General features: G+C 41.1%; 1 protein-coding gene and 1 long non-coding RNA gene across 4 annotated transcripts; one reads left to right on the top strand and one right to left on the bottom strand.

The window, feature by feature from the left end:
* Positions 1-31,040: 31,040 nt before the first annotated feature.
* LOC111774369 (uncharacterized) lies at positions 31,041-67,907 on the bottom strand. The gene is made up of 3 exons (XR_002809356.2): positions 67,741-67,907; positions 32,096-32,233; positions 31,041-31,198 (listed from the first exon to the last, which is right to left on the bottom strand). It is a non-coding gene; the product is annotated as an uncharacterized lncRNA (long non-coding RNA).
* On the top strand, positions 34,487-42,347 carry LOC100071632 (calcitonin gene-related peptide 1-like). Of its 3 annotated transcripts, none has more exons than XM_070273407.1 (5): positions 34,487-37,510; positions 38,500-38,594; positions 39,364-39,489; positions 41,516-41,625; positions 42,193-42,347. In XM_070273407.1, the coding sequence occupies exons 1-4, from the start codon at positions 37,424-37,426 to the stop codon at positions 41,598-41,600; spliced, it is 393 nt and encodes a 130-aa protein (XP_070129508.1). In that variant the 5' UTR covers positions 34,487-37,423; the 3' UTR covers positions 41,601-41,625; positions 42,193-42,347. The 3 variants fall into 3 exon arrangements, with proteins under 3 accessions (XP_070129508.1, XP_070129510.1, XP_070129509.1); XM_070273408.1 differs by lacking the exon at positions 34,487-37,510 and adding an exon at positions 37,546-37,686; XM_070273409.1 differs by lacking the exon at positions 41,516-41,625.
* Positions 67,908-72,089: the final 4,182 nt, after the last annotated feature.

Genomic DNA, 72,089 nt, shown 5'->3' with positions numbered 1-72,089 from the left:
ATCCTCTGGATGGTGAAGACCAAAGAGGTCACAAAGCCATGTTCTCAAGACATAGAATGAGACAAAAGAAAAAACCTCATCTTATATGCACATTAGCAACTTTAGCTAAGCTTTAGGTCTCTTGGAGCCAAACTAATACCTAAGCGGGAGGTGCTATGAGACTGGGGATTGTGTATGGTTTTACAAAGTACCTCACTGCACAGAAATTTTCTTGAGGTTGGCAGGGGATCTGTATCATTTACTCCGTTCTGTGACCAACTTGTCTTATCATGGGAGTCTTCTTGAGGTGGTGAGTGCCCTAATGGGTCTTAAATGCTCTACCTGTGCCCACTAATTCTGTGACCTTTTGGCTTCCAAGATGCCCCTTAGCAACAGCTTTTACTCCATGTGCATATTAACCCACAGCAAGTTTACTGAGGGACCAGCCCAGACAACAGGTTTATAGAGATGCCTGCATCTTGCCCTCTGGTTATTTCCTTTTTATGACAAATGAGGCAAAAGACAAGGAAAAATAGTGACCATCTCTGGGAAGGGAAGGGTCAATAAACCCAAGAGAACTCAAACCAAATTTCTCAGTTGCTGAGTCCAAGAAGCTAGCTTCACAAATATTTTCTCCTGCTAATCTAAATTTAGAAAAGGAAAAAACTCACCAGTGTCACTTCCACTGAACCCTGCAGGCAGAGACCTGAGAGACTGACATGGTAAGAGCTCTTACCTCCTGCCGGCTCTTGTCAGAGGTCCAGGATCTCTTAGTTGCAGTAGTCCCAGAGTGAGCAGTGTCCATCCAGTGAAGTTTTCTCCTGTCCTCATCATCAAACCGTAGGGGGAGAAGAACCATTACTTTACCCTCCAGGTTCTTCTGGCTGGTCTAAGAATTAAATTGACATGAGAAAGAATAATGGGAGAAAATCAAACAAAGATAATAACAAGTATACATGGGAGAGAACCAGGAAATCTGAGTAACCTGCCAAAATAGCTGAAGCTACCACCTTAAACATCACCTTAGTTAAAGACAAAGGAGGATTCGAGGGTAGTGGTTTGGAACTTCAAAGAGGAGCAAGGCAATTTACATGGAGATGGAAAAGCAAATGCTTGATAAGCAAATGTTTCCTGGGCCATCTAACTTTGATAAAAATGAGCCTTGCCAGGTGCCTTTCTGTCTACCACATCTAGAGTTATCTATGGTAATAGCTCCTTCCTGGAACAGGCCTTCTATCTTAAATTCTTTCAGGCAGTTAGGGAAAGCTCAAAGTTTCTTTGAGTCTTTTGTCCTTAAAAATAATCAAGCCAAAGAAACACATTTCAAGGTGGCCAATTCTGATCACCCCACATCACAATTGTTTGAACTACTTCTGAGTTAAATGCTGGAAAGAATCTACTGATCTAGCTTCAAAAATAGTTTTTAATGATCTGTAAGATAGCATCTTGATTAGGTCCTTTTTCAGTTTTGTTGAAAACAAATAATTATAAACTATTTGATTTGCCAAAGATTTTTTAACACAATCTTTAGAGATTTACTTTCTCAATACAAGCACCAAAAATTCCAAATAACCCTTTTGACATCCCAGAAGTTGTTACACTCTAATTGGAATGAATCATAGTAAATAAAAGATATTCTTTGCTTCCAAAATGATTTTACTTTTCCTCAGATGTGCTAGGCCCTTTATAGTGAGTCTATTTGGGTAGATGCTATTTTGAAAACACTTTATTCAGGTTGGAGTCAACTAATCACTTTTCTGCCTGATTGAATCTCGCATTTATTTTTCAAATTGTTTCAGCTGTCTCTAGGTATATCTCTAAAGATATTTTAATGTCTTTTCCTCAAGCATGTAAATTCCTCTCATGCTTAGCTGGTCACAACTCTTAAATTGTGCTAATGACAGTGAGCACAAAATAAAAAGTAATTATATAGCTACATATAGATGGGTGTGTCCGTGTGTGTGTGTAAAAAAGATGAAGTCGGCTATTGGCAGAATTTGCCTATTTGGAGCAGATTTGGAGGATGGAGAAAAATAAGTACATATCTGCTTTCAGAGAAGACCACAAAAGAGCCTTAGATTTTTGTTTTATCCATCGATCTTTGTCCTTTGAGTATCTTTTTTGTGATAGTCTGAGAACACTCTTTAGTGAAGTGGTATTGAGGTGGCTGTTAGCAATTGGTAAGAGCTTTCATAAAAAGGGTCAAACAAAGTAGCTATGAAAATTGATGTCCTTCCAATGACCTTTAGACATTTAACTGTGCCCCAAGCAAGCTATATCATCTGTATGATTTATAAAGCTTTTCTTTATACTTTTTCTTTAAGATTATTTGAAAGTTTCACAGTAATTACTTTTTATTCACCAGGTAACAAGCTGGTTACAAGGTTGAAACTCCTAATGCTTTAATAAAAAATAAAACAAAGAAACAAACAAAAAACCTTGCTGGCACTAATAAACCTTTTGCAGGGCGGGGAGAAATTGCTTTAAAGCTGTAAGGAGCTTTCTTTTTCAAATTGTGGTCAAAATCACACATTCTAATAAACGCTGTAAGGTGAAAGGCCAAAGATATGGGAGAAAGAGTAACAGGGGAGTGCTAATTTGGATTGGGGATTCAGAGGAGGGTCTCTCTCAGTAACTAACATTCAGGTCAACATCAAGGGATAAATAGGCTTTAGAAATGTGATGGAAAGAAATATCTAAACGTCAAACAGGAGAAGAAAAACAATTCTCAGATAAAGTAAGAGATACAAAGGAGAATTTACTCAAACAAAACAAACGATCCAGAAAGTAAGCAAGAACTATCAAAGAACCCAGTCTGAAAAATAACATGGCATGAGATACAGAAACAAATTACCTGCAAGTGCTGAGTTTTATAGAACGACTTAGTAAACATGAATTCAGTAAAACAAGAGCTTAAAGACTAAATGGAAAGTAAAGTAGCAGAACAGAAAGAAAAATAGAAATTTTAAAGCTAAGGAAATGAAAGGAAATCCAAACAACCTTACCTATAAATTAGAAATTACACGAACAGGACAGATATAGCTAAAGCTCAAATGAAGGCAGAAGAAAAACTTCATATAGTTATGAGGAATGAATAGAAAAAAGATAGAGAATAAAATAAAGGGTGTAAAAAATAGACATAGGAGTCAGAGAAAGACAATCTCATATTAGGATGTTAGGACATTTAGATGTCCCTGAAATAGTGAGTTCAACAAAGAGAACAAAAAAATATGTATATATTTAAAGATAGAATACAGGAAAAATTCCTTGAAAAAAAAAATCTGTAAATTAAAATTTGCAGATTAAAATGGTACACTGCATACCAAAAAAAAAAAAAATTATACAGGGCATCATGAGAGTTCCTGATTATTCTTGAGCTTCAAGGGTGAAAACAGAAGTCTTCAGATATGTGAGGAAAAAATGAAAGTGAATCCACTTAAAAGGGTAGCTGGACATGAGACTGGCTTCTCACAGTATCATTCGATGCAAGAAGACAATGGAGACATGAAACCAGCAAACAGCTGGCCATTGATGATTAAGTATTTAAGTACTAAAGATTTTTTCCTTTTTGCAGTTACTGATTATAGCTTTTAGCCGTTTAACACCACCCCCCCCCCCCCATTGTTAACTGTGCTGCTTAGGCAATATGCTATCTGACTGCCACTAGGCTCCTATAGATAACATCTCCCTGGAGCCTGGGTCACCATGGTAATCGGTGTGTGAGCTGTTCTTCAGGAATTAGAACCCCTTGTCCACTTCAGGCCAGTTGAGACCACCAACTCATCAACTGGGCCCACACAGATGTCTGATAAGCAACGTTTTGACATCAAGAGCTAAAAGCTCCACCCTCAGACCATGGTCATGCCGCCATTTTGTTAACATGCATCCTATGAAGAGGCATGGAGTCTGACCATGCTTGCACAGATCATCAATCACCTCATCTCTCCTCACCTCTAATCACCAATCTCCACATTTCAGACCACCTAGCCCCTCATCCCATAAACACCCCTGAGTCCCTATTTTTGAGGAAGCAGATTTGAGACTTATGCTCTCATTTCCTCACATGGCTGACTTGAAATTAAACTCTCTCTCTCTGTTGCAACCTCATCATCTCGGTGTTTGGCTTTCTGGGTGGTGGGCAAAAATGAACCTGGTGTGGTAACAGAAATGTCTATAAATTATAAGGGGGAAATAGGTGTGACTCACAAATGTTGAGCCTGTATAAGTTGTCATTCAAGTAAAAAGGTTAAGAAACATTTTCAAACATCAAACCTCTCTGGACACACACCACCCACAAACTCATCAACAAAAAGCACTTCAGATGATAAAATCAGCTAACCAAAAGCTGATTCAAAATTAAGAACCCAAAGAAATAAAATGATAAGTAATGATTAGCATATAAACATAGAACACAGACTAAACAACTAGGAAAATTATTTCAGAAGACAGCCAAAGTACTACCGTTTGTGCTTGCAACCATGAGGGAGTCAATGGATTAGGACTCACCCTTCAACCATGAACAATTAGAAAGCTAGCCAAATATACATAAAATAAATGTTTTTAGACATTGGAAAACATCCAGTGAAGGGTGTGATCCCTGAAAGAAAGGAAATAAAATATGTGAGTCGTACAAGAGCCCCAGCTTTCAAACCCTAGACAATTTCTGGCCCATGGGTGCAGGTAGGGGGAATGTGAAAGGTCTGTGTAGTTTTCTCTGAGTTAAGGAGACGGATATTAGAGTTTAGAGTGGCCCAGGCAACTAGAATTTGAGAGTAGAATACTGTAGAGAAGGGTGCTATTCAGAAAAAAGGCTCCAGATATCTGAACAAGGATCCCTGTGAGTCTCTGACTGAATGCTAACCTGTCTATGCACAGCATAAAATTCAATAAGACTACACAAAGAACAACACATGGAGAAAGAAAAATTACCACAGAGTGGAAGCCAAACAATGTCCTTAGTTTTCTACAGGGCCAAGACTATTCAGGTCCCTCCCAGCCAGAGCAGAAAGATATGGTTAAATGCACATGACATTTACTACTGACCCTAAGAATCACATCTGGGGATAAATTGGTACCTTAGGAACATCTACTCTAGACACATCCTTAAAATGCTGAAAAATCTTTAAAACAAGCCTAGAAAATATCAGACTGAATCATGAGCCATTTAATTGCTTACCAGAACAAAATCCACACCCTTTAAAGAAATACAACAAATTCTGGCACTTAACAGTGAAATATTTACAATGTCTCATATCCAACTAAAAATTGCTAGGTGTGCAGAGAGAAGAATGTAACCAAGGGAAAAAATAATTTCATAGAAGCAGAGACAGAAATGATAAAGTTGATGGAATTAGTAACAAGAATGATAAAATAACTTTTATAAATATGTTCAATATGCTTAAGAACTTAAACAGAAACATGAATGTAACAAGAGAGAAGTGGAAGATTTAAAAAATGAAAGCATATGGAACTGCTTTGGAAGAAAAATAAAATGTCTGAGAGTGAAAATTACAGTGGAGGGAATTCACCACAGATGAGACATAAAAGATAAAAAAGGTCAATGAACTTGGAGACAGAGCAATAGAAAATATCCTAAATTAGGCACACAGAGGAAAACATAAAAATAAATGAGACCCTAAGTAATCTGTGAAACAATATCAAGCAGTCTAGCATACGTGTAATTAGTCTCAAAACAAGAGGGAAAAGAGAAGAGAAAAAAATACTTGAAAGAATAACAGCAGACGTTTAAAATACACAAAGCTGACACATGACAATACTGAAAGAAAAAATAAATAAAACTAAAATTATAGTTGTAGATTCCAAATTCTTCTCTTAGTAATTGATACAAAAGTACAGAAATTAGTAAGGATATAGAAGACCTGAATGACAATATCAAAGGAACTATTGGACATTTCTAGAAAACTCCACCCATCAAGAACAGAGTATATATTCTTTTCAAGTACACACGGAACATTTATCAAAATAGAAAAGATGCTAGCCATTAGCCAAGTCTCAATAAATTTAAAAACATTGAAATCATAAGGGAGTTAAATTAGAAATTACAAAAAGATTACGGAAATATCCAAATATGTGGGGATTAAATTTTATAATTTCATAAGGACCCATAGCTCAAATAATAAATCACAGGGAAAATAGGAAAATATTCTGAACTAAATCACAATGAAAAGTTAGCACATAAAAATTAGAAGATGCATGTAAAGCAGTCCTTAGAAAGGAAATTACAGCATAAAATGCTTATACTGTAAAATAAAAAAGTTAAAATCAATAAGATAGAAAATTAAAAAGCAATAGAGAAAAATAAATGGCCCCTAAATGTGGTTTTCTGAAAAAATTCAATAAAATGGATAAAACTCTAGGTAGAATGATCAAGAAAAAGAGAAGACACAAATGACCAATATCAAGAATAAGATAAGGAACATCACTATAGATCTTACAAATGTTAAAAGAATAGTAAGTGAATATTGTGAACTGACTGAAGAAATAAAAAATCATGAATAGCCCTACAAGATATTGAATTTGTGACTCAAATGTTTTCTCTAAGAAAATTCAAAACCCAAATGATTGTATTGTTTTATCAAACGTTTTAAAAAGATAATATACCAATCCTACACAAATTCTTTCAGAAGATTAAGAAGGAGGTATTACATCCCTACTCATTTTCTGATGCCAACATTACCCTGATGGCAAAATCAGATGAAGACATTATAAGAAAAGGAGACTACAGACCATATCCATCATCTACATAGGCAAAAACAAATCCTTAATAAAAGAAAATTTAAAAATTGGATCAAGTAATATGTATAAAGGATAATATATCTTGACAAAGTGGAATTTACCCCAAGAATGTTAAATTGGTTTAGTACTTGGATCAATCAATGTAATTTAACATTGTGGCAAATTAAAAGAAATACAGAATCATCTTAATAGATGCAGAAAATGCATTGACACCCATTCATGGTAAAAAAAAAAAAAACGGAAAAAAACCCCCTCTCAGTTCTTAGAGAATAGGAGGAATTTGATCAAAAATATCTATAAATATTCAGAAGCTAACATCACGCTTTCTTGTGAAAGAATGAATGATTTCCCCTAAAGATTATGAACAAAGAAAGGATATCCACTCCCACCACTTCAATTCAACTTTGTACTCGAAGTTATAGTCAATGCAATAAAGTAAAAAAAAAATAAATGAGGGGCCAGCCCCGCGGTTAAGTTCTCGCACTCCGCTGCGGTGACCCAGGGTTTCGCTGGTTTGGATCCTGGGCGCGGACGTGGCACCGCTCCTCAGGCCACGCTGAGGCAGCGTCCCACATGCCACAACTAGAAGGACCTGCAACTAAGATATACAACTACGTACCGGGGGGATTTGCGGAGATAAAGCAGAAAAAAAAAAAAAAAGATTGGCCACAGTTGTTAGCTCAGGTGCCAATCTTTAAGAAAAAAAAAAATGAAAGTTATACATATTGGAAAGAAAGTGTGATATTGTGATTTATAATAAGAAATATATATTTGGTCTTCCCCCTGTTCCTGGCATACAGCTTCAAAAGCTGTTGGAATTTCCTGTGATGAGAGTGATAATGGTGTCTTTTGTTATGCTAATGAGATGACTTTTGGAAAGCCCTTAGATCTCCTAAGGAGGGGGGATTCTGGTCGCCAGAGGAACCAATCCTGTGATTAGAGGGTTGAAACTCTCATTCCCACCTCCCTGACCTCCCTGGAGGGGAGAGGCTCTGGAGGTGGAATCAATCACCAATGGCAATCTTGCCTATGTAATGAAGCCTCCATAAAAACCCAAAAGGAGGGGATGTGGCGAGTTTCCAGGTTGATGAACTCATCCCAGTACTGGGAGGGTGACATACCCCAACTCTATGACGGCAGGAACTCCAGCATTCAGGACCCTCCCAGACCTCACCCCATGTATCTCTTCATCTGGCTGTTCATCGTATCCTTTATCACATCTTTTAATAAAGTGACAAACCTAAGTGTTTCCCTGAGTTCTGTGAGCCTTTCTAGTAACCCAAGGGGGAGGAGGTCATGGGAACCTCCGATGTGTAGCCCATTCAGACAGAAGATGTGGATAACCTAGGGACCTACTACTTGAAGTTGCCATCTGGATTGGGAGGAGGGGCACTTTCCTGGGATTGAGCCCTTGACCTGTGGAATCTCATGCTATCTCCAGTCAGATAGTGTCAGAATTGAGTTAAACTGTAGGACAGCTAGCTAGTGTCACAGAAAATTGCTTGATGTGGGAAAAACTCCCACATATTTGGAGACCAGAAGTGTTGTGAGTGTGTAGCAGTGTGAGCGTAAAGGAGAAACACAGGAGGAGAACTGGGTTTTTCTCTAACACGGAAATTAAAACTGCTTTTATTCACAGATGGTAGGACAGTGTGGCTAGAAAATCCTGAGGGCCGGGCCCGGTGGTGAAGCAGTTAAGTTCACACATGCCACTTCAGAGGCCCAGGGTTCAGATCCCAGGTGCGGACCTACACACCACTTGCTGAGCCATGCTGTGGTAGGCGTCCCACATATAAAGTAAAGGAAGATGGGCACGGATGTTAGCTGAGAGCCAGCCTTCCTCAGCAAAATGAGGAGGATTGGCAGCAGATTGTTAGTTCAGGGCTAATCTTCCTCAAAAAAAAATAATAACTAACTAAATAAAAACACTTCTCCCCTCCCCATTCTTAAAAAAAGAAAAAGAAAATCCTGAGGAATCTACAAAAATCCTGTGAGAACTGGTAAATGAGTAAGCAAGGTCACAGGATACAAGGTCAATATAAAAAAAAATTTGTTTCTGTATTCAAATAATGAACTGGTAATCGAAATTTACAAAAATATCAACAAACGTAAAACTTTTAGGAACAAACTTACAGTGGAAACTACAAAACCCTCCTGAGAGGACTAAAGAAGCCCCCCAAAAAATAGAGAGATAGCAAGTTCATGAGTTGGAATAGTCATTGTCATTAAGATTTCAAGTCTCCCCAAGTTGAGCCATAAATTCAATGCCATGCCAATCAAACTACCAGAAGGATTTTTTTTCAAAATTGACTAGTTCATTCTACAAATTAAAGGGAACTGTAAAGGACCTAGAATAGTCAAAACCATTCTAAAGATGGTTCAATTGGGAAGACTTACATGACCTGATTTCAAGACTTAATATAAAGCTATGGTAATCAAAACAGTGTGGTGATGGAGTGAGGATAAATGCGTAGATCAATACAACCAAATAGTCCATAAATAGACACACATATATGTGGTCAACTGATTTTTGACAAAAGTTCCAAGGCAATTCAAGGGAAAGTGACAATCTTTTTAATAAATGATGCCAGAACAACTGGACATCCATATGGTTAAAAAAACACATCTTGATCTCACACCACCCAAATATTAACTTGAAAAAGATCATAGACCTAAACATATAGGAGAAAATCTTGCACACTTGGAGTGGTGAAGATTTCTTTAGATAGGACACAAAAAGCATAAAACATTGGACTTTATAAAAACTAAAACCTCCTGCTTTTTGAAAGGCATCAAGAAAAGCCATAGGCTGGGAGAAAATATTCATAATACATATATCTGACATGATTAGCATCCAACATATATATATTATATATATATATATTATATATATCTCAATTTTAATTGAGTTGTTAGAAGATAACTCAATTAAATGTGGGTGAAAGATTTGAACAAACACTTGACAAAAGACAGTACACAAATGGCCATTAAGTACATCAAAACATGCCAATATCAATAGTCATAAGGAAAATGCCAAGGGAAACCACAATCAGATACAAATGCACAACCAGCAGAATGGCTAAAATTTTTAAAAGCTGACAACACCGAGTGTTTGTGAGAATGTGGAAGAAGAGGAATTCTCATACCTATTTGGTGGGAATGTAAATTGTTACAATCATTATGGAAAATAGTTTGGCAGTTTCTTATAAAATTAAACATATGCTTGCCACATGACCTAGCAACTATACTCCTGGATATTACCCCCAAAAATGAAAACATATTTTCACAAAAGTATGTACAAGAATGTTTGCAGGAGTTTTTTTTTAAGTAAACAAAAACTGCTAACAGCCAAAATGTCTATCAACAAGTAAATGGATAAACACAATGTGGCATATTCATACAATGAATTATTACTTAGCAACAAAAAGGAACAAACTACTGATACACACAACATAGATCAATTCCCAAAAGAATCCATATAAGGAGTATATACTGTATGGTTACATTTATTGGACACTCTAGAAAACTAATCTGTCAGATAGCAAATCCGTGGTTGTATGGAGGAGGAGGGGTGATTGGGAATTGTGGGGTTGATGGAAATGTTTTACATCTTGAATATGGTGGTAGTAACATGTGTATATACATTTGTCAAAACTCATCAAATTATATATTTATAATGAGTGCAATTGATTGTAAGTGAGTTAGACCTCAATAAAATTGGAAAAAAAACCAGCAAAGATATATATAACATCTTATTCTCAATATAATTCCTTCTAAAATAATGTGACACATTTTATGCAAGGCTTTGGTTTAAAATATGTGTATTTCAAACTTTGTGTTAGTTAAATCCTGTTTTCCTAATGATAAAAACATCATGTTCCGACAAAATAAAAATGTGACAAAATGAGATGGTATAGGGAAGTATTTTTATATCAGACAGAAAACCCATATTCTCTAAAAGTGAAGCATATACTAAAAGAAAAAAGAATGAAAAGTACAGCTTCAAATTTTTAGGACAGTGAAATGCTCTGTGTGATATTATAATGACAGATATGGGTCACTATACTTTCTTCCAAACCCATAAAATGTTCAACACCAAGAATGAACCCTAAGGTAAATTATGGACTTTGGGTAATTATGATAATGTCAATGAAGATTCATCCTCTGTAAAAAATGTACCATTCTAGTGAGTGATGCTGATAATGGGGGAGGCTATGCACGTGTGATGGCAGGTGGCATATGAGAAATCTCTGTACCTTCCTCTCAATTTTGTTGTAAACCTAAAAGTGCTCTAAAAATGAAAGACTTTTAAAAAATTAATAGAACACTTCACCTAAAAAAGGTAAATTTTACTCTATGTAAATTATGCCTCAATAAAAGAAATTAATGGGAGAAAAAATATAGCTTCAATTCATCATAATTTTTATGATCATGTTGTTGAACAAATATCTATCTGCATTCCAGCAATTCCTTCAGCTTATTTTTTTCTAGTAAATTCAAGTAAGATAAATGTAATACATTTAAAAGGCATGTATAGTACGATCTTAGTTTCTAAAACCATTTTTATTTATCTACTTTCCTATCACCTACATATCCATAGTTTTGTCTGATTATGTGCTAAAGGTATGTTTGGAATTATTCTTACCAAGCACTAAACTTTGTTATTTCTGGCCATTTTGAGTAAATTGTTGCTTTCTCTGTCTTTTTTCTATATCACTTAAACTTTTTTCTTTCCTCTCCTTTTTCAGGTTATTTCTCAAAAGTTACCTTCCTGACACCTTCCCTGGCCAACTTGCGTCCTCACCACACCCACCATTTTCAATCTCTCTTCCCTTACTTATTTTTCTCCAGCGAAATCGTCACCATCTAACATACTATTTGTTTTATTTTTAAACATTTTTAATCAACTTTATTGCAACATAGTTTACATGCAATTAAATGCACCCATTTAAGTATATACTTGGTCTGTATATTCCTTTTCCTGTGATGATTTTGTTTGCGTTTAGCATCAGGGTAATTCTGGCCTGAAAATGACTTGGACTCGTAGAATGAGTTTGTATAAGATTGGTGTGATTTTTTTGCTTAAATGCTTGGTAGAATTCACCAGAGAAGACATCTGAATCTTGAGTTCTTTTTGTGGGAAATATTTTAGTTATGTATTCAATTTTCTTGGTTGATATAGGATTGTTAGTTTTGTCACTTTGGTAACTTGTATCTTTCAAGGGATGTGTGCATTTAATTTCAATTTTTAATTTATTGACATAAATTTGGTCATGATAATAATCCTTTATTGTCCTTTTAATATTGAGTATCTGTAGTAATGACTCTAGCATTCCTGATATTGGTAATTTGTGACTTCTTTTCTTATTGATCAGGCTTACTAGAGGTTTATCAATTTTATATATCTTTAAAAAGAACCAGCCCGTGGTTCACTGACTTTCTCTGTTATTATTTTTCTATTTTATTGATTTCTGGTCTTATCTTTATTATTTCTTTTCTTTTACTTACTTTGGGTTTAATTTGATCCTCTTTTTCCAGCTTCTTAAGATGGAAGCTTAGTTCATTGATTTTAGAACTGTTTTCTTTTCTAACACAAGCAATTTAAGCCTACAAATTTTCCACAAAACAATTCTTTAGTTATATCTTACAAATAATGATGTATTTTCCTTTCAGTTCAATTCAATTCAATTCTTTCTGACCCATGAGTTATTTAAAAGTGTATTATTAACTTTCAATGTTTGCAATTTTCCAGGTATCTTTCTATTATGGATTTCTACTTTAACCTATTATGTTCATAGAACTCATTCTTTATTGTTTCAATCATTTTAAATTTGTTAAGATACAAAAGAGTATGTACTGCATGATTTTAAATTTATTGAGAATTCCCTTATGGCCTTGCACATGCTCTCTCTTGTTTAATGGCATGTGCACATTTGTAAAGAATGTGTATTCTGCTGTTGGTGGTGAATGGTTCCATATATGTAGATTGAGTCCCATTGGCCATTAGTGATGCTCAAATCTCTTCTAGCCCTGCTTATTTTCTGTCTACTTCTTACACCAATCACTGAGAAAGGAGTGTCAAACTCTTGAACTATGATGGTAGATTCGTCTCTTTTTCCTTCCAGTACTGTTAGTGTTGCTTTATGTATTTTCAAGCAGTGTTATTGGGAATAAACAGATAAGATAGTTATGTTTGCTTGACTGATTGATCTGTTTAAATCAATGCTTCTCTTCATCCCTGGTAACATTCTTTGTCCTGAAATCTTCCTTGTGTAACATTCCACCTTTAGAGTGATTCGAATTTGCATGGTATATCTTTTTCCAGCCTTTTACTTTTAAGCTATCTGTAACTTTCTATGCAGTCTGACAATCTCCGTCTTTTAATTGGGGTTCTTAGATGATGTTCTTGGGATTTCATCTACTGCCTCGCTATTTGTACTGTCTGGACTTTGTCCCTTTTTTCTTCTTTCCATATTTTCTTTTGGATTAATGGAGTATTTCTTGTTGTTCCATTTTATCTCTACTATTTAATGTATTTTCTGTTCCTCTAAGGTTTACAATATGCATCTTCAACTCATCACAGTCTGTCTCAAAATAATATGCAATATGCTTCTTCCCATATAAAGTAAAACCTTTACAACAGCGTGCTTCCATTTCCCTCCCCCGTCCTTTGTGTTCTTGTTGTCATAAGTTTTAATGCTACACATATTATAAACCTCATAACACACTGCTATTTTTTTTTTTTGCTTTAAAGATTCAATTATCTTTTTAAGAGTTAAAAAATATTTAAGCATCCATGCTACAGACATATGGTTCCCAAACTGTCTGCTGAGGTGTCATGGGACACCATAGCAAACTCACAGGGGACAATGGGACAATTAAAATTTTCTAAGAAACCATAATACTCGACGTCTATTGGACGTGGCATGAACGACTAGCTTGAGGTTGTTTATAGCTTTGGTATTAGATCATACTCCTTTCCTTTTGTTGATGTCATAGCTCAAGAAGCTGGCAGCTTCTGTCATATGAAGCAAGCATCACACAAAAAATCAGTGTGGAACAGGCAATGAAGGTGGTGGTGTCTACCTGATTCCAAATTTTGAGAAGTTGACAATACCCAACAGGCATGCGCATACTGTTAGCAAGTAATTGTGGTTGTTTAAGAATTAAATTAAAATGTATTTTCTTCCAATTTACATGTATTATTATTTCACATGGCTACTAAGTTATTAGGACATAAACACTTTAAGTTGTGCTGTGCGAGGAATATTGTTACAGCTTCTTTCAAAGTACAGATATTAGAAAAGAAAATGGATGAAATCCCTGACATTTTCTTGAATTTTTGTACTTATTTCTATAAATGATACCTCACCAATGAGTTAATTTGCATAAGACATGCCTCTTAATCTCTCCCACATGGACTTCTCAATATTTCTCTTTAATGGACAGGAAATTAAACGCTCTATATTCTCAATCACATCAGGACATGGGAGTCCCCTTTTTACAATACAAAGATATTGCCTGACCTCTGTTTACTGTAAGAATTAAGCAGCCAGAAGGTTCTGATATATCAGATTTGGAGTCTGGGAAAGAGAAGAAGGAGAGTAGAATAAAATATTCCAGTACAGGCACCATGTGATACCCATTACCAGCAATGACGAATCATTTATTCTAGGCCCTGTGATTCCTTGGGGCAAGTTCATGCATATCACATCCCATCACTGTGCCCAGCACACAGTAATGCCCTATAAATCTCTTTTGATTGAGTAAAGACATTTCTCCCATTGAATAAGGAGATTGTTGAACTGTCATTCCCTGTGATTTACCCACTTTCATTCAGGACATATTGTAAATCCCCACAGCGTCAAAACATCCAAGTGAAAAGAACAAAAAATCAGCTGAAAACTTTGACTATTTTAGTTAAGCAGCAAAAAAGGTCTAGAATCCATACTGTCCAAAATAATACCCACTAGCTTTGTGGCAATATATATTTAAATTTAAGAACATTTAAAAATCAGTTGCTGAGTTGCCCAATGTCAAGTGTTCACCAACTACAGGTGGCTAGTGGCCATGGCATCAGACAGCATAAGTACAGAACATTTACATCAATGCAGAAAACTCAAAATTCTGTTAAACAGAAAGTTCTAGATGATTGCCTGAAACTCTTCCTTTTCATCTTGATTTTCTTTTGCTTTTATAACTATATCAGGGCTTCAAGACTTTTTCTAAATATTTGGTAGAGTCCCTTAAGGGAAATGATTTGGGGAGTCAGGTTTTCCTATAATTTGGGCTTGTGAAAATGACTCCAAGATTGAGGAGGGCTTGTTAATATACATTGAAGTAGATCTAGGATTCCCTGAGAAGCCTTTTCTTGCTCATTTCTCTATTCCCAGCAGCTAGGAAATTGCACTTAGTAAAGTCTGAATAATGTTAAATATGTATGTATCCTAACAAATTACACACTCTTATTCAAACATTTCACATACCTCTCATATATGACACGTTTATTTCAGATGTCAGAGGTGTAGTCCAGTCTGTTGCATAGAGGATGAAGAAAGGACCTGCCTATCAGCAGCTTTATCTTCTGATGGGCCTGTCTTCCTTCTTCCTTCCACCTCCAGTGTAGTCTATCTTTCCTGTCTTCTACAATAGTAGATTTCATCTAATGATAGTACCTTCACAGAGTTTATAATGATTGACCATATGCTCTACATTAATGATGTGTGTATTAGGCAACAATAGAATTTATTGTTGGCTACTGTCTTAAATGTTTGTGCCACCCCCCCCCGCCCCCACCAAATTCATATCTTGAAATCCTAATGCCCAGTGTGATAATATTAGTAGATGGAGCCTTTGGAAGATACTTAAATAATGAGAGTGGAGCCCTCATGAAAGGGATTAGTGCCCTATTAAAGAGGCTTTAGAGAGATCCTTAGCCCCTTCCGCCATGTAAGGACACAGCAAGAAGAGTCATCTGTTAAGCAGGAAGCTAGACCCCAATCAACCATACTGACACCTTGATCTTGGACTTCCAGACTCCAGAAATGTGAGAAATAAATTTCTGTCAATTATAAGGTACCCAGTCTGTGGTATTTTAGTATAGCAGCCCAAACAGACTAAGACATTGTTCATACTGGTAACCTTCTGAGAGTGAAAGCAGTGGTATTAATAGTTCCAACTGGGATTCTAGGTGTAACCCAAGGCCACCCAGCTGGTTTTGTTCTTATCTTCCAGGAGTTCTATGTTACTGTAGACTGAATGTTTGTGTCCTCCCAAAATTCATACATTGAAACCTAACCCCCAATGTGTTAGTTTTGGAGGCTGATAATTTGGGAAGTGATTAGGTCATGTGAGTAGAGCTCTCATGAATGGGATTAATGCCCTTAAAAAAGAGACTTCAGGGCTACCTGGTGGTGCAGCGGTTAAGTTCACACATTCTGCTTTGGGAGGTCCGGGGTTCACCGGTTCAGATCCCGGGTACAGATCTATGTGCCACTTGGCAAATCATGCTGTGGCAGACATCCCACATTTAAAGTAGAGGAAGATGGGCACAGATGTTAGCTCAGGGCCAGTCTTCCTCAGCAAAAAGAGGAGGATTGGCAGCAGATGTTAGCTCAGGTGCCAATCTTTAAGAAAAGAAAAAAAGAAAAGAAAATTCCCATGAGAACATAATTCAGATTGGACCTTAGGTGAAAAAGAAGGCATCAGAAGGAGGGAGATGATCCAAAAGGGGTGATCCTGAGGTCATCCTTGACTGAAATCGACATAAGTAGACTCTAGTCTAGCCAAAGTTATTGATCAAGATAGAATCCTTGGTCAGACCATTTTTTAATTTCAAAAAAGATTGATTTCCATTCTGTAAATATCCTCCAGTTCATTTAAATTAAAGAGCATTCCTTCTTTGGCATTCTTCCCCTGGCTACATTAGCAAAGGAGAGCTAGAGCCATGACTCAACAAGTCTGACTAAGAGCACTGACGAGATGCTTCCACCCCCGCTGCCACTGCCCCTTGGAGAATAGCCATTTATCGTGTTTTCCCAGGGCTGAGCAAAAGAAATAGCTCCCTGCATTTGCTCTGGAGTGATATAAAATGATCAGTAATGTTTGTCTATGGATTTGATCACAACAAGGATATTTGATGGAACAGGAAATGAAGGATTTCACGGTTTCATGGAAGAGATCCCATCTTCAGTATGCAAGTTAGAATAGGTACCTGGAGACAGGTAAATACCCTATACAGGGCTCTGACACTTCCATATGCAGAATGGTAACCCTCTTGATAGAGAACAGTGCTGCAGTGCTCAAGTGAGAGCCTCTTTCCTGCCCTTTAGGAATTGTCCCACTAGTACTCATCCTGAGGGGCAGCATCAAGTGAGAGTGTCTCATGGCTCCCTGCCAGTTCTTGGATAGCTTGTGGCCCTGGTGTGGGCCATGAGTGCTCACATCACAGAGATCTTCCAGCACAGAGTGATGCAACCAGCACAAATATGCCTCCTTTGTGCATTCAATTATGTGCACTCACAGTTTTGTTTCATCAGGATAGAAGAAAGAAAGGGCCTAAGATGGAACAACCTAGTTGATAATGTCAATTATAAAATTACACATGAGAATATATCCCATTCCTGAGTAGTAATAAATTGAAGAGTAAGTAAGGGCTTTGTCCCCTGTTGGATATTCTAACCATAAGGTACCAGTAGGCCAGAGGTAAAGTTGGTAGAGCATATTTATGTGTTAAGACCTGAAGAAGCCCTCTCAACACTAAGAGAAAAAATACTTTCTCTCACTGATGGATGAAGTTCCATTATTAGAAATCCATTCCTTTTGTTTAAGCCTTATCCATGGCAGGATGAGAATATTCAGAGCACTTGGCTATTATGGTAGAAATGGTGTCAGAACACTCAGGATCTTTTCAATTCTCCCAGCCAGCTAGGAAACAAAAATATGACTGTTCTCACACTTCCTTTGTATTGTCTTTGTTCCGTTGTCAAAGATCAGTTGACTATATTTATGGAAGTCTATTTCTGGGCTCTCTAGTCTGTTCTATTGATCTGTTTGTCTATTCTCTTACCACCACCACATTGTCTTGATTACTGTAACTTTATAGTAAGACAAAGTCAGGTAGCATCAGTTGTTTTCCTTTAAGGTTGTGTTGTCTGTCCTGGGTCTTTTACCTCTCCATATAGACTTTAGAATCAGTTTGCCAGTATTCATAAAATAACTTGCTTGGGTTTTGATTGAGGTTGCACTAAGTCTATATATCACGTTGGAAAGAACTGACATCTTGACAATATTGGGTCTTCCTCTCCATGAACATGGACTATTTCTCCATTTATTTAGTTCTTCTTTGATTTCATTCATCAGAGTTTTGTAGTTTTCCTCATATAGATATTCTACATATTTTGTTAGATATATACGTAAGTATTTCATTTTGGGGGGTGCTAATGTAAACACCATTATGTTTTTAACTTCAACTTCCACTTATTCGCTGTTGGTATATAGGAAAACAATTGACTTTTGCTTATTAACCTTATATCCTGCAAGCTTGCTATAATCGCTTATTAGTTCAAGAGTTTTTTGTCTTCTTTTCCAAAATGTATACATTTTGTTTCATTTCTTACCTATTGCATTAGCAAGGACTTCCAGTATGATGTTGAAAAGGAGTGGTGAAAGGAGACATCTTTGCCTTCCAGTTGAATCTTAGTGGGAAAGCTTCCAGTTTCTCACCATTAAGTATGATATTACTGTAGGTTTTTTGTAAATAGTCCTTATGAAATTGAAGAAGTTGCCCTCTAGTCTCAGTTTGCTGAGAATTTCTATCATAATTGGTTGTTGGATTTTGTCAAGTGCTTTTTCTGCATCAATTAATATGGCCATGTGATTTTTCTTTTTTAGTTAGTTGATATGATGGATTACATTGATTTTCTCCACACTTCCTTAAAGCTACGGTCTGAATGCAAATTTTGTCCAATTAGATGCCTTGTGTGAGACTTGGAGGCAGGAAAGAGACAGATCTATCTTCGTGCTCTGCTGTTTCCTGCGGGTGCACACAGTCAAGGAACCAGGGGTTCTACGGCAGCGTTCCAGGGCCCAGAATCTCATGGGTGTGAGAGGTAATTGTGACAGCTCCAGGGGCAGATTCCCAATCCCTGGATCCCCGCCTCCATGGGATTCTCTCGATGTCTACAGTTCAGGTGTGTGACCTTCTCAGTCCCCATCTTTGTGATTATGGTAAACATAGCATCTTTCAGAACTACAAACATTATTTTTTAACATCTAGCACCCTGTGTGAAATTCCTTTCTGCTTAAAATACCCAGAGTAGCTTCTATTTCTAAAACTGAACAGGGACTGTCACAGATGTGAATAAGCATTCCTACTGGGGAGACGGGATGAAGCAATGTGAGGGGATAAAATTCCTCATGAGGGCATGAGCTCTAAAACATGGGGAGAAAACAAGGCTCACAAGAAAACCAGTCCCATTTCATGTTTGACTAACAGAAGGCTTTCTTAAAGACTGCTTCTTCCAGGAAAGCTTACCAGAAGCTCAGGCTGATCTTCCCACAAAAATAAAATACAATAATCATCATCAGTGGCTTCCAACTACCTCCAAGGAAATGACATTGCCATCACACAGTGTCCTCCATTTGTTCCTTGCTCTCGTTTATCCACCTCCTTCACCCCCTCCCCATTTTAATAAAATAAAAAGATAAAACTAGAAGGGGACTCACAGCTATTTTAGTTAAATATTGCTATTTTCTAGACATATTAAGAGGCCAAATAGGTACAACGACTTTCTTAATGTGAGCTATACATGATCTAATGACTATATATGATGTAACTTTACCCCACACCTAGCAGGACTGCAGAGAAGAAAAATAAATGGACGAGAGCTAGTCTAGACATTTAATGCTCAACATACATGACAGATGTAGGAATAAATTTCCTTATAACCTCCTCCTATCCTGCCTCATCACCTGCAGGAACCTAGCATCTACGTTCCTATACAGAAAGCAGAAAGGGTTTCTTAGTAGTATTTTGGCCCCTGAAAACTCCTGGCCTTCTGAGGCAAAAGAAACAAGCCATTCCCAGGTTGACCACAAGGCAAAGGAGAAACCAACCGTTCCCTAACCCATGGTCTCTACTCTGCCCTTGGGCTCCTCAGGGAGCCTATTCTTCACATTCTCATTTTAACTGGAGGGTTTCTGTGGATGGTACTTAACGGTGCTGAAGAGAAGTTAGGCGCTGACTGCTTAAGTGTGTTTGACTACTGCTTAAAGCTGTGCCCAGGACAAGTGGCCCAGGGCTGGGGAGTTTCCAAAGGGCCTTTAAGATCCTCTGGGTCTTTGATGCCAATGACTGACTTTGATTTGAACATTTGAAAGCTGACTGATCTCTCAGCAGCTCCAAGAACCAAATACATATTTACCTGGAAATGAAAACACGATTTCTGCTCATGTCCTCAGAGCCCTATTTGTTATCCAGGGACACACTCCTCACAAGATGGCAGCCTGGATCGCTGAGCCCTGCCCACATCACGGGCTTTGTCTTCACCATGACCTTGCCTCCTGACGGAAACTACAAAACATCCACTCATCAGGTGTCACTTGCCTGCAAGCTCCCTTAAACCAGAGAAAGCTGGGAGAAGAGACCAAGAAAACAGCCTCTGAATAACTGAAATAGGTGTCAAGGCAATTCATTCCTGCCATCGCAGCCATTACTAAGTTCTCACTCAATGTCTGTATACTTTTCATTCACACACAGCTCTAACTTGTTTGGCTGTTTTCTCTTGCTTCCCTGAGCACAAGTCAGTTGAAGCTGTTGTTACAAAAAAAACATGAAGTTCCTGACCATTACTCATAAATGCTCACTTGGTATCTATTTACTCTGTATTTACACACAATTAGGACAAGCTTTGTTTCTGTTTGCTTGAGTACAGAGTAGTCGAGATGTCCAGAAAGACTTTGACCAGTATTTACACGTTTGTACTCACTGGATGTCTAGAGATAGGCTTCTTGTTCCCGGACCATTCTGTTTTACTGTTGTTGTTTTATTGTTTATTTCACTGCATACCAGACGAAAATGGGAGCGGATGGATTGTTGCAAAAGACAATGACGCCAGCAAGAAGTGATTGCTGACACCTTAACGTGGAGAAATGAAATAGAACAACCATAAAATTGTACAGGTATTCGACCTTAAAATAAAGGACAGCGTGATATCATCTAGTTTGGGGCTATCAGCCCTACATGTCTTATAGTCCCTGGGGGCAGACAGCATTAGTGTCTAACACGTTAAATGATGTTCTTATGATGGTGTCAATGAGTCCTCAAGAAAGAATTTAAGTTACATTTAGTATAATCTTTTAAGAATGTACAGGAGTATGCAATGCATTTTGCCTAGTTTCCATACAGGTTGATATAATTTGGCACTTGAAGGGGGAAGCCTTTGTTATGATGATAACAACAACCACCATTCTTGAGTGCCTCCTCCACGGCAGGCCACGTGCTAGGTGTTTAATATAAATTCTCATTAATCCTGCTGGGCAATGATGCTGCAACATGGCCAGAAAAGGATCTGAGAGGTTTGAGGAAGGCAAATTTCATTCTGTTGTGGCCTTGGTGATTGATTTTACTTTAAGAATAAAAGACATAGGTTGCCTTCTTCTTAAGAAAACAGAGGAATGTGTAATGATTTCATTTAATTTCCCATATTAAGCTGATGTAATTTGGTACTTGAAGGGACAGGCTTTTGGCGTAATAATAATAATTATAGTCACTACTCTTAAGTATCTGCTCCAGGCCAAGTAATATGTCTAGTCTTTAACATAAAATATCTTTACTCCTGCCAGGTAGTTATTATTATCCCCATTTTACATGTTGAAAAACTGTGGCTCAAAGAGATTATTATCTGCTCAAAGTCCATAGGTAAGTGATACAGCCAAGACTCAAATCCAGCGGCATAAAACCCCAAAGCCATACTCTTCCCAATCCCAGGCAACTCCAGTTATAGAGGAAATCCTCTTAAATGCACCTTATGGTCCCCGGACAGTGCCCCTAAAGGGTTGATTTCTGTAAGGAGCTTCCTGGTACAGTGGGAAGGTTCCTATTTCTATCCCTCTTCTCCATGGAACACTGTTCTCAGCCAGGGAGAGGAGAGCCATTCTGGATCCTGGGAGTCTGAGCCAAGGGAGAATTTTAGTCATCTAAGAGAAACCCATCCAGAGTAATTTCTTGACGTCACTAGCTGACTCCATCCTCCTCCCAGAGTGATAAGCTTGGCCCTCCTCCACCACACTCAGCATTTTCCCTGGCAGCTGAAGGCATCCTAAAATAGCCTCCAGACCTTGGAAGGTGCCTACAGTAAGAAGGTGCCTGTAGGTTTGGGAAGAGCAGCCCCCAGGGCAGGTCAACTCCTCTCTGTAGGAAAGTCAGCGAGGCCCTCTGACTTTCCAAGAACAAGAGGCCAGGAAAACCTCACAGACACACACTCCATTCCTTTATCCTGCCATAAATGCCTTTCTCTTTCTTTGTCTACCACTGATGTCTACCACTGAGTGTGACTCACCATCACTTTCTCTTCTGGGATCAGGGACACATTAGAAAGTTTCCCCAAGCTTGTGGGGTGGGAATCCCAGGGTTCATGTGCACCCACCGTGTTTTAACAATTCTCCATTTCTTCCCCGACCTCAGTGCATCATTAAATACTGGATACAGGTTAAAAGAAATGTGGGCTTTTTCAGATGGGTTTTTATCCATTGCTCAATTAATTCAAAGCCTTGCTGTTTGGTTATTGTCAAAGGAGTCTAGCAGAGGTATCTAAGGCATGGGGCTCAAAGTATATGCCCCAACTTTAGAACTTAATAGCATCATAATAACCTGTGGATGCGTGGAGTTATGTGATGGCAAAGTGTTCCTTGCCCACCTCTACTGGAGTTGCCCCCAAATTGGCACCAATTCACTCAATAGCTCCCCTTTTTCTGTAGCATATCTGAACAGGAATATTGAAGGGTACAGAATATATTGGAAATTGCTAAGGGAAGAACATCTTATACTTGAGATTTCATGATTTCTAGAGACAATCTGTCTTAGGAGTGAATGCAGACAGCCATACAGGTCACAATTGGGAGAGCTCTCTTCCCAAAAGAAGAGGCTCAGAGGATGGCACCTGATTTAAAGAGGAGTTGTCTTGTCTCCTCACTCCCTGCCCCATACTCTATTAGATGCTCTCCCTTATCAGGGATGCTGTAACTTCCCCTCTATTTAGCCACTTTCTGGCTCTGGCCCACCTTCTTCAGGAGGCTTCCTAAGCACTCCAGCCCACAGCTGACTCTTTCTCCAAGCCCTAGTCCTTGCCAGTCACCCTGCATTTACTTATTATGGTAGGCAGAATAATGACGCCACCCCTACTCCCCTCTCCGCCCGGCCACACCCATGTCCACATCACAATCCTTGGAAACTGCAAATATGTTACTCTACATAACAAAAGAGACTTTGAAGACGTGATTCAGTTGAAGACCTTGAGATGGAGGGCTTGTCCTGGATAATTTGTGCAGGAAGCCAAATTGTGAGTGACCTGGTGTTAAGAAAGGTATTGTGAACACAGCATAAATTTTAAAGCACATTTGTAGGATATCAAAATTAGAAAAGAATTTCAGAATCTCTCAATCCAATAAATTTGTTTGACAAATGTGGAAATAGAAGACCAAATGATTTTCTCAAAGGCACACTCTTTGTGTTAGGGGTATAGGAATTAGAAATCTATCTCCTGACTCTTAGCACTCTTTCCACTACCCTCCCACCCCCACCCCAACTGCATTCACTGGCAAAGTGAAACATTCTACAAAATCAACCACAATTTCAGACAATTTCAACAATGAATAATGCGAAATACAAGAAGTTTAGTCATTTGGATTTTTGTTTTTTGAACACTGAAGCATTTAAAATTTTTATTTTATGTGTGTTGTTATGAATTGATTTCAGTTTTATTCTTTAGCAATTTATATATCTTAAATGGCAGTACCAACATTTATTTTCCTGTTGCAGAGTTGTCAGTCTCCCAAATGTTGGGCCAGAAATTGTAAATGATTTATGCCTGGTCATTGAACTTCTCACTGAAAGTCACATTAGCTCTGAAACAGGCAGACATGCCCATGTCTTCCTCTGAGTCAATGCCAGAGGACCAGACCTCTTACTAGAGAGATAAGCCATATTAGGTATCTCTGAGCCTCAAAACCACCTGGAAATCATAATTAAGTCAAGCCAAATACTCTCTTCCCTTGCCTATAAGACAAAGATAACACCCATTTTATTAAAAGGTTGAGACTGTGAGAGACATTGTATACATAGGGCCTGGCACATAGCTGAACCCAATTGAGTAGTTGTAATATTTATATATTTTTGCTTTGTTTTATAGATAATTTTCATACAACTGCACATACATCTTTCAGATAATTTTATCTCTAAGTTATTAATTAAACACTGACGTCCACCTCCTCCAATGTTTACAGAGATCCACATGTTCTAAAGATTTCAGCGAAATCTCCAGCAGGGTTCACTTCCTGCCTCTCTTTTGCAGCCACTTCTGTCCTCCCTTCTCCAGTAGGGGCTTTATTAAACTCCAAATATGTTTTAGGTAAATGATTCAGAAGTTTTGCATCTCTTCCCACATTTGTCAGTAAAGTTACTGATGGAAAGCTTTGGTTTCTGCCCTTCTTTACACAATACAACCCATTTTTTTAAGACTTTATTTTTTTAGAGAAGTTTTAAGTTCACAGAAAAAGTAAGAGGAAGGTACAGAGCTTTCTCATACTCCTCTTGCATTCACACATACGTAGTTCCCCCTAGTATCAATATCCCCCACCAGAGTGGTACATTTGTTACAACTGATGAACCTACATTGACATCATAATCATCCAAAGTCTCTAGTTAACCTTAGGGTCCACTCTTGCTGTTGTATATGCTGTGGATGTGGACAAGTGTATAATGACATGTATCCATCACTAGAGTATCACAGAGTATTTTCACTGCCTTAAAAATCCTCTCTTCTCTACCTATTCATCCCTCCCCTCACCATCAACTCCTGGAAGTCATTGATTATTTTATTTTCTCCATAGTTTTCTCTTTTCCAGAATTTCATATAGTTGTGTTTTGGTAAGTTTTCACTTTATTTAGTTGGAAATATTTTTAAATTTCTCTTGTGATTTCTTCATTGATCAATGTGTTACACAAAAGTGTGTTGTTTGATCTCCATGTATTTTGGAGTTTTCCAATATCTTTCTGTTGCTGATTTCTAGTTTAATTCCATTGTGGTCTGAGAACAGACACTGTATGATTCCTGTCCTTTTAAATTTGTTAAGGTGTGTTTTAGGGCTCAGAATGTGGTCTATCTTGGTGATTGTTCTATTTGAGCTGGAGAGGAATGTGTATTCTGCTGTTGTTAGATGAAGTAGTTTATGGAAGACAATTATATCCAGTTGATTGATGGTGTCATTGAGTTCAACTATGCCCTTACTAATTTTTTGCCTGCTGGATCTGTCCATTTCTGATAGGGGATTGTTGAAGTCTCCAATTATGACATGGATTCATCTATTTTTCCTTGCATTTCTATGAGTTTTTGCCCATGTATTTTGACACTCTGTTGTTACCCATTAATGGGTGCATACCCATTAAGGAGTATTGTGTCTTCTTTAGAAGTGATGCCTTTATCATTATGTAATGCCCCTCTTTATCCCTGATAACTTTCCTAGCTTTGAAGTCTGCTCTGTCTGAAATTAATATAGCTACTCCCACTTTGTTTTGATTAGTGTTAGCATGGTATATTTTTCTCCATCCATTTACTTTTAATCTATATGTGTCTTTATATCTAAAGAGAGTTTCTTGCAGACAACAGATAGTTGGGTCTTGATTTTTTTATACACTCTGATAGCCTTTGCCTTCTAATTAGTGAATTTAGACCATTGACATTCAAAGTGATTATTGATATAGTTGGAGTAATATCCACCTTATTTGTGACTGTTTTCTATTTGTTGCACTTGTTCTTGATTCCTATTTTTGTCTTCCACTCCTTTTCTATCTTTTGTGGTTTTAATTGAGCATTTCATGTCCTTCCATTTTCTCTCCTTTCTTAGAATATTGGTTATACTCCTTTTTCAATTTTCTTTAGTGGTTGCCCTAGACTTTGCAACATTTACAACTAATCCAAGTCGATTTTCAAATAACACTATACCACTTCACAGGTAGTGTGAGTACTTTATAATAACAAAAAATTCGTAATCCTTCCCTCCCGTCCCTTATATAACTGCCGTCATTCATTTTATCTACCTATAATCATACCTAAACATTTATGTAGAGATATAGATACATGATATACATAAGTATACATTATTGAATACATCATTGGTATTATTACTTTGAACAAATTAGTATCTGTTAGATCAACTAAGAATAAGAAAAGTAAAAGCTTTTACTTTATCTTCACTCAGTCCTCTGATGCTCGTCTTTTCTTTGTATAGGTCTGAGTTGCTGACCTACATCATTTTCTTCTTTCCAAAGAATTTCTTTTAACATTTCTTGCAAGGCAGTTCTACTGGCAACAAATTCCCTCAATATTTGTTTGCCTGAAAGAATCTTTATTCTATTCTTTTTTCAGTCTTTGTTCTCTTTGCTTTTCAGTTTTGGAGGATTCTGTTGAAAAATCCTCAAGTTCAGAGATTTTTTTCCTTCAGTCTTGTGCAGACTACAGCTGAGGAAAGAATCTCTGAGTTTTTGATCTCTAGCATTTCTTTCTGGTTCTTTCTTAGGATTTCCATCGCTCTGCTTACATTGCCCATCTATTCTTGCCTTACCCATTTTATCCATTGCGTACCTCGCATATTAATCATGGTTGTTTTAAATTCTCAGTCTGATAATTCCAACATCCCTGCCATGCCCACTTCTAATGCTTGCTCTACTTATATTGTGTTTTTGCCTTTTAGTACACCTTGTAATTTTTTCTTGATAGCTGGACACGTACCAGTAAAAGGAACTGCTGTAAATAAGTAACGTTGTGGTGAGGCGTGAGGGGAGGGGAAGCATTCTATAGTCCTATAATTAGGTCTCAGTCTTTCACGAGTCCATCCCTCTGGACTGTGAACTTCACAAGTGTTTCACAGTTTTTTTCTCCCCCCTTAGGCAGGAGAGATGGCGAGAGTGTGCTGGAGTTAAGTACTTCCCTTCTCCCACTTGGAAGACTAGAACTGAATGTAGTTGGGAATTTCCCTTCCCCCACATTAGTTAGGCTTTGATAATACCCCAGCTGGTTAGGCTCTGGTTAACTAGTTTCTCCTGAGGGCAAGCCTTGTTAAGAAAAACAGAATGTTCTGGTCTATTTCAAAACGGTTCCTTTTCTCCTCCCCCTGCTGCAAGCAGCAGGGAATTCGCCTCCCCCCACCCCCAACTTAACCCCATATTTACTGTGAGAACGTGGTGGAGCTCCTGGGAGGGAAAAACTCACACAGTTGCAAGTCCCCCTCTATGACTGAGTGCCCCATGAGTGTTTATCTTTCAGAGTTCTCCACACTGAGCCACAGCAATTCGTTAGCTACAGTTCAGGTTTTCCTACCCCACCGCTTGCTCCAGGTGAGGTTTGCCCTTTTGAGCGTCCGCTTGGTAAGCCATTACTCCCTGTATGCATTTGTCTTTCTCTCCAGTTGTGGGGACAGCAATTTGCCTGTTAGGTCCTCACTTCTCTTAGGGATCTTTGAAGAGTTGGTGATTTTTAATCCGTTCAGCTTTTTATTATGTTGTTGTCATGACTTCCAAACTCCTTACATGTGGAATGGAATGCAATCAATTTTCAGTCGAAATTCCCAGTTAATTTCACAGCTCTGAATTTCCCCCAGGCTAAGGAGAATGGATTTGTGGTGGTGTTGTTTCTGCTACCGCAGTTGTTATTGTTGTAGTTTTGTTGTTGTTGTTGAGTCTATATCATACACACATTGTATAGAATTAAAGGAGTAAGCCTTTAGGTGCAACATTTTTAACTGCATAGAAATTCACAGAAGAATCTTCAACCACATATGGGTCTCTGGAACATCCTGCTAAATTATTATTTTTTTTAATTTAGATTAAAAAATCACAAGAATCTAATTTACACGAATGGAAATAAACATTATAGAGTTCATCAGTGTTGTAAAAAATTTTTTCCAAACTAAATTGTTTCCAACTCACCCTGATTTCCAGGTTTAAAAGTTATAAAATAAGATTGTAAAATCAAGGACCAAATAGTCAAGTGACTATTTTTAAATCAGTGCTTTTGCTAGACCAAGCTCTGTTTAGTCCGGAACTTCACAGAAGTTTCAGGGATAGCTGGACGCAATGAAATGTATCAGTGCACATGAAGGTCTAAATGTCCTGGGGTCAGTCTACAGATTCCATGCAGTCCCTAACAAAATTCCAATGGCATTTTCCATAGAAATAGAACAAACAATTCTAAAATTTGTATGGAACCACATGAGACCCAAAATTGGCACAGCATTTTTGAAAAAGAAGAACAAGCCTGGAGGCACCATGCTCCCTGATTTCAAACTACACCACAAAGCTATAGTAATCAAAAAAGTAAGGTATCAGAATAAAAACAGACACACAGATCAATGGAACAGAATAGAAAGCCCAGAAATGAACCCATGCAGGTATGGTCAATTAATTTATGACTAAGGAACTAAGAATATACAACGAGGTAAGGATAGTCTCTTCAACAAGTACTGTTGAAAAACTGGATATCCACATGCAAAAGAATGAAACTGGACCACTATCTTAAGCCATCCTCCAAAATTAACTTGAAATGGATTACAGACTTGAATGCAAGGCCTGAGACCATAAAACCCCTAGAAGAAAACATAGGTGGCAGGCTCCTTGACATCAGTCTTGGCAACGATTTTTTGGATCTGACACCAAGAGCAAAGGCAACAAAAGCAAAAACAAACACGTGAGACTATGTCAAAGTAAAACACTTCTACACAGCAAAGGAAACCACTACCAAAATGTACAAGCAACATACTAAATGGGAGAAAATATTTGCAAAACATATATCTGTTAAGAGGTTAATATCCAAAATATATAAATAACTCATTCAACTCAATAGCACAAGAAAGAAAAATCCTATTAAAAAATGGGCAGAATATCTGAATAGACATTTTTCCAAAGAAGACATACAGATGGCCAACAGGTACATGAAAAGGTGCTCAATATCACTAATCATCAGGGAAATGCAAATAAAAACCATAATGAAATATACTCGCACACCTATTAGAATGGCTATTATCAAAAAGACAAGAGATAATGTTGGCAAGGAAAAAAGGGAACCCTTGTGAACTATTGGTGGGAATGTAAATTGGTGCAGCCACTATGGAAAAAAGTACGGAGGGTCTTCAAAAAATTACAAATAGAACTACCATATGATCCAGCAATTCCACTTCTGGGTACTTATCGTAAGAAAAGAAAAACACAAACTCGAAAAGATATATGCACCCCTATGTTCGTTGCAGCATTATTTGCAATAGCCAAGATATGGAAACGACCTAAGTGTCCATGGATAGATGAATGGATAAAGAAAATATGGTGTGTGTGTATATATATATATATATATATATATATATATTTATGTATGTGTATATATATATTAATGAAATATTATTCATTCATAAAAAGAAATGAAATGTTGCCATTTGTGACAACATGGATGATCCTTGAGGGCATTATGATAAGTGAAATAAGGCAGACAGCTTTTACATAGAGAGAACATATTGGTGGTTGCCAGAGGTGGGGATGAGGGGTGGCCACAATGGGTGAGGGGGGTAAAAAGGTACAGACTTCCTGTTATGAATTATGTAAGTCATGAAGATGTCCTGTACAGCATGGCGACTATAGTTAATCATACTGTATTGCATATTTCAAAGTTGCTAAGAGAGTAGATCCTAAAAGTTTTCATCACAAGAAAAAATTTTGTAACTATGTGTTGTGGTGGATGTTAACTAGACTTATTGTGGTGATAATTTTGAAATATATACAAATATCAAAATCATTATGTTGTATACCTGACACTAATATAAGGTTATACGTCAATTACACCTTAACAAAAAAAATCTTTAAAATATCACTAAAGAAAACCCTCTTACTACAGTAGTCAAAATTGTAGTACTGGCATAAAGACAGACATATAGACTGATGGTTTAGAATAGAGAGCCCAGAAATATACCCTTATATAATGTATTTAATATATTTAATATTATATAATATATTAATGTAACATAAAATTTAAAATGCCATGTAAAATGTATTTAATAATTTAATGTATACAATATATAATTTTTGACAAGGGTACAAAGACCATTCAATAGGGAAAGGACAGTCTTTTCAACAAATAGTGCTGGGAAAACTAAATGTGCACATGCAGAGGAATTAAGTTGGACTTTTACCTAATACCATATTCACAACAGATCAAAAACCTAGATGTAAGACCTAAAGCAATATAACTCTTAGAAGAAAACGTAGGACAAAAGCTTCGTGACTTTGAATTTGGCAATCATTCTTTGGTTGTCGTAAAATTCACAGGTAATAAAATAAAAAATGGACAAATTTGACTTCATGAAAATTTTAAAAATTTGTGCATCAATAGGAACTATCAACAGAGTAAAATGACAATCCATAGAGTTGGAGAAAATATTTGTAAATCATATATCTGATAAAGGATTGGTATCCAGAAATTATAAAGAACTCCTAAAATTCAGCAATAAAAGATCAACCATGCTGATTCAATAATGGTCAAAGGAATTAATAGACATTTCTCCAAAGAAGATAGCCAAATGGCCAATAAGCACATGAAAAGATGCCCACCATCATTAGTCATAGGAAAATGCAAATCAAAAGTACAATCAGATACCACCTAACACCTATTAAGATGGCTATTATTTAAAAACAAAAAGCCACTAAATAATAAGTGTTGGCAAGAATGTGGAGAAATTAGAAACTTTGTGCACTTTTGGTGCACAATGTAAAATGTAAATGAACGTACATCACCGTTAATGTGTAGCCAGAAAGTCAAAAGGGACAGCCATTGTGGAAAACAATATCACGTCATAAAAAAAAAATTGTGGAAAAGTCCCCTGCCAAATTGTAAAACAAAGGAAAAAAGATCATGACATTCCTGACCATTGCTCCTAAATGCTTACTCAGAATCGATTTGCTGTGTTTACACGTAATTCTGACGAGCTCTGTTTCTGTTCTCTTGAGTACAGATCAATTGAGCAGATGAGCACAAGGACCCTTTTTATAATTCTTGACTGGTTCTCATTTAATGCCTATAAGCTTTTTGTTTCCATACCATTATCCTTTGTTTGGTTTGTTTCACTGCACACCAAATGAAAATGCAAGTGGGTGGATTGCTACTAAATACAGTTGCAATGACATCAGCAAGAAGTGACAGTTGACAACCTGATGGGAAGAAATGAAACAGAATAACTATAAAATTATATAGCTACTAGACATCAAAAAGACTGGCAGCGTGACATCATCTAGTTTGGGGCTATTGGCCCCACAGGTCTTATTCCCCTGAGAGCAGCTGTAATTATGCGAACACATTCAGTGATATTTTCATGATAATGTCAGTGATTCCTCAAGAAAGAATTTAAATTATATTCAGTTTATTCTATTAAAGAATTATTCTTTTTAAGAATGTTCTTTTTAAGAAAGTAGAGGAATATGCAGTGCATTTTATCCAGTTTTCTATACAAGTTGACATAATCTGGCACTTGAAGGGGGAAGCTTTTGTTATAATGATAGTAATAGCCACCACTCTCGAGTGCCTGCTCTGTGCCAGGCAATGTGCTAGGTGTTGAATATAAATTGTCATTAATCCTGCTGGGCTATGAGCCTGCAACATGGCCAGGAATGTATCTGAGAGGTGGGCAAGGCAGATCCATCGTGTTGTGGCTTTGGCAATTGGTTTTACTGTGAGAATTAAAGACTTACAGATTGCCTTCTTCTTAAGAAGGCAGAGGAGTGTGTATTGATTTCATGTAATTTATCATATTAAGCTGATATAGTTGGATAGGCTTTTATTATAATAATAACAGCCACCACTCTTAGGTATCTGCTCCAGGCCAAGCAATGTGTCTGGTCTTTAATAAAATGTCTTTTCTCTTGCCAGGTAGTTATTATTATCCCCATTTTACACATTGAGAAACTGTGGCTCAGAGAGATTATCATCTGCTCAAGTACAATAAGTGAGTGATACAGCCACAACTCAAATCCAGCTGCATGAAATCCCAAACCCATACTCTTCCCAATCCCAGGCAACACTACTTATAGAGGAAATACCATTATACGCACCTTATGGTTCCCGGACAGTGCTCATAAAGGACTGGCTTCTGTAAGGAGCTTCCTGGTACAGTGGGAGGGTTCCTATTTCTATCCCTCTTCTCAATGGAACACTGTTCTCAGCCAGGGAGAGGAGAGCCATTCTGGATCCTGTGAGTCGGCGCAAAGGGAGAATTTTAGTCATCTAAGAGAAACCCATCCAGAGTGATTCCTTGATGTCACCAACTGAGTCCATCCACCTCTCAGAGTGACCTGCCTGGCATGGTTTACCATGTTCAGCATTTTCCCTGGCAGCTGAAGGCATCCTAAAATAGCCTCTGGACCTTGGAAGGAACCTCTCCTGGTGCCTACAGTAAGAAGGTGCCTGTGGGGTTGGGAAAGGCAGCCCCAGGGCAGGTCAACTCCTCTCTGGAGGAAAGTCAGCGAGGCCTTCTCACTGTCCAAGCATGAGAGGCCAGGAAAACCCCACGGACACATATCCCATTCCTTTCTTCTGCCACAAATGCCTTTCTCATTCCTTGTCTACCCTAAAACTCACTGACGTCATATTCTTGGTTCTAAGCTCTTAATGGCAGTGGGAAGGCTAGAGCTGACTGTTGTTGGGTGTTTCCCTTCCTCCTGCTAACTTAGGCCATGATAATACCCTAGCAGGTTAGGCTCTGGTTAACTGGTTTCTCTTGAAGGTAGGCCTTCTTAAGAAGAACAGAACACTCTGGTCTATTTCACAATGATTCCTTTCCACTCCTCCTCTGGAGGCAAAGGGGGATTTTTCTCTGTTATTTACTGTGAGAACCAGGGGTAGCTCCTGGAGGCAAATCCCACCAGGGGATTTTTCTGCCATATGTACTGTGAGAATCTGGTCGAGCTCCTAGAGATAAAACTCACACAATTGTGGGTGGCCCCTCTGACTGGGTGCCCCTGGAGTTTTAACTCTCAAGAGCCGTCTACACTAAGCCCCTAGCAGTTCATAAGTTACAGTTCAGGTTTTCCTACCTCAGTGCTGGTTCCCACTGAGGTTTGCCCCTGTGAGTCTCTGCTCCAGTCAGCCATTACTCCCTGTATCTGCCTGTCTGTCTCCCCAATCTTGGGGGAAGGGATTGCCCGGTGTTCATCTCTCTTAATGATCGCAGAAGAGTTGTTTTTTCTTCCAATCTCCTCAGCTTTTTATTTGCTCTTGGGACAGAGTGGTGACTTCCAAGCTCCTTGGATGTAGAACCCAGTACAACCAATTTTCAGTGGAAATCCTCCAGTTAATTTGACAGCTCCGAATGTCCCCCAGGCTAAAGAGAAGGAATTGTGTTGTTGCCACTGCCACTGCAGTTGTAATTGTTGTGGTTTTGTTGTTGTTGTTGAGTCTAGATCATATACACATTGTATAGAATTAGAGGAGCAGCCTTTAGGTGTAAGTCTTTTAATTGCATAGAAACTCACATAAGAATTTTCAACCAGATATGGGTCTCCAGCACAGCATGTTAAATCATCTTTTCAAAAAACTTTAAATCAAAAAGCATAGGAATCTAATTTAAAAGAATGGAAATAAACACTGCAATTAGATTTTATTAGAATTGTTGACTTCTAATAGCAAAGAGGCAGTCAGTTATTCCTCCAGCATAAATGGGTTTATTTGTGACCAGCAGAGAATTGCAATTCAGGTCTGCAACCAAGGCTCCCCACCTGCAAGTCCCCCAGCCGCAAGGGAGGAGAAACTCTTTCATAAAGAGAAGAGGAAGTTGGCAGCGCTACTGAAAACAAAGAGTCCCCTGGAGGAACTGAGCCTTCTATGTGTAGTGGCTTTTCATTGGCTGACTTATGACATTCTCTCATTGGCTGAGCTTCCTGCCTGTCAAGAAGAAGAAGTCTACCTTCTTCCTGTTGGGCTGGGCTATAGAGGTAGGGCGTGAGAGCGCCACCTTCTGGCCTCCCAACTTTAATTTAATAAGGTTTCTATTAGGTTCACAGTGTTGTAAAACTTTTTTTTTGGCAAACTAGATTGTTTCCAACTGACCTTGATTTTCCGGTTTAAAAGCTATGAAATAAGATCATTAAATCAAGGGCCAAATAGTCAGGTGACTATTTTAAAATCAGTATTTTCCTTGGCAGCTTTCGTTAGATCAAGCTGTCTAGGGCTGAAGTTCAGAGAAGTTTCAGGGAAAGCTGGATGCAATCTATGCAGTCTGCGCCAGCGAGGGTCTGGACGTCCATGAGTCCACTTGTAAATCAGGGGTGGGCTCAGAAGAGAGTGGTTTTATATTTTACACTAGGAGACCCTAGATTTTAGGAAGAATCCTTGGGATAACCCGTATTCCTCTGTCTCAATCCTGGAAACGTCTATCAGGAAACCTACTGTGTGTGCCAAATGAAATGGGAGGAGTCTGACTGAAATGTTTGTGCTCACAATTTCAGAATCCAGGCACGACGCTGCTCTACCTAACAAGGTCCGGATTTTCTGCAGGCTGGGATTAGAGCCCTGTAACAGCGGTGAGACTGGATGGTGAACTTGCTGGAATGAATTGGTTCTATTCATTCAACAAACATTGGCTGAGTGCCTGCCAGGGTGCCAGACATGGTGCCAAGTGCCAAAGTAAAGGACTGTTTTTTTAAACCTCGGCCCCCAGCTCAGCACCAGGCACTTCTTGCAAGTTCAAGGCGGGCTTGAGGGGTGAGTTAGTACCAGTCCCTCCCTAACTGAAGACACTGACCTTGAAAGGAAAGTCTGAAACTGCTGGCGGCTACCCTAGCACCTTCTAGAAGGGTGCAGAACCTGATTCCTTCCCCCACACCGCCAGCCCAGTTGGTAGCTACCAAAGATTTCCGAGTGAGGAGTGAATGTTGGCAAGAAGGCTGAAGGCACACGTGGCCTCCAGGGCTAGAGTTCTGAGCCCTCACACGGACATGGCCACGAAATCGGCTTCTAGAGTAGTCGTTTCTTAACCATTTTGCAGTCACCATTCCACTGGTGAATGCTATGCTTCTCTCCTTAGGAAAATGCAATCTCACGAACACATGCTTACTAGTGATTTGAGAAGGTTCATGTGTTAGAAATCTCAGGTATCGGAAGTGGAAGTCATTTCCGCGAAAGCATTTGGCACCTGAGAGCAAAGACTCCCCTACAGCAGCCTCGAGCGGCAGAGCCCAACCTCCTGCCGCACAGTGTCCCCTATGCTGCCTTTGCCAATTCGGCCTTGCAGCTCCGCACGGAAAGCCTAGGTCAGGGCTCAGGACCCAAACTGCTGAGCCCCGAAGCCCGGACTGGCTCTCAGCGGCGGCTGCCTGATTCTAGGCTCCAGGACGCACCGAACCCAGGATCCGCCATCCTGAGCCCTGTCCCTTGCTCCGCTCGCTTTCCCGGCTCCGTGCCTGACGCGCACCTGCGTCCTACCCACCCGCCCTTCCACTCCCGGGTTCCCCGGCCGCCCTGCCTGTCTGCCCTGCGGAGAGCGAGTTTCAGACACCCAGTTCCCCTGCCCCGAGCTCTTATTCCCTTGAGGCAGTGCCGTCCCGGGAGTTAAGAAGGAGGAAAGTGGAATAAGGGCACCTTGGAAGTTAGGTGTCCCCGAGCATAGAGGCCACCAAGTGGAATGGGAAGAGATGTGCCGCGAGGCAGGTGTGTCCTAGGAAATGCTGTGTCTCCTGGGGACTGAGGACTGGAGTGCGGACCGGTGGCTCAGCTCACTTACGGCATCCCCGGGGCTAGTTTCTGCTTTGTTTGAGACAACCACCCAGCTGGCGTTCTTGCCTACCCTCCCCACCCCCATTCCCGATGCCGTAGCTGTGCTTGCGGCGCTGGGAGGATCTGTACAGCCTGCCGCGGATTGCGGGTGCGCGCTCAGACCCGGAGCTGCGTGGACAGTGGGAAGCTCCTCTCCCCGCACTCCACCCGCTGAGGGCGGCAAGTAGGACCTCAGACCTTCCAGGCAGGCTTGTAGCAGAAAGCTCTGGCAGAGGGGTCCTGAAACCCTGTTGAGCAGGGGGTTAGAGGGTCGAGGTTGTGCATAATTTGATATTGTGGAGCACGCTTATTCTCGAGAGCGAGTGCAGGTACGGTGCGAGCGGGTCATCATCATGCCAGTGTGTGCATGCCATCCCACAAGAGACTCGCAGGCACACTTGGGACGCAATTGAAAGTGAACCCAAGTGGATGTCCGCGCCAGTGTCGTTTTGAGAATGTCTGTGCTTTGGGGCGTGGGCGCATGTTTAACACAGTAATGAGTCTGTGTGTGTGGAAGTGAGTGTGAGCGTTAGTCTCCACAGGGACTCTTCAGCAGCGTCAAGCCCACCCTGTTCTCCAGTGAAGGACTCAAGTGCGGGGCATGCAGTGCAGGGCTGAAACTGCAGGCCTAAGTTGGCAAAGAGCAGCCGGAAGCTGGGGCTACTGGGCAAATGGTTCAGACGGGCGGAGGAGCGAGAGGTGACGGATGGCGAGGTGGAAAAGCAGATGCTAGAGCAGGCTTGGAGTCTCGGGAAGCATCTGTTCCTTGCACCTCCCCACTGAGACCCAGCCAGGCATAACACCCTCCCTAGCCACATGTAGGACCACCCAGCAGGAGTCCAGTCAGCCACACAAGGTGGGCGTTCGGAAGGTATGGAAGGAGATCTTACAGAGTCCCCTATGTGGGCCAGGAAGCTCTTCCAGATCCCTGTCGAGCTGGGAGCCAGCCAGATGGCTGCTAATCACAGCATTCCTTCAAGTCGGGGCCCCATTTCAAAGATGAGTACTTGAAGCACTGACAAGTTACTTGCCATGATCCTGCTGCCTAGAATTGGTGCAGCTGGAACTGAGTTCAGGTCTGACAAAGTTCTCACTCTCGCCTCCATCTCTTGCTTCCCAGGAGCCCTGCTCCTCTGTGGGTGATTCCCCCTCCCTGAATCAGACATCCTGCCTGGGCCCAGAATGAACCCCACTGCACCTTAACCCTCCAACTCTCCATGGACAGGGGTCCAGCGGGAGTTTGGGGAAGCCAAGAGTCCCTACAGTCCTAGACTCTGACAAAAAAAAGACCTCAAAGCTGGGGATGGACTGGGGCTTGTGTTGAAAATCAACGGAACTGAACAGGTGAAATTTACCATGAGGACAAACTGTCCTCAAATTCCTGCTCACTTTAAGAGTTTCTCCTTGGTCACCACCCCTCCCCCTTCCATCAATGACCTCAACGCAGATACAAGTAGGATGGTCCTGCTGGATGCTCCAGGTTCTGACGCAAACGGTGACACAATTCATCAGGGCACAAGATCCTTCCCCTCATTGGCTGCCCAGAATTCCTGGACCACCCCAGACCCGGAGCTGCAGGAATAAGAGCAGACACTGGTGCTGGGAGGCATCAGAGCCACTGCTAGGCTCAAATGTCACTGACTCTTCACAGTACCCATCGCCTGAGGCCAATGCTGCTGCCGCTGCCACTATCTCTGCTCCAAGCTACCTGCTGCCAGGTGAGCCCTGAATTTCCTGCTTACCTTGTACTCCTATTTCTCTCTCCCTCTGTCTCCATTAGTCTCTCTCTTGGCTGATCTCCTTGCCTGTCTCAGAGTCTCTGTCCGCTTCTGTCTGGATCTCTTCATCACAGAATCTCTACTAGTCCCCGATTCATTCCAGGTCGCTGCCCCAGGTAACACTGGACAGTCTCAGTTCGGGGACTCCCTGCTCCACTCTTCCCATGCTGAGGTGGGCTCCAGTCTCAGTTTCTTGCTGCACATGCTTAGGCCAATCTTGGGATGCTTGAGCTCCCCAAGCACAGCGCGCAGAGCAGGAGGCAGGAGCAGCTTCGGCAAATCGAGCACTCATGAATCACATCTAGTTCCTAGCAGTCCCCCAGAAATCAGTTACCAACCTGAGCCAGAACACTGTGTTTTGGGAGCTTTTTTCCCCAGTTTGAGTCCTGGGTCTGAATTTAACACTCTCTCAGCTTGGTTCTTACAGGGTACTCTATGCCAAAGTGCAGAGCGGCTGAGCAGTAGAATTTGGCTCTTCAGTTTCTCAGAGATTCCAACCTCAGAGATGTTCCCTCACTAGGTATCTTCCCCCACACACCCCAGGATGTGAGCAAAAGCCCCACACAAGGAGCACAACTGGGTGGCATTATGGAAAAGCTGTTGTGACAAGGTCCTTTGAGACTGTCCTCAACAGAGACCTGACCAACAGGTGTGAGAGTCGTTACGGTGGGGTGTGGGGAGATGGAGCTTACCTTCCCCACCCAATTTCACTCTGGGCTCACTACTCTAGCTTTGTTGACCAACGCATGCTACATGCTCACCAGACCCACCCAGGAGTCACTGACAAGGAAACAATAGTGAACGGAAATGACATGACCAGCTTGAAGCCAGGAAGCCAGGGAGTTAGAGGCAGAGGCAGGACCAGAGCCCAGGTCTGTGGGCTCACAAAACTTTTGACTGCTGAAAGTGGTGTCGTTCTTCCCTTGCAGAGAGGTGTCATGGGCTTCTGGAAGTTCTCCGCCTTTCTGCCTGTCAGCATCTTGGTCCTGTACCAGGCGGGCATCCTCCAGGCAGCGTCATTGGGGTAAGACAGCCCTGCCAGAAGCACGCTCCCCTCCCACTTCCCTTGGGATCAAACAATTTCATGCTCTGACTGTTTAACAACCAGATGTCAGGCGGAAATATATGTATATAAACCTGCATAGAAGTTTATTATAAACTTTTTAAGATATAAAGATGTGTCACATGTAATTTACAAATAGAAATAAGATATACAATACTCTTTGTTGTAAAATTCATATAGCTCATCGAGCCTCGCAGAAGGTTTTCATTGCTTTCTACCAAACATACGTATCTGTAGCAGACTTATTTATCTAATTCAACCATAATTTGAGAAGTGAATTGCATCCTAATCTGCTAACTACTCTGCATATAAACCTGTTGTTATTAAATCTGATATGTGATCTATTAATCTAAGTCACCCTCATACAAATTATATTTATTGAACTTAAACCTTTTCCACATTCAAACTGTAATTGTAAGTTTTATCATTTAATTCTTAATAATGGCTATGTTTAACACTAAGCTCATAAAATTCCTGAAAATCTAACCATCCAGTTTTCACAAGCCCGTATGATCCAGTTTTAGCAAACCACTTCTTCAAGGCCACCGCAGTGCCGGGCTCCTGGTGAAGGAGCGTTTTGGAAGGACGCTGGCCTCATGCCCTGTGCACTGGGAGTTGGGTGGCCACGTTCTCAGGAGAAGGTGCAGAAACCAGGAAGCCTGGCTGCTTCTCCCGGGGAGGGGGCAGGCGGGGGCTCTGAGCCTGTACTGGGTTTGCCTCCCCTCCCCAGGGATATGTTGGAGAGCCTCCCAGACCCTACTATACTTGCTGAAGAGGAAACACAACTCCTACTGGCTGGTCTGGTGAAGGAATATATGCAGTTGAAGGCACTGCAGCAGGAGACAGAGAGCTACAGGTGAGACTCCCCACCCCACCCAGCACAGGGCACCCCCTCCCTCCTGTCAGGCCCAAGAAGGAGGAGAGAACCCAGCCGGACAGGAGGCCAGCAGGCTGTCAGTTCACCCCGACCTGGGGCCCCGCTGTTCTCAGGCTCCACTGAAGACAGGTCAGGTGGAGAGACTGTGGCTAGATCACATGTAAAAAGATCCATTTCTGAAAGCGGTTGGGGACGGTGTGGAATCCCTCTCTCTGGACACTGGTCTGGCATTACTGAGGAGACTTCCCAGCCCTGCAGGAGTTAGGAATGGTAAGTGTGACCCCAGCAGATGGACCCTATATATCTCAGGAGATTCTGGAAATTTGGCTCCACCTTGTTAACCTGCATACAATATTCTCTCTCACCTGCAAGGCGCCTTCATTGCACATTTGCAAGGTGAAGCCAAAGGCCTTGCAGAGGGTGGGCTCAGGTGGAGCAGTGTTGGAGGTAGGTCTGGGGTCTTGGGATGTGTAGGATCCACGGAGATGTGAATGATGTCAGGAGCCAGACACCCTTCCCGGCCCCTTCTCCCCGTGCACCCTGAGCTTGGAGACACACCTGTCCCTGGTCTGGCCCCAGCACTGCCCCGACAGAGGCACGTGTTGCCCCTGCATCCCCCTGAGACCCTCTCTGCAGAGCATGAAGGACTGCGCAGCATGTGGAATGCCAGACAAGGTCCCAGCTTCTCCACCACAGCCCTTCCCCACTGAGCCTGCTCTGGCTCAGTGAACCTCTGAGTTCTCCTAATGGACGAGGTGTGAGCTGCCCTCCTCCCTGGCCCTCCTGCGAGGCTCCAAGTGACTTCTACTCTAACCTTCCGTGTGACAGCCACAGCAGCAGAGCCAGTGCATGGTACCACCTGGCATGTCTTTTCCCTGCAGCCTGGATAGCCCCAGAGCTAAGCGGTGCAGTAATCTGAGTACCTACGTGCTGGGCACATACCCACAGGACCTCAACAAGTCTCATGTTTCCATAAACTACAATTGGGCTTGGAATGTGGGGCAAGAATAGGGTCATGGTCAGAGGCTTGGAGGGAGACCACGGACCTCCCATTGGCACGTCCCAGGATGCCTACTAAGCCCCTCCCTCTCCTTTCTAGTTCTCTTTCTTGCTTCCTTCCTATAACTTGATGTGTATGGATCTCTCTGCTTGTTCTTCGGGCTGGTATCAGTGGCTTTCTTTGTGGCAGTCGATGTCTGGAAGCTCAGATGGGAGGAGAGAGAGCAGGACCTACAGACCAGAAGAGAATCACCCAGGAAGAGATCAGAGAGAGAGAGGGCAGCCCTGTGAGTCCCTGAGAATTTCATAGCAGAGCTTCTCACTCCAGCTTCTGAATGTGCTTGTCATTGGGGAAATGAAGTATATTTCTAAAAAGACCGAATCGTGGTGGTTATTCTGTGGCCCAGATCCCAGCTTCATGGATTCAGGGACACCTGTCTTAGAAGTAGCCTTAGCTCCAGGTAGCTGGACTCAGGGCATGCTGGGTGGTCCCTGTGACCAACCTCAAGTAGCAAGAACAGGAGCCCTGAGGAGCAGGTAAGCACCTCCATGACGTGATGCTGCCAACTCTCCTCCTCTTCCAGTTAAGGCAGGGGAATTTTCCTTTTCCTAAGAAGGACTACTTGGTACCTGAGAATGGGATGTAGCTTCTAGACAGTCCTTAAGAATGGGCTTGGGTGCGGCCCCGTAATTCTCTCCAGTCATGTAAGCCTGGTTGATTTATTTATACAGGAAAGATTGACTGTTACAGCTCTGTGTCCCATCGACAGTTACCCAGCATCATCTCTGGGCTTTCTGACACCTCTGGGAATGTCTATGGAGAGTGATCATGGCATTTTTCCTATTGGCCTATGATTTTCTTCTGTGATAACTGTGTTTAGGAGAAAATTCTTAAGATTCATTGGTGCCTCTCAGAGCAGTAATTTGACCATGAAGATTCCATAGGTCAGGCTTCTGCCCCCAGGCTCTTACTGACAGGCCTCTTTTTCTCTTTTCTGCAAATCAGCTTAACTGAGGAGAAGAGCAACTTTGTGCCCACCAACGTGGCCCCTAAACCCTCTGGCCATCGCCGCAGGGACCTTCAGGCCTGAGCAATGAAATGGCTTCAGGAAGAAGGTGACTGCCCTTGTACTGTTGGATGGCTGGGTACTGCTGGGGTGCTGTCCACACTCTAACCCTCCCTGGGTCCACAAGAGCAAAAAGCGACAGGGGAAGGTGCCCACTCTGGTGTCTGGAGAAAGAACAGAGAGTCCCAATAGCTGAAATCCCTAGAATTTGGGTTCATTTCTGTTTTTCTAGTGTCTCCCTGGGACACTGAGATCATCTGCCAGGAAATATAGGTCCTGTTTATTTAGAATACTGTTCCCTCAGTTATAGTTGTGACTATTCTATCATTTGAGTCTGAAAGGCAATGACACTGTCCTTTTGGAGTATATACTACAGTGTCGTGTACACCTGAATTCAGAGCATACGCTTGGGTCCAAGTACTGTGTTTGCCCTCTACTAGCTATATGACCATGGGCCAGACACTCTATTTGAGCCTCAGTTTCCCCATCTGTAAATTGAAGGTAGCAATAGTATTCACCTGCTAGCATTAATATAAAGAATAAATGAGATAATATGTGACAAGAAGCTCATGATTCATAAGTAATTACATTATATCTGTTATTTTTTTTCTCCTAGATCACCATGAAACTGAACTCTACTTCCTTTAATTTTTAGTGAAAGAAATGTGTAGGACAAGGAGCATGGAAGACACACCTATGTGCACACTTCTAGATATTGAAATCACTCTTTTTGGTTTGAAATAAACTAGATCTAAATGCAGAATAAACTCATGGCAGTTGTCTAGTGTGCATCTTTTTATATTGGATTTGTCATCAATATTTATGATAGCATGTCTCATCGGTTTATCTGGTAGCAAATCTGGGCCCCATAAACCAGCTCGTTGATTATATAATATAAAATTATGCATATGAATTATATTTCCATGAGTTTTACGAAAAGTGTATCATAAAACCTACGTGACCATCACCACAATAAAAGGTACAGAATATTTCCAACATCCCAGAATGTTCCTCATGCCACTTTGAGGTCAATATCCCCCAGACCCCTGCCTCACACAATCACTGATGTGATTTCTATCACTGTGGATTCATTTTTCCGTAGATAGATGGTACGTACTCTTTTATCTAAATTCTTTCACTCGGCATAATGTTTGGGTGATTTATTTATATTGTTGCATATATCCGTATATCATTATTTGGGGAATTAATTAGGTGTTAATTCTCAAGAATTGGGGAGAAAGAGTTAAGTAATATTCCATTGTATGCCAAAATTTGTTGAATGAACATAGTTTTGGTTATTCCATATGACATTCTTATGAACCTTCACGTACAAGTATTTCTGTGAACAGCTGAAGTCATTTCTCTTGGATAAATAGCTAGAAATTGTATGGTGAGTGTCTGTATAACTAAACTGACTATGCCAATTTATAAATGGCTCTGCCATTTTACACTAGCAGAAGTGTATTGTGATCGTTCAGCTTGCTCCATACATCATAGCCAATGCTTAGTATTTTCAGTCTTTTAATTTTTAGCCACTTTTATGACTCCATAACAATATCTCATTGTGGGTTTTTTTATTTCCCTAATGACTACTGATACATGAGTATGTCCTCATGTGCTTATTGGCCTTTTGTTTGTCTTCTTTTGTGAAGTTCCTGTTCAACTATTTTGCCAATTTTAATTGAGCACATTATCTTCTTATTATTCAGTACAGGAGATCTTAATCTATTCTAGATATTAGTTCTGCTTCCTCTTTGAACACTATTTCACTCACTCACATTTCTCTCCCTTTTGAATCACTTCCTTTTGGAAACCAGATGACATGAAGTGAGGCACTCGAGCTGGCTATGGAGGGGACCACGTGTCAAGAAATGGAGGTGTCTGGCCAACAGCCAGCAAGAAATGAAGGCCTGTTAGTAACCAAATGAGTGAAGTTAGAAGTGGATTCTCCAGCCCCAGTTGAGCCTGGAGATGAGTGCAGACCCAGCTGAGAGCTGTGCTGCAACCTCAAGAGACACCCTGAGCCAGAACCACCCAGCTGAGCGTCTCCCACAGAGCCTACCCTCAGAATCTGTGTGACATAATAAATATTGGTTCTTCTGAGCTGCTAAGTTTTTAGGTAATTTGCTACTCAGTGATAGACAACTAACATCCATCCAAACCATAATAACTCCAGTTCGATCTCAAAATCTGGAAAGCACATTCAAGGAAGTTGGCTAGATATGCAGACCTGAGTTCAAGCTGGAAGCCACAGCTCCCAGAAAGGATGCACTGTCAGATCTCCTCCCCGCAGTTCCCAAGCCCAGATCGGATTAGGTGCACTGGCACAAGCTGCTCCCATTCCAAACAAAATCAGATCCTTCTGTTCTTCCTCATTATTGAGAGCTTTTTACCAACACTCTCTTTCTCTCTCTGAGTTCTCATTGTTTTCCATCTCACAGCTACTCTTTCACATCATGCTTTCTGCCTCTAAGATTCTCATGGTGGGAAGAAACACTAAAGGCCATTTAGACGAACACACATACTTGAGTGTCCTCTATAACAACCCTCAAGTGGTCTTCTAGCTTATTTTTGCAATTTTGATGTCACTATCTCCTAAGGTAGGTCATTCTATATTTGGATCATTCTGACTCTTAGAAAATTCCTCCAACAGTGAGCAGAATTCGCTTTCTCTGCCCTCTTGCTTCACTTAGTTTTCAAGAGATTCACTCTTGGGCAGACTTTCCAGGGAGAATTGGCTGCGACTGAGACCAGACCTCTGAAGCAAGGACTGTGTGTTGATTATTGGGGATTTATGGTAAATCATATTTTCTTTACTATGAATTCCCTAGCTGGACTTGGTTTTCTATGAGCCATCTCACTAGCTGGATGCATAAGAGACAATTATCTATTCATCCTCAAGAATGTATCTGGGTTTGGGAGATTTATTTGGATCCTCAGTTATTTCTGCACCGGGCGAAACTTTTATGGATATTCTTGTAGCAGCTGCTGCACATAAGTGATTGGTAGAGCTAACAAATGTCTTGCCCTTGTGTCTGGTAGGGCCCTGAGCCAAGCACTATAAATCTGGACCCCATCTTTCCCACTCAGGCTTGCCAGGACAATGATAAGATTAATTGTTTCCATAAAGAGGGGGATTCTAGAGACTTCCTGGAGAGCTTGGCTCATCTGTAGATCTAGGAAAGTTGTATAAATGATTTCTTGCCTACTTAAATGTAGCCAACAATGGCTAGAAAACCTAGCCATTTGTGAAAAAGCCTAAAACACAGTCCACCAAGCTATGTATGCTGTGGCACCTGACTTTTGCTCCAGCCACAATTCTCACCATGCTCTCTCCCACTCTGAGCTCCAGTTACACTGGCATTCTTTCAGTTTGCCAGAATCTGCATATTCTTCCTGCTGCAGGGCCTTTCCACATTCTTCCCTGTTCTCAGTTAACTGTTACTCATCTTTTAGATCTTCCTCAGGGAAGCCTTACAAGACAACCACCCCCGAGGCCAGATTATAATTCTTCTTATTTGATCTCAAAGAGTGGATGTGCCTTTTCTTCAGCTCACCATTTCAATTTTAGTTTATACATTTATTAGTGTGAATATCTGATCAATGTCTACTCCCCCTTAGACTGAAAGTTCCATTCTCACAGGGACTGCATCCATTTTGCTCTCCATTGTTACGCTTAAAATAGTGTCAGGTATAGTGTTTGTGGCATGTGTAAAAGAAGCAATTAGAAACCACTGTGATAAATGCTATCCTTGGAGTAGGTACAGGGGAGGTATAGTCTAACCTACACTTTCCTGGGAATGTGATATCATATCACTTCTCTAGAAATCAACAGGATTGTGCCAGATGAACAGAGCAACTATGGAAGTAAGAAATAATAAGAGGGGCCAGCCCGGTGGCGCAGTGGTTAAGTTCTCACATTCTGTTTCTCGGTGGCCCAGGGTTCGCCAGTTTGAATCCTGGGTGCAGACATGGCACGGCTTGGCACGCCATGCTGTGGCAGGCGTCCCACGTATAAAGTAGAGGAAGATGGGCACGGATGTTAGCTCAGGGCCAGGCTTCCTCAGCAAAAGAAGAGGAGGACTGGCAGTAGTTAGCTTAGGGCTAATCTTCCTCAAAAAAAAAAAAAAAGAAAGAAATAATAAGAGCCTGAATGAGCTCATCAGTCATTGGACACAGGTCAAGTCAATTATTTCTCCTCTACAATGAGAACTATTAGTCCTTCTATTCAGATACAGGAAGTTATTGAAAGTCTCATCAAGGATGGCAAGAGATTTAAAACTGGAAGAGAAATGACCTTGTAAGTTGGCAATTGGATGACACACACTCCTGTGAGATAGCCAGATACCATCCCAGAGCCTCACTGAGGAAGACCAACTTTTCTAGAGAGCTGTGTCCTTGATCACTGATGACGAGATTTATGGAGATGGCAGAACGTCCAGGGGCCAGAACTGAGGAGTCCAAAAGGAGAAGTGGTAATGCCGGGTCAGGCAGTATCACTATGGCTATGCATCCTTCAGTTTCTTGAAGGTTGGTCTCCAGACATGACCCTGGAATGCAAAGGCAACTCCATAGCACCCTAGAGAAGCCAGAAAGCAGTGCCACATACACCAGAGCTGGGGAGCTGTCAAGGAATACTGGGCCTGTCTATAGGGCATGCGGAATCAGCTGAGGTGGTGCTGAACTCAGCTGATTCCCAAGAGTAATCAAATAATTCAGCTCATGTAAATTCATATGTTTAAGCTCTAACCTCTCATGTGATGGTATTTGTGGAATGTGTACAAGTGCTCTTGTAAGAATAGTCACCAGAGAACTTGCTCTCACTCTCTCTACCTGCCACGTGAGTACACGATGAGCAGGGACGGCCATCTTCATGATGAGAGACCTCACAAGAATGTGATCATTCCGGCACCCTGACCTCAGATTTCCAGCCTACAGAACTGTAAGAAAACAAACGTCTGTTGTTTAAGCCAGCCAGTCTATGGTGTTGTGTCATGGCAGGCGCCAACTAATACAGAGGCGATACCGTGGTGAACAGGGAACACTTGATCCCTACACTCATTGCTAGATGAATACAGAAGACTGATATCAAAGTTTCTCCCACTTTTGAAATCCTAGAGTCATTGCCTTGTTCCAACTGTCTTATGTATATACTGCTGTGTAACAAATTACCACACACTTAGTGGCTTAAGACCCCACACATTTAGGTATTACCTCACAGTTTCCATGGGTCAGAAATCCAGGTTTTGCCTAGCTAGGTCCTCTGGTCAGGGTCTTATAAGGCTGAACTCAAGGCACTGACCTAGGCTGCAGTCTCATCTGAGGCTCAGTGTCCTCTTCTGAGCTCACAGGGCTGTCAGCTGAATTTATTTACCTGAATACACAGAATTTATGGTAGCTTGCTGCTTCAAGGCCAGGAGGAGACCACCTCTCTTCAGAAAAGACCCAGTTTCTCTTTCAAGTGCTATCACCTAATTAAGTCAAAACCACCCAAGATAATCTTATTTTTGACTAACACATAATCAATGCGTTTAGGATTTTAATTACATATGTAAAATCTCTTTACTTTGCCATCTAAGGTAACCTAATCATGAGAGTGGCATCCACCATATTCACAGGTCCCGCCCCTAGTCAAGTGGAAGGGGTTATGCAGTGGTGTACACAGGGAGCTGGAATCTTGAGGCCTCTGTTAGAATTCTGTCTAGCAGAGGCCACCCTCTGATTCCCAATGATTCATGCCCTGCCCACAGGCAAAATCTATTCACTCCAAGGTTCCCAAGAGTCTCATTCCATCAGCTCAACATCCAAAATTTCATCAAAGTCAGTTCCAGGCATAGAGGAGTCTCCTGGGTGTAATCAATTAAGCACAACTCCTGGGGCAATTACTCTCCTCTGGGGACCTGTGAAACTAAAGAGACAGCCCCCCAACAAACTCCACATGCAATGATGGGACAGACATAGGATAACAGCTATAGACATCCTGGCTCAAAGGAGGCAGGAAACAGAAGGTAATAAAGGACCATTGGTCCACGGTAATTCTAAAATCCACTGGACAAATGTCTCTTGATTAGGTTTCAAGGCCTGAGAACAATCCTCCCTGGCTCTCAGTTCTGTCCTCAGAGTCATCCTGCCGTTTTCATGAAAGATAACACGTTTGCAGCTATGTGATTTTATCAGCCTACTTCCAGCCAGTACAATGTTGAGGACCCAATATCTCCTTTGATTTTGTAATTTCCTGTCCCTTTTAGTCTAAGCTGGCAGTGTTTCTGCTAAAACAACTTTTTTCAAGTACCTGTGGGTCTTCCATGGATTTCACAGAGATTTGCTCCATTAGACAAAAGTCTCAACCATAAATTGTTTCAGATAATCCCTTCTCTATCCTTGGCTCTTGCTAAAATAGCTGAGGTACAATGCTCTAAAGTCTCCTAGAGACCCTCTGACTTGATTGAAAAGATCTATGAGGCCCACCTGAATTTCTCAAAAGAACCCTAGTGTGGCTGAAAACTCTGATCTTTTGATCTTCTCAACCTTTTAGCAAAATATGTAATAACAACCTTCACCTTTTCCCTAGAACACGATTCCCCAACAGTGAATCTCCTAATGTTAGCATCTTTTGCCATCTGGAGAGGCTGATTTTTCAAAGTTATTAGGTCCTAATTCCAAATTCTTCCTCCCTCAAGTCATCACTCTTCTCTCCCATGCTTTATAAATGACGAGAAGAGATCGAGGGCACTTTCAACACTTTGCTTGGAAACCTCCTTAGCTATACAATCCAAGGTCATGACTTACATTTTCTCCTTCTCACATAACTACAGGAGGCAATTTTGCTAAGTTTCTGCCATTGCATAACTGGGATTTCCCTTTCCCAGTTTCCAATAACAGTTCCCCACTTCCTTCTGAGTCCTCACCAGCAGTATGCTAAAAGTCCAGGTTTTTACTAGTCTTCAAGACAATTAGAACTTCCTCATTCACGCTTTTCAAAACTCTTCCAGCCACTGACTATTCTCTGGTTCCATAACTGCTCTTATATTCCTAGGTATTTGTTACAGCATGGTCCCACTTCCAGGTTCTAAAATCTTTCATTATCTATTACTGCATGACAAATTAACACACATTTAGCGGTTTAAAAGAACACGCATCCTCACAACCATTGCCTTAGTCCAACCCTTATTTATTTCATGCCTGGATTATTGCAATAACTTCCCCCTGGCTTCTTGCTGTGGTCTGGCTTTCTCCCTTTCAGTCTACCCTCTTCACTTAAATGAGATAGATATGATCTTTTTGCTCCTCTACTCAAAGAACTTCTTGAATTCCTATTGTCTATAGTCTTTGACATAGCATAAAATAGTTCTCACAGTGTGGTTCCAGCCTATATTTTCAACTTCTCTTCATTCATTTTTCCAATACAGCTACTACTTACCATTCTCCAAAGGTACTCTGCCAACAGGCACACGAAAAGATGTTCTACATCACCAATTGTTAGGGAAATACAAATCAAAATGACAATGAGATATCACCTCACACGCATCAGAATGGCTGTAATTAACAAGACAAGAAATAACAAATGTTGGAGAGGATGTGAAGAAAAGGGAACCCTCATACTCTGCTGATGGGAATGCAAACTGGTGCAGCCACTATGGAAAACAGTATGGAGATTTCTCAAAAAATTAAAAATAGAAATACCATATGATCCAGCTATCCCAATACTATGCATTTATCCAAAGAACATGAAATCAACAATTCAAAGAGATTTATGCATCCCTATATTCATTGCAGTGTTATTCACAATAGGCAAGCTGTGGAAGCAACCCAAGTGCCCACCAACTGATGAATGGATAAAGAAGTTGTGATATATATACACAACAGCTGTCCATAGATGTGTAGCTTCATTTCTGGGCTTTCAATTCTGTTCCATTGATCTGTGTGTCTGTTTTTGTGTCAGTACTATGCTGTTTTGATTACTACAGTTTTGTAATATATTTTGAAGTCAGGGATTGTGATGCCTCCAGCTTTGTTCTTTTTTCCCAGGATTGCTTTGGCTATTCAGGGTCTTTTGTTGTTCTATTTCTGTGAAGAATGTCATTGAGATTATGATTGGAATTGCATTGAATCTGTAGATTGCTTTAGGTAATATGGATATTTTAACTATGTTTATTCTTCCAATCCATGAGCATGTAATATCTTTCCATTTCTTTATGTCTTCTTTGATTTCTTTCAATAATATCTTATAGTTTTCAGTATATAGGTCTTTCACCTCCTTGGTTAAATTTATTCCTAAGTATTTTATTCTTTTTGTTATGATTGTAAATGGGATTGTACTCTTGACTTTCTTTCTGCTAGTTTGTTATTAGTGTATAGAAGTGCAAGTGATTTTGTATGTTGGTTTTGTACCCTGCAACTTAATGTAGTTGTTAATTATTTCTAATAGTTTTCTGGTGGATTCTTTAGGGTTTTCTATGTAGGGAATCATGTCATCCACAAACAATGAGAATTTTACTTCTTCCTTTCCAATTAGACCATATGCTGAGAAATAAGGTAAACCTCAATAAATTTAAGATTAAAATCTTATCAAGCATCTTTTTAAAATTTTTCCTTCAGGAAGAGTAGCCCTGAGCTAACATCTGTGCCAGTATTCCTCTATTTTGCATGTGGGTCACTGCCACAGGATGGCTGACAAGTGGAGTAGCTCTATGCCCAGGATCCAAACTTGCAAACCAGGGCTACCCAAGCAGAGTGCATGGCACTTTAACTACTAGGCCCTGGGGCCGACGCCTCGAGCATCTTTTCTGACCACCATGCTATGAGACTAGAAATTAACTACAGGAAAAAAGCTGGGAAAGTCACAAATATGTAGAGACTAAACATGAGACTGAACAACTATTGGATCAATGAAGAAATCAAAGGAGAAATCAAAAATTACCTGGAGACAGGGGCTGGCCCAGTGGCCGAGTGGTTAAGTTCGCGCGCTCCACTGCAGGTGGCCCAGTGTTTTGTTGGTTCGAATCCTGGGCGCGGACATGGCACTGCTCATCAAACCACGCTGAGGCAGCGTCCCACATACCACAACTAGAAGGACCCACAACGAAGAATATACAACTGTACCCGGGGGGGTTGGGGAGAAAAAGGAAAAAAATAAAATCTTTAAAAAAAAAATTGCCTGGAGACAAATGAAAGTAAAACACAACATACTAAAACCTATGGGATGCAGCAAAAATGGTACTAAGAGAGAAGTTTATAGCAATACAGTCTTACCTCAAGAAACAAGAAAAATCTCAAATAAGCAAACTTACGCTATACCTAAAAGAACTAGAAAAAGAAGAGCAAACAAAGCCCAAAATCAGTAGAAGGAAGGAAATTATAAAAATCAGAGCAGAAATAAATGAAATAGACAAAGAAAACAATAGAAAGGATCAATGAAACTAAGAGCTGCTTCTTCGAGAAGACAAACAAAATTGACAAACCTTTAGCCAGACTCACTAAGAAAAAAAGAGAGAAGACTCAAATAAAATCAGAAATGAAAGAGGAGAAATTACAGTGGACACCACAGAAATACAAAGGATTATAAGAGAATAGTATGAAAAGCTATACACCAAGAAACGTGATAACCTAGAAGTGGGTAAATTCTTGGAATTATACAACTTCCCAAAACTGAATCAAGAATAAATAGAGAATCTGAATAGACCAATCACAAGCAAAGAGATTGAAACAGTAATCAAAAACCTCAAAAAGGGGGCCAGCCTGGTAGCATAGTGCTTAAGTTCGTGTACTCCACCTTGGTGGCCCAAAGTTTGTGGGTTCTGATACCAGGTGCACCCCTGCACACTGCTCATCAGGCCATGCTTGGGTGGCATCCCACATACAAAATGGAGGGATATTGAACAGCAGCACAGATGTTAGCTCAGGGACAATCTTCCTCAAGAAAAAAGAGAAGATTGTCAACAGATGTTAGCTCAGGGCCAGTCTTCCTCACCAAAAATCAAAAACAAAACAAAACAAAACCCTCAAAAACAAAAGTCCAGGACCAGATAGCTTCTCTGGTGGATTCTACCAAACATTCAAAGAAGATTTAATTTCTATCCTTCTCAAACTATTGCCCAAAATTGAAGAGGATGGGATGCTTCTTAACTCATTTTATGAGGTCAACATTACCCCGATACCAAACCAGACAAGGACAACACAAAAAAAAGAAAATTACAGGCCAATATCTCTGATGAACATAGATGCAAAAACCCTCAACAAAATATTAGCAAATTGAATACAACAATACATTAAAAGTACCATAAGGTATGATCAAGTGGGATTTATTCCAGGGATGCAGGGATGGTTCAACATCCACAAATCAATCCATGTTATACCCCATATTAACAAAATGAGGAATAAAAATCGCACAATCATCTCAATATATGCAGAGAAAACATTTGACAAGATCCAACATCCATTGATGATAAAACCTCTCAATAAAATGGGTATAAAAGTAAAGTATCTCAACATAAGAAAGGCCGTATATGACAAACTCACAGCCAACATCATACTTGTGAAAACCTGAAAGCTATTCCTCTTAGAAGAGGAACGAGACAAGAGTGAAAAATAGTACAGGAAGTTTTAGCCAGAGCAATTAGGCAAGAAAAAGAAACAAGAGGGATCTGGTGGCATAGCTTTCAGCACCACAGCAACATGCAACCCCCACAGTATGACAACTGACAGATGGGTGGTGAGATTCCCTAACCAGGAAACAAACCCAGGCTGCAGTGATGAGAGTGCCAAATCTTAACCTCTAGACCACCAGAGCTGGCTAAACCTTACATTAGGGTTATAAAAGAGCCAAGATCAAAAAGCGTTTAAAGGGCAAAACCAGGAGGCAAGTGTACATCCCTAGGGAGGGAACATGAAATTCCATGATCACCAAAGCCACCTCCGGAGCCAGAATGAGAAACCTCCTTTCAGGGAGATGCTGATATGCTTGCCAGAACAATCTCCTTTAGCTGGGATCTGAGCATCACATCCTCCCACATCCTAGCCAAGCAAAGAGCCTGGCACTAGCTGCTGAGTCACTAACTTGATAAGGCACCAAGAACAGAGACTGCAGTGTCTGTCCCTTCCTATGTCTCTGCTGAGACCATATTGCCTTTGGGAATAGACCTTTGGGACAAGTGGCCCCATCTTTGCTCAGCACATCTAGTCTTTGCTTAGATTTCTGAGGTCCCCAGGAGGGTGGGACCGGGAAGCATGGACAGGCATATGCAACAAGCCACAGTCCACATTAGCATGCTTGAACATGGAGGCCTTTTTTCCCTGAGCCAAGCAGCCATCGATTCTTCAGCAGACAACACCACCAGAACATGTGGCAGTGTAATATATGAAAAAGAGGAATGACCTAAGGTGGGGCGTAGGGGTCCAGGATCCTGACCTCTCATTTCTACTGTGCTTTGGCCTCCCTGTGTGGTCTTTGCCAGTCCTTACTAGGCCTTACCTCTCCTTTCTGTAAAGTGAGAGGATTGGCACCATATGGTCTTAAAACTCCCGTCTAGTTCATATTCTGTAGGGATGGTGGCAGAATATGTTGTAAATTGCAGTTTCTGGGATCTTTGCCCATCTCACATGTCTTTGGACACTTCAGCTACTATCATCATGACCTGCTGATCTCTTATCTCCATCACAGGATCTGGGGCCTGTCTGGCCATCAGCTATTTTTATGCTAGCCTCTCATCTTGCTAATCTGAGAGAAAAGAGGATGCTGTCTAATCCTGAAGATGTATTATAACAGAGGGAGCCATCACAGGGCCCCTCAAAGACCCACCATGAGACAGTAGAGCGGACTCTGAAGCTAGAAAGATGAAAGTCAAAGAAAGGACAAACTCCCCACAGGAACTGCAGAGTTCTCTTCCTTATGAAACTCTGAGGAGGAAACCATTCAAAACCCGGAATTATACTGAAAACTTACTTTGTATGGGAATGGCCTCTGACTTTGATTCTTTAAAGGCTTTGATCTTCAGCCATTGTCTCATTCCTAGGGAAGGTGGAAGTCTCCCCAGGTCCCCTACAGTCTGTTCTCCTTGTCACTAAGGGCTGATTGCCACCCCCCTCCTTGGGGAACTAGAGAGACAGGGGCAGTGAGAGTCTTAGCCATGAATGTTTCTGGGCCTCAAGGTGGGGACAGATAAGGATGGCGGAATTTGGAAGGTAATTAAGGTTAGATTAGGTCCTGAAGGTGGGATCTTCATGATGGAATTAGTGGTTTTATAAGAGGAAGAGAAAGAGATCTCTCTCTCCCGCTGAGAGCAAGCCATGAAAAAGGTGATATGAGGACATAAGGAGATGGCAGCCATCTTGCAACCCAAGGAGAGAGCTCCTACCAAGAACCAAATCTGCTAAGACTTTGATCCTTGGACTTTCCTGCTTCCAAAACTGTGAGAAAATAAATTTATGTTGTTTAAGCCACTTAGTCTATGGTATTTTGTTATGACAGTCCAAGAGACAAAGAGGATGTATTAAAAAAGAAAGAAAGAGTTTTTTATTCATCCGTTTTCCCCATCATCTACATAGTGGTCTGACGTTAAGCAAAGCCTCAATATATCTTTGCTGATTGACTGATTGAGAACCTAAGACCACATGGTCTTCTTTCCTGATCAAAATCAAGTAAGCTGTTAGACTGCTCTCAGAGCTGCTCAGAAAGGAGACCAGAAATGTCTGCCTGAGAATGGGGACAACCCAACTCAGCATCCCTATGTGGCCTGGCTTGTGACTAATTTCTGCCTCTATATCGTCCCAACTTATGTCAACGTCTTCCTCATGTCAAATGAGTAGGGGAAAGGGGCTGCTGCCATGAGGGCTCTCACTGAGTAGGAGTAGGGAAAAAAGGTATGGGTGGGAGATTTGGGGGTCTCCTTTACTTGAAGTCACTGCAAAAGTCAAAAGCCCCCACTCATCTCAGAGTGAGCAGTCAAAAAGAGTATCATCACGTCTGGCATTTTGGATACATATATGGACCCGACTGGGTCCAGCACTTGGTCTAGCCTGAGTCTGGCAAGTATTTAAAAGATTGATAATATCTAGAAAGAAAATTTAGCAATTTCTTTCAAAGTTTAAAATGTACGTACATATCCATTGATCTAACAATTACACTCCTAGGATGGTGTCATGATGACATACCTAAGCATACAATATCATTTCAGCATTTCCAATAATAATGAAAAGGTGGAAAAAAACCCCAAGTGCTCATTGATAGAGAATTGGCTAAATAATATCCTACCATCTTCTGGCTTCCACTGTTGCTGTTGAGAAATCAGTTGTCAGTTCAATTGGTGTTTATTTGCAAATAATCTGTCTTTTCTCTCTAGTTGCTTCATCCACCAAGCTTCTTAACTTTTATATATTTTCTATTTGTTTGTTACACTACTGAATCTAGGGAATTTCATTAAATCTGTCTTCCAGAGAACTAATTCTGTCTTTACCTTTATTACTCTATTTTACCCCTCTGTTGATTTTTAAAATTTTAATTGCTGCACTTTTTGCTTCTAAAATTTGTATATTGAACCTGTACTCCCAATGGGACTGTATTTGGAGAGATGGTCTGTTAGCTCAAGGTCAATCTCCCTCAGCAAAAGGAGGAGGATTGGTGGCAGCTCAGGGCTAATCTTCCTCAAAAAAAAACACCAGATGTGTTTGTTTTGAAAACAATAATTATTATATCTTCATTCTTTGTGGGTCTGATTCTTCAGTTTCTTATTTCTGTTGACTCTTACTTACGATGATTTCTTCCACATGTATTTTGTGATTTTTTAAAAAAATTTTTAGTTTGGTTCATTTGTAGTTAATCAATGGAAATTTTTATTGGCCTGGGTTTAAATTTCCAAGAGATAATTTACATTTACTTCTATTTGCTATCTGGGACCACAACCAGTTCACAATAAGTTTAAACTGAATTCTCTATTTCATTAAGGGACACTTTTTCTGTTTATTTGGCTTGGCCACTCTTTTTAAGTCTGCTGAGCTTCCTCAAATATTGGTTGATTTTTTTTGCTGTTGAGATATATATATATACTAACCAACATTAATCAGTGTTGGATACTAATGTGTTGTCCTCCAATGAGTTTGTAAGTCATAATTTGTTTGATTTGGAGGTGGAAGGCTTCTCTAAGTATAAAGGGAACTGTGTACTTCCGGGTATGAGGAGGCACAGACTCACAGGTAGATTTTCCAACAGAGTGCTCCAATGTGCCTCATAACATTACAATTCAAGTAAAACATTGTCCTTGAAATTTGGAGAGTTTGAAGTTTCAAATTGTATATCTTTCATCTTTTTCTTAGAGGCACAGACACCTTCCCAGACTGAGGTCCTTTTCATGATTCATAAAGGGAAATAGCTTGCCAAGTGTGCCCTCTGTATTTGATTTATAAAACATGATATATATCAAAATTCTCTCTACATTAAAGTTATTCAATTTACTCTAATGGCCTAGATATTAGAGTTATGTCTATTCATAGCAGACAACATCTGTAAGTCATTAACTGGAACTATAGTGCTGTTAATTTTCATCATTAAAAGCTTGGACTTAGGGAGAAAGGTTTCTGAATTTTGCAAGTCTATCCTAAAATAGCTGTCTCTCATACTAGAAAATTATAAACTTAGAAAATTATAAAGATACATAAAATTTCTCTTGTAAGAACAAAAGGAGAGAGCCAGCCCAATGGCCTAGCAGTTAAAGTTTGGCACTTTCCACTTAGGCAGCCCAGGTTCAGTTCCAGAGAGCAGAACCACACCACTCATCTGTCAGTAGCCATGCAGTGGTGGCCGCTCACATAGAAGAACCAGAAGAACTTACAACTATATACAACTATGTACTGGAGCTTTGGGAATGGAGGAAGAAACAAAGAAAAAAATGGAGGAACATATGCAACAGATGTTAGCTCAGGGTGAATGTTCCCCTGCAAAAAAAAGAAACCAAGGAAGAAAGGGAGAGGACTGAGTCAATCATGAGTGATAATCCAAAATGGCTTCATCCTAGTCAGACTCCACCCTATGATGTCTTTTCCCTATTCCTATCACTCTTTATTGATCTCAAGGATACTTGGATGAAAAGCAAAATTTCTTGTGTAAACCCACTTATAAGTAATATAATACTAAGCGCTACCAAGCTATAGTTACTTTAGAATGCTAGACTAGGATAAAGTGAGTTTGGTTAAAGGATGGTCTTCAGTCTCTGCCCAAGGGCATTTCCTTTCCCCTAACCTGAAGAGTAAACTAGCATTTGTCCTACAGTGCTGATTTATGGCCTACTTCTGGGACTATGTTGACTCATGAGAGCTTGTGGCCAAGCCTCGCTGAGCACCCCTTGTCGGGAGCTCCCCCTAACAGAGTGCAGGATCCTCTTTATCGTATTTCCTGCCTCCGTCTCCATTCCTTGAACTCTCTCTCTGTAGCATGGTCGTGATATCCTCGTTCTGGAATGAAATATCAAATTGTTGTGTCTTTATAGAGATGTAGTATCTCTTTGAGATAACTTACAAATGCGATGCAATAGGGTTTTTCTATTATAATAAATGGAGGGGTTCTAAAGTTCACTTTAAAAATAAGTGGTCAAGAGACCTAAAAATAAGAACTCTGGGGTATAGATCAACTCTAATAACTACTAGAACATATTTTTAAAAAAACAATAATTGTTAAAATACTGTGGTTCTGGTATAGATAGAAATATGTATCTGATGAACTGAATGAAATGTCAAGAAGTAAACTCAGTTATTAGATAGGTAGGTAAATAGATTGATTGATTGATAGATAGATAGATAGACAGATTAAAGATAGAGTTAATTAGTGCTATGAGGTGGGGACAGGGTTAACTCATCCATTAGACACAATAGGCACAGTTTAGGGGCCCACAAAAATGTTTTAATTTTAAGGTGTCTTAAAGTAAGAAAAAAGTACGTAATAATAATGATCATATAATAATGAATCTAGCCTAGACTATATTTACCTTTATAACAAAGTAGTTATAAAATGTAATTTTTAATATTTTTCAATGGTGGAAGGAGCCCATGAAGGCAAAAGTGTGTAGGGCCCGAGAAAATCACACTGTGGTCCCGGCCAGGAGAGCTCCAGCAGTTCTCTATTCATAATCGCCCTCAACCTCACCTCCATCATAAAGCTACCCAACAGCATGCAGGTCAGTAAAAACAATGTGCTTGCTGCAGAGATGCAGCTTCAAGACAAGGAGTCTGCCCTCTCTTTTCACACGATTGCTCCCTAAGTCTCTCACATATAGACTCTAAGCTGCCATGGATCACCAGTTTGAGAAAATATCAAGTTATGTCCAAAATTGATATTTAAAAATTACAAATTTATTAAATAACTTAAGGATCATAAACTGCACAAAATAGAATTGAGAGTTTTTATATGTTTATTTAGATGATAATGTTTGAACTCTGAATCTTCGAAAGAATTTATAAAGGAAAAAATCAGTACATCATTTCTGTACAAGACCAACTGATCACAGTGAAAACGAAAAGAGCAGGAAAGCATTTGTCTCAAATGTTAGAGAAATGGATTATGTATAACATACTAGAAGTTTATTCTAATATATATAAATATTACAAAAGCCCGCTTAATGGCAAATGACATAAACAGAACGAAATGTATATAGTAAGCAAACAGGATAATGTTCAGCCTGTAACAAAATTCAAATTAGAACGACAAAGTAGGTTTTCACATCTATTAACTTGGCAAGGAAGATGTAATAATAATACTCGCGCCATTGTTCACAGCGAAATTGATGAATACGCTCTGACAGTGGATATAAAAGAGGAACGCGGCAGTATGCATTGAGAACCAGAAAATGTTCACACCCTTTGACCCAGTAATTTGATTCGTTGTAATTTAGACTGAGGAGATAATTCAAAAGGAGGACAAACCCCTGTGGATGAGGCTCTTCATTGTAGCATTCTCTAAAGTAGCAGAAATTGAAAACAACCTAAATGTCCAACAGTAGGGACAGAGAAAAGAGAGAAGTAAATTGCAGTACATTAACTGGATGGAATATTCTGCAGCTCTCACAATAATAATTATGAGGAAAATGAGACAGTGTAAGGAGCTGTTCAAAACACCATTTTGTAAAAGAAAATATCCAATTATGTAGATGCTTTGATTACGACTATGTAAAATATACCAGTATGTAGACAAGGACTATGAGGGAGGAGAGAACAATAGACTGTGTTAGCTCCTACTCCTTCCCTTCAAAACATGAAGTTGGTGAAGTTTCTCATCCGCGTCGACACATCCCTCTACCTGCATCGCTCCCCCTCCTTTACTTTTCATAGCTCCTTCTGACTCATTTATTAAATGAATTTGTGCTGCTCCAGGGCACCCACGTCACTTAGAAAGAAAGTCAAGAGATAAATGTATTCATTAATATCAGAGTCTTTATTTAGCATTCAGCACTGGGATACAATAATGATTAAGACCTGTACCCTCTGTTCACTGAGCTCAGTTTACACACAGATGGATAAGGAGATATCTGCAATACGGTACAGAAGCTCATAAAGTGAAAGGACAAAAAGGAAGACAAGTGGGGACCAGAATCCTTAAGAACCACATATTTTATCTCTTTAAAGGAATTTTCCATTTAAAAGATGCTCAAGGCATTTACTTCTTTAGTTACTCCACTTTCTTTCACATTACGTATTTCCCTTTCTGGCTCCTCCACCAAAGACGTAAAAATGCTCAAGTCTTTCCTCCACGGCAAAAATTGAGTTTTTGACTCCATACTTCTCTCTCATCGTCTGTTCTATAATTCTCCTTCCTTTTTAAGTCACAATTCTGTACTTGTTTCTAATTCCATACTGACTAGTCACTGCTTAGCCCACTGCTCTTCAAGTTAGTTCTGATAACTAGAACTACAAGAAACGTTGAGGGTACACAGGAAGATGTCATGCTCACTCAATCCAGGTGAGAAGATACAAATTGCAAAGGAAAGGATGTACTCAGTGTGTTCCAGAATGGAGAGCAAGCCAGTATGTCTGGAGCATGGTGAATACATTGGGGAATGGCAGGAATTGAGCCTGAAGAGGTAGGCAGGAGTCCCAACACATGGGTCTGTAGCTCTGAGCAGAGTTTGCAGTTTATTCTAAGTACAATGGGAGGCCATGGGGTGGCAGCCAGGGGAGCGGGGGCTTCAGTGGGTGAGGGACATAATGTAATTGATGTTTTTAAAGGATCACTGTTTGAAGAGTGGAGAATGGATTAACGGGTCCAAGAATGGAAGCAGGCTATTGCTATAATCCTTGTGAGAGACATTGATGGCTTAGGTTAAGGCAATAGCAATGGAGATGAGAAAAATAGATAAATATGAGATATATTTTAGAAGTAGAGCTATCAGTAGAGCTTGCTGTTGAATTGCAAGGATTGGGGCTAAAGAAAAAAGAGGGATCCTAGAAGACTCCTCGATGTTTGGCTAAGTGAATGCTTGTGCCACTTACTGAAATGTACAATACTGGGTTAGAAATGTTTTTGATGAGGGGTCTTCTTAGGCTCTACTAAAATCACATGACTGCCATTAGACATACTTGGCACAGGTCTTCTTAGAAGGATACAAAAGAAAAATCCCAGTTGTTCAGCAGGGCATGTCATGAGTTCCTCTTCTGCTAGGGTCCTTGAAGCAGTCCAGTTGTCCAGGATCCACCATTTGCCAAGTGACAGCCCAGATGCAAGGGTTCCAGATCTACAGCAGTCAGGCTCAGGGGCTTCCCTGGCTTAATAGCTTCTTTGCCTAAAGGAGCCAATATCTGTGTCACAACTCCAAGGACTTGCTTCCAGTTTCCCAGGAACACTGATGGCAATTACAAGAATCGCCACACTCAGGGAAGCCCCAAAGCACGCTTTCCCACCAGGTAGTTATGGTTTCTTTATACTTTCTCCCACTCTAGGCTTAGATTTCCAAACAGGAGTCATTTTTACTACAAGCAATGCTGCCTAGTAACATAGTTGACATTCTTCCCCTCTTCAGGTTATTAGAATAGAACTAGACTTTGAAGGTCAGCTTCTTATGCAGAAAGGAAAAGATTCCAGGTTCTTATGCAGAAAGGAAAAGAGTTTTCTTAACTACTTACCCACAGGAGTAGAAAGCAAGATTTCTGGTTTTGCCATGCCAAGTGTTTAGAGGAGATATGAAATAAGCAATTTAATATACAAGTCTGGAGCTGAATAGGTAACTGAATTTAAATGAAATCAGCATATTTACAGCCCTGGCAGCAGAGAGGCTCACCCAGAGAAAGAGGGCAGAAAGGAACAGATGGCCTGGGGTGGAGCTCTGGGGCTCTTTAAAATTTCAAGGTCTAGAAAAAAAAGAGGAGCCAGGAGAGAAAATTAAGAAAAAGTAGCCAGTGAGGTGGGAGGAAAATGAGGTGAAAATGGAGTCATAAAAGGCAAGATAAGAAGTTTGAATAAAGAGGGAACACTCAGCTATGTCAAAAATACTAGAGCTATCAACTAAGATGAGACCAGAAGTATAACCCCCAGATTTGGCAACAAGGAGACCATTAGTGACCTTTGCAAGGGCTGTCTCACTGGCCTGATTGGAGTGGACTGAAGAGAGAATGGAAGGTGAGGAAGTGGAAAAAGTGACCATGAACAACAAAGCAGCAGGAGTAAGGGGAGAAGTCAACAAGGGTTTGAAGAGAGTGGGTACTGGGCATGTTTGTGTGCTGATGGGAATGATTCAGTGTAAAGGGGGAAATGGATGCAAGAGAAAAAGTCAAGAGAGTGAGAGAGGATGCACCCAGAGCCTAGAGGGGTTGGCTTCTAAAAGAAGTTGGGGCACATCCTTGTAACAAGTGTGAAAACAACTGGGGTGAGTATTCCAGAGCATCTACCCAGTTCCCGAGGCAGAATCCTGGGGCACTTCTACACTTTTTGTCATTTAACCCCACAGCCAATCAGTGCTATTGAATTCTAAAACCAGACAGAAGTTCCATGAGGTCAGGAGCTATGTCTTATTTCACTCTGTATTTCCAGCACTAGGATTGTGGCTGGCATAGTTGAGCTCTCCAACAAGAAACGCAAAGGAACAGAGCCCTAATGGTGGGTCACATCAGGGAAGGGTGAGAGATATTGGGGAGCAATTGGTCTGCCTGATATCTTCTAAATCGTATTTCCTTGGGTACCTGTCCATCACACTTTCCCTCAGTGACCTGAGGAAAACATGTCCTTGCATTACACCTGCTCCCAGGAAAATCCCCCTTTACATTTTCCTTCTCGAGATCATGTCAGAGCCTTGTCAAGAAGCCAACTGCTCCTCTCTAGCTCCAAGAAGCAGTGCCTTGGGCCAGCTGCTGACACTCTGGGGACTTGTTCTCTAAAGGACCTTTTTCATCCTTGATTAATAAATTGTAGGAACGTTGTTTCTCATTCACTACAGTCTCCCTGAGAGCTCCTGGCTGCAGAGATGGGGAAGAGGAGTGGGCCTGTGGCCAGTGACCACTCAGAGACCCCTGGAGAAGAACGAATCCAGGCACCACAGGCCTCAAGCTGGGTCACCTGGACATTTCCCCTGTGAGTGACTGAGGGAGGGTCGCGTCAATGTGGTCTGACTTTTGTTTGTAAAGCCCCAAACCAACAAGACATAAATTGGTTTATAGCTTCAATATTAGAGGAAGAGATTTAATAAATTCCAATGAGGAAAAACGTGTTGTCATTTTAAAATATCTCTGTGGAAACCTTTTCATTTGAAATTAGTTCGGCTCAAACAGACATGTCAGGATAATAAGGAGGAAGCCTTACACCAGAAAAGATAGCCCTTGGGTTCAGTGACCCAGGTAAGCCCCCTTGGGACTGAAGCTCGTTGGGGTTCCTGCAGGCCAAGTTTTTTTGTAGAATTAATGAGACAATCTCTGTGAAGGAGCTCTACAAATTATAAAGAGCTATGCAAATCATACTGAACGCTTTGGCTAATAGCTAAGACCAGATAGTTAACGCGGAAAAAAAAGAGAGAGACTGAGCCACATCTGTGTCCCAGTGAGAAAAGAAGCAAAGAGAAACCAGGCTCAAGAGTGTGAAGCAGGTGAAGGAAGGAACAGGAATGTCTGGGGACACAGGGGAGTCATAGGCAGGGCACAGACTGGGCTGGCAGGAGAGACAGGTGCTCTCAGAGCATTAGGGTGGCAAGAACTCTTGAGCTGGTCTAGTTCCAATGCCCCATTTCACAAGTGAGAAGATGGAGATCCAGAGACTGACATTGACCTGCATAGGGTCACATAGTCTGTTAGTGGCAAATGATAAGACACAGAAGGACATTTTCCTGAGCTCAGCCTGTACTTGGATAGGTAGACAGACACCCAAAGCTTGCCTCCTTAGCTGGATTCAGCTGGACTCTCCTCTGTCCTGAGGCTTCTGGCTTGCTACAACTTTCCTGTCTAAAATCACATGGTTTTCAGTTCTAGTACCTGCCCCACTAAGGGATGCTGCAATTTCTGGAGGGGATGGAATGCAGAAGAGAGAAGATGCTAGTGCTGTCAAGGCTGTGAACGTAGTATGAAGGCCTTAGGCACGGGCAGCAAAGATAGCAGCCTTGCACATAGCCCCAGTTAAGTCTGCAAGGCAGCCCTTCCTCCACGCCATCCAACCTCGGAAGCCAAGATACTATTAATTCCTCAGTAGCCATTTCAGGAAGTATCCAGTGGTTTACGAGCTCCTCCTAAAGCTGGCTTGATAGGACCTTCAAGACAACGAAGTCCCTCTGCTGTCAAGCACTGTCCTGGAGAGAATGAGGGACCAGAGGGTAGGAGCTTCATTACAGGGAAGTCTGGCCATCCTGGGCCAGGTTGAGAGACCTTCTTGCTATGCTTCTGCTGAGACAGGTGCTGCTCTGCAGGTTGGAGCAGAATCTGTCGCCCTGGCTGATGTGCAAAGGATGTACCATGAGCCTCCATAAGCTCTAACTTCTGACCTTCGTAGCTGGGGCCACTGGGCTCTTGTGGAGGCTCACTCTCATGACTGCCTCGGGAACCAGTCTCAGCCTAATTGCTAGTCTCAGCCTAGAAAAAGCTTGCCCAGAATCCATTTTTTTTTTCCTTTACTTCTCTTCCCTTCCCTTTCTCATCAGTCCCACCTGGCCTGAGGAGCCCTCGCCATGGCTGACCCCTGATCCCCATGGGATTCCTGATCCCAAACCTCTCTGCTACTAAATGTATTCAGAACTGGCCTCTGCAGCTGCTGATGGGATATTCTGACTAGATTGTACTGTAGCCCCTTGGGGAAGAGGGTAGAGCGTAGAAGGCTTTGAAAATCTATTTTTCGTCCATTTTTATCACCCCTCCTCCATCACTTAGGCAATCTCCTCCAAAGTTCCACACCTTAAGCCACATCTCTACTCTTTCTTCTCTCCCCACTAGACTGTTTGAACAGCATCTTCATGAACCCTGATCCTCAGGGCAATAATAAGAAATAAGTAGATTGGGCGACAATGCCCATTTTAAAGTTGAGGAAATGAGATTTGACCAAGGCCGCATGACTAGTAAGGGAAATAAGAGTAGTAAATAGGAATATTAATTGGCCTGGGAACTCAAGAGATAAAAGTATGGCCCTTCTTTGTCAATAATCCAGGTAGGTAACTTTTCCCTTTTGCTTCACCTGAAAAGCTGTGTTCTGTAGGGGCACTTCCAACTCTCCACTATAAAATAATAAAGACTCTCATTCCTTTTGAGCATCCTCACCTGGGGATCTTCCTAAGGACACAAGCCAAACCAATTTAATCAGAAGGTGGAGAAGAAAGTGGAACCTAGGTATCAGCATTTTTTGATGTCCTAAGAGATTCCAATGAGCATCCTAGGTTGAGAACCAATGTATTAGAAGACTCTGAGGGACGGAGACTGCCTTGCCCCGGCCTTCCTTCCTTGTCCTCCATCACCTACCCCTCAGGTGCCTCCTCCCTATCCTGGGGTTCCTGCTGAAACTACAGGCCATTCCCCTTAACTGCTTTCCACCATATTTACTGTCCCCCCAGTGACGGTCAAATGGATTCTGCAGATTAAACAATCCCAGCCATCTCTCTCTGCCCTGAGATTGCTATGTCAGACAACGGCAGAAAACCCCCTTGCTCCTTGTTCTAATTGAGCAATTTACTGTAAATAACCTACATTTCCTCCAAGAGCTCAGGTTCCTTAGCCAAATGGAGGTGAGTACAGGCTGCCTCTAATGGGATGCAGGAGCAGAAATGAGCTGTTCAAATAGACCAGTTGTTGCAGCAGCTACTGAATTAACACAGAAACACTTAAGGCCTCAAGTCCTTATTATAAACTAGCCACTCCTGGTCTAGGGTAGGTGCAGCCAAGAGCCCTGCAAAAATAAGTTTGCAGAGCTGGCGAGGAATTTTCAATTAGGAAGGGCCCCAGGGGAGGAGATAGGTGGGTTCCCTCTTCCCTGCTCACATCCTACTTCTCTTTTCCTCTTCCCTTTCCCCCACCTCCGTTCCCCTAAAATTATCATCCCTGTTCTGCCCTATCCCCTAAAGGATTCCTCAGAGCCTTATTCCAACTCAGTTTAAGAGAGAAGTTCTCACTGTTCCAGACTTTTGTTCAGGTGTCCTCCAACAGTGTAAGGGAGGATCCAGAGATTAAGATGCCTGATATCAGCTGGCACTGGTACCTGCTGGGAACCAGGACTCTGAGAAGAGAGGAGTCATCCACCAGGGAACATTTTCCTTGTCCCTAAACCTTTCCATCTAGAGGGATGCTGCACAGTCACCTTGTTTATTTATCCATTATTAATCCACTTTTTTAATAGATAATTATTTTCACCTAAACAAGGTAAATCCCATGTTTCTTCTACAAGTTGTGTCCAGCCCAGCAGCAGAGATAAATATGTGTATATGGCAGGACACTCGCTGTAGCTTCAGCTCACATGCCTCAAAGATATCACCCTCCCCTTTTCAAGACGTTCTTGTGGTCATTGGAGACCATATCATTTGCAGTATGCTTGGAGGAGACTTCTGGGAGGAAAGAGAACTGAACCATGGCCGTCCCCCTGGTTGATATACAAACACATTGGATGGACTGGGGTTGTCCTGGTCAAGGCCAGAAGCAAGAAAAAGCCATGGCAATGAGAATGGTATGTGAGCATCCAGGAGTGGACTGGGCCCACAAAGACCTGGGCAGCAGGAAGAAATTTGCTTCTGGCATAGTGTGCTACTGGAAACAGGAAAATCCCAAACAAGCAGCGTATGCACATACAGAGGGGAACGAAGGAGGCTGTGTGAGAGTGTAACTGAGAGCTGTTGCAGGAGCACCTTAAGACTGAATCTCAGAGCAGACATCTCCCTTGCATTTAGGAACAAGATAGCAGTGGCTGCCCACTGCCTGGAATTATGAGTCATAACCAAGGCAGGCTCCCCAAGAGAAAGGAGCATGCAGCCCCCCTAAGAAATATTACTCATGCTCAATCTTCAGGTTGAGAAAAACAGCCATGGTGACTCACTTTTAATCATGTTTACTAATGGGAATGCATCAGAATCATTAATTATATTGTCACAAAAAACAGAGTGAGAACCACAAGACTAAAAGATAAAAGTCCATCTAGCAAGGCATACATAGCCCCTCGCAACCTAAGTTCAATCTACCTTTTGGTCTCCTCTCCAGCCTCTAGCCAGTTTTCCCCCTAATGTCCATTCTGTCTAGGAGCTGTGTGATTTGTGCAAATTAGGCTCCCTTCCCCTAGCTGTAAAGGTGGGTGTGATAAATTTTTAAACCATCACAAGTTCTTAAAGATCTTCCCATCAAGAGGTAAGGACTTGCTCTGACCAATATAATATGACAGCAATTGTGTCACCCAGGTCTCAAGTTTAGATGTCAAGAGACCTTACAGCCTCTGTCTCACCCTCACAGAATGCTATGCACATGAGAACAAGACCAAGCTGGCTTGCTGTAGAGGACACACAGAACAGAACTGAGGCAGCCCAGACAACTGGCAGACCTGTGACCAACACCAACCAGGACCAGCCAGGCCTGAGCTGACTTGCCAAGTGATTCTAAATGCATGAGTGAGCCCAGCCAATACCACACGGAAGAGAGTGAGCCATCCTAGCTGAACCCTGCCCAAAGTCGTGACCCACAGAATCATGAGCCGACAAATTGTTGTGGTTTTGAGCCATCGCCGCAAGAACCTTCAGGCCTGAGCAGTGAAATGACTCCAGGAAGAAGGTGACTGCCCTTGTACTGTCGGATGGGAGGATGGACAGCCGGGTACTGCTGGGGTGCTGTCCACACTCTAACCCTCCCTGGGCCCACATGGGTAACAAATCCACAAGGGAAGGTGCCCACTCTGGTGTCTGGACAAAGAACAGAGAGTCCCAATAGCCAAAACCCCTAGAATTTGGGTTCATTTCTCTCTGTTTTTCTAGTGTCTCCCTGGGACACTGAGATCATCTGTCAGGAAATATAGACCCTGTTTATTTAGAATACTGTTCCCTCAGTTATAGTTGTGACTATTCTAGCATTTGACTTTGAAAGGCAATGACACTGTCCTTTTGGTGTATATACTACAATGTCATATACACATGAATTCAGAGCATACACTTGGGTCCAAGTACTGTGTTTGCCCTCTACTAGCTATATGACCATCGAACAGCCACACTGCAAGTTCTCTCCCAACCTAAATGAAAGCTCTTGCTATTGGCAGCCCTGGGATCAGATCTGCATCTTACCTATATGAGCTTAGGAAATAACTCCAAATCCCTCTTCATGCTTAACAGAGCCCTCCAGCTACCTTGCCTGCTCTCCAGCCAACTGACTATCAGAACTGTTTTACATGGTAACCACGGGGCATAGCCCAACAGGCATCCAACAGGCAAACACTCATTCACCCAAAAATATTCATAATATCTGTTCCATAGAAGTGTTGTGAGGTTTAATGAGATAATGCATTTCAACAGCCTGGCAGCTAGGGCGTGCCAAACGCCTGGTGGACGTTAGACTGGATTGTTGTTACTAATTCTTCACTTCTACCCTCTAATAGATTTACATATCTAAGCCCTTTGCCATGTGATTTGTCAGTGCCTCCGTCTTGAAGTGGACTGCAAAGCTCAGTCTCACTAACACTGAACTTGACCCTATGACTTCCTTTGGCCAATGGAATGTGAGTGGATATATAGTATATGCCATGTCAGACCAAAGACTTTAAACGTACTTGAATGTTTTTTTCTGTCCTCCTGGAGTGTCCACCCTGTGCCGTGAGATGAGCATGTCCCAAGTGGTCATTTCTCCTTCAGCCTGGGTACAGGAATGGACACAGAGAATTTCTGACCCAAGCCAAAGTCTGGAGTTCAGCCTGGTTAAGCAAGCCCAGCTGGGATCACTTGAGTCAGAATTCACCTGCAGAGTCATCAGCAAGAAGGATGAATATTGTTGTAAGCCACTGTGAAATCTGTGGTTGGTTGTTATGCAGCACTGTTGCATCAATAGCTGACTAATAAAGTGATGATGATGATGATGATGATGATGATGATCTCTGCTCTAAGGAACATGTCAGCGTTTGGACTCTCACTGCAGAGGGAGCTCAGAATATTACAGACCAGGGTGAAACTATCTAAACTCCCAGAACATTATATTTCATTTCACATATGGGAAAACTGATACTCAGGAATCTGAGATTGATCACCCAAAGGCTCACAGCTTATCCACTGACAGAACTGCAACCAGCATATGCCTCCATGGTAAGAGTGACCTCGTGTTGCAGTTTGTCCAGGATGGTCCCAGTTGACACCTGTTGCCACCATGTGATGATTAACAGCTCCTCCTTGCCCTTTCAATACAGTTCTGATTTGGACAACAAGTCATATGATTGCCTTACTCACTGGCTAATATTCATAAAAGTTAGTTTGAAAGTTGTCAGTGAAGATGATTTCAGTTGTAAATAGAGAAAATCCAACTCAAACTGGTTTATATAGCAAAAGGGATTTATTAGCTCCTGAGGAAGGTGGGAACACCAAAGACTTCGTTTATTTTGACCTGTCTGATCCACATGTCACATTCCTCAAAGGCTGACTCCTCTTCATGGGACAAAGTGATTAGTTGAAACCTGCTTCCTCATCCCTCCCGCTGTGCTACATGCTTCCTCACTCCTATCCCAGAAGAGAGGAAAGAACATCTTGAAAATCCTTCAGAAGAGCAAAGAGCCATATTTCTCAGAGGCTCCCAGCAAACGAATCTTCATGCTTCTAGACCCAAATTTGCTTGCATGCCCATCCTTTCACCAAAATCTGGGGCCGAGAATAGGGCCACACTAGTCTGAATCGGATGTCCTGCCAAGGGCCAGGGGTGGAGCCAGCCTCAAATGAAGTGCTTGGGCTGGGTAGGGTTGGCATTAATACCCAATGAAAGTTGGGGTAATCACCAAGAGAAGAAGAAATGGATGCCGGGGAGTCACCTTCTCGTCCATTCACTGCGGAGACTGTTGCTTTCAAAAGGCAAGTGGGGTTTCTGCCTTTAAACAATGAGTGTTCTATGAGACAATCCTAGAGTGCAGTGGGCCAGTTTTTGCCAGGAGTCCCCATCAGTTAGGATGGTTAAAGAGGAGAATCTTTTCTGTACCTACCATCCTGGTCTGGAAAGAATTTGGGTCAGAGCATCAGACACACCTCGGTTGAATCCCAGCTCTGCTATTTACTTTGTAACCAAGTGTGTAGCTTAATCTCTCTCTCTGTCTCTGCTTCCTACATGCAACCTGAGGGCAATAATGCCTACTTCACTGTGTTATGAGAGAATTAAAAAAAATAAAGCATTTAAATTATCTAGCACAGTGCTCAGTACATAGGTAATTACTTTCCTTTCTGTGTGCCTTAATTACTTGTTTAGAGAGCACAGAATCAGAAAAGGGAGCTATAATGGCCTGAGTCATTGATCTTTACCCAAGAGAAGATCCTATTATCTGGATTTATGAGACACAGCATGGGCCTACATCCCCCCTGGACCCTGCTGCAAACATGCTAATTCATAGTTCTGGCTATCTTTTCTATAGACTTGGTTGCCACCTCTGTTTTATACTTTCCTTAGTGTGTTAATTAATGACGTCCCAGTCTTCTTTCCAATCAGTTTCTTTCAGAGAAGACACTTTGGTCTCTACGAATGCCGAACCTCAAACATTATAAGTAAGACATTCATTTTGTCCTAATGTCTTGGGAGAAGCTCATTCTAGTTCTCGTTGAAGGTAAGCACTTTCCTTGCCTATCCTTCCTTTCAATGGAGAGGGTCAAAGGAGTTTAAGGATGTAAATCCTTCCATAATATTGAAAACCCCATTCAGCTAAGGGTAACATTATATGCACTGCTAGAGGGCCAACATTTCATGGACCTTACATCAAGCAAGCCTCCCTGTTCCCTCCACTATACTCCTCCTGCCAAGCCTCAGGTGGAATGTTTTGTTTCCAACTTTTTATTTTGAAATAAATTTAGATTTTCAGATGAGGTGCAGAGTTCCCGTATACTGTCACCCAGCTTCTTAAGTTGTTGACATCTTACATAACCACAGACCGTTTATCAAAACCAAGAAATTAACATTGGCACAGTAAAATTAACTATACTATAGACTTTATTCAGATGTCACCAGTTTTCCCACTAATATCCTTTTTCTGCTCCAGGATACCATGTTGCACTTAGTTGTCATATCTCCTTAGTCTCCTCTGATTCTTTAGCAGCTTCTCAGTCACTCCTTGTTTTCCATGACCTTGACAATTTTGTGTACACTGGTCAGGTATTTCTTACACTGCTCCCTGATTTAAGTTACCTGATGTTTTCTTGTGATTAGAAAAAGGTTATAGATCTTGTGGAAGAATATCCCAGAAGAGAAGTGCCTTTCTCATTGCGTCATATCAGGGAGTCCATGATGTCAATATGTATTGCCGGTGAGGTTAACTTTGATCACTTGGTTAAGGTAGGGTCTGCCAGCTTTCTCCTGTTACTAAAGTTACTCCAGTTCCATTTCCATATTCGGTCTGTTAGATGAATCACTACATCCGCCCCACACTTCAGACATTTGAGCACTTCCTTACTTTCTAGCACTACAAGATGCTCCAGACTCATCTTGAATTTTCCCTGCCCCAGTCCTAGAATCAGCTCTTTCTCTAAGGATTCCTGCTTCATTTGATTGGAGAATGTTACATAGAAATAGAAAGAGAGAAACCACTATGTGGTGTTTACAATGCTATGTGCTGAGGATGGCACAGTTTGTTTCTTCCAACAAGAAAGTCAGGGCCTGCCCTCAAGCAGCTTCATTCAGTTGTGATGAGCATTATAGATGGGAAGTGCATAGAGCTATAGGGCACACAGCTAGTGGAGCTAACCATTTGGGTGTCAGAAAAACTTCCAAGGGTAACTGGCACTAATGCTGAGGCTTTGAAGGAAGAGCAGGAACTAGTGAAGAGAGAAAACGAAGATCTGGGTGCTAGATGTGCTATGTCTTGTGATCAGCTTAAACTTCAAAGAACTCATCTATTTTCACAGTTTTGTGATTAATTCCCTAATCCCTTTACTGCTAATCTTTCCACTGAACAGGGTTCTACTCTGACTCTCCCCAATATCTCTTCATTCATTCATTCCTTCATTCAATATTTATTGAAAAGCAAGAAAAGAAATGCATTCCAAATTTAAGAAGAGCCTGTGGGAAGGCCAGGATGAAAAAGGGCATGGTGTGTCCTCAAGGAACTGAAGGAAATGCGTTACACCAAAAGAGAAGAGAGCAGGAGAAAGAATGGCAAGAAATGAGACTGGAGACATGGGAATGCACCAGGTCCCATACATCCTTAAAGGTCAGTTGAGGGATTTGGACATTATTCCAAGGACAATGGAGAACCATGGAAGGCTGGTAAGCCAGTGAGTGACCAGACAGGGTCTACAGGCTGCAGTGGGGCGGATGGGTGGGAACAGAGCAAGGCATTAACCTCTGTAAGGCTTAGTTTCTTTCCTGCTTCACAGGATTGGGGTGATGGGGTGAGGACTAAATAAGGGGACACGTACAGGTTCCCCGGAATGATGGGCAATCAGGAAATTTTAGTGCCTCGTTCAGTCCAACAACTCTGATTCTTTTTCCATCTAATCTCATTTTTCTCTTTATTCCCCTTCCCATATTTTGGGTAGAAAAATACCTTTTAAACTCTTTTCTGCAATTAAAATTGATTCCTGTGCTAGACACAGTGAACAAATAAGACCTGAGTTCTTCCTCAAGATATGTTCACAATGAGCCATAACATGGTATGATATGAACCACACTAATGACATAGCCCGAGCTCTCAGAGGGCAGGGATGGCATCCTTCACCTCTGTCCCTGATGTCAGGCAAAAGATGTGGCCACAGGACTTCAACTTGGATTTCTCGACCAAATGACCACATGCTCTGGGAGTCAGAGGTCAGAGTAGGGGGCTTGGATGCACTGAAAGTTCAGTATCTTAGGATTCAATCCAGGCTCGGCGAGGACGGTGACTTCTTTCTGTATATTTTGTTGGTATTGTTTGAGATAATTTTTAGTATGCTTTCTGTTTTATTT

Source organism: Equus caballus, chromosome 7, assembly GCF_041296265.1.
Source record: "Equus caballus isolate H_3958 breed thoroughbred chromosome 7, TB-T2T, whole genome shotgun sequence".
Classification (NCBI taxonomy): domain Eukaryota; kingdom Metazoa; phylum Chordata; class Mammalia; order Perissodactyla; family Equidae; genus Equus; species Equus caballus.
Note: the sequence above shows the minus strand (reverse complement) of the source record. Positions and strands in the feature narration are given on the sequence as shown.

Coding starts and splice junctions, on each gene's coding strand:
- LOC100071632 (XM_070273407.1), top strand. CDS start 37,424: ATGTCACTGACTCTTCACAGTACCCATCGCCTGAGGCCAATGCTGCTG. Junction 38,595..39,363: donor CTCCAGGCAGCGTCATTGGG/GTAAGACAGCCC, acceptor TCCCCTCCCCAG/GGATATGTTGGAGAGCCTCC. Junction 39,490..41,515: donor CAGGAGACAGAGAGCTACAG/GTGAGACTCCCC, acceptor TCTGCAAATCAG/CTTAACTGAGGAGAAGAGCA.